Genomic DNA, 72,089 nt, shown 5'->3' with positions numbered 1-72,089 from the left:
AGACCTTTGTCAAGGTATATTACAGTGAAATGCTAGTTTCTTGGTACAAACGCTGCATCCTTCACTACTGTCTTTGGAATTCACAGACATTCTTGTTACGGGGAAAGAAAGTCATGGGTGAGATTCCCCAAAGACTTTTTGTTACATGCAATCCCAGGGCAGTGGGTGAGATGAAGGGATGACCCATCATCCAGTAGGATACAAGAAAAGAGGGAGGGAGGGAGGGGGGTGGATGGGAATGGAGTATGTGGGGATGGAATGGGCGGGAGTGGAATTATGCCTATTTATTCGATTCTTAACTTGCATGCCTCACCCCCCCCCTCTCCAAACTGGTCCTCAGTCTGGTAGATAAGCCATGAGGAATGACTAAAAGTACTGGGCCTACCAACTTTGAAAGATCGAAGAGAAAGAGATGACATAATTACAGTGTTCAGGTCATTAAAGAAGATAGAAGAGATCTGATTAAAGATGAGAGGGCTTTAAAAGGTCATGGAAGTAAATTAATAAAAGATGTGAAGAGAGATGTATATATATGTGGAATAGCTTAGAAGGTGATATAGCCCAAGCTCAAACAGTACATGAATTCAAAGCTAAATATAGTTGGAAATCAAAGATAAAGATTAAGTTGGAACTGTACATGAATTTGAGTCTAGGGATGTTAGAAAATTAGGGAATAGGAGATGGGACCCAATGAGCGTTGCTCCTTTCCTGTATACTACAATTAAATAAATATAAGACTCTCCCTCATGATTCCCCTCACCTCCACAGAGGCTGGGGTAGACTCCAAAGAACAAACATGGTCAGGTTACGGGGAGAGGAGTGTCCAGATAAATGGTTTGCAATCTTAATGAATATCAGCATCACTGTAATCACATGAAATACTATAGGACCAGGGGTACCCCCAGGAAAACACATTAGACTTAAATGCATTCACTGTGTGCCTATAGTTCCGCATTATGTCCTCACAGTGTAGCCCTGCACCCCAACCCCCAGGGTTGGCAGGAAGAATGAGTGAAATATCACCAGAATTGCATGAATGAAATCAAAATACTGATTCCTCTCATTTTTGGGTAAGAAATAAATTACCCTACTCAAACCCAACCTAACATAATCTAAGTAAAAGATGAAAAACTCGCATGTATTTTCACTTTTTAATTTTTGTTTTTTAAAGATATTTTTCATATAAACTTTTTTTTTTGTTCAGAAGATATTGCCACATAAATAATAAGAGCACTATTTTATAACAAAATTAATATACTACACTTACTTCAGCTACTCATCTTTCCACCATCATTAAGTGACCATATATAGTGAAAAAGGGGAGCATACACACATTATGCAACCAAAAAATACTTTGTCAGAAAAAGCATACCTTTATGGAAGATCTTCAGTCAACAAGAAGTTGTGTAATTGATGAGGTAAATTCAATTAGAATAGAAAAAATGACAGGGCATATGGTAGACCTCTGCAGAAATAATATGGCATTTAGGACACCTTCTAGTATTAAAACAGTACTAACACATAATAATAACAATAATAATAATAATAATGATGATGATGATGACGACGACAATGACGATGATGATGATGATGATGATGACGATGATGACGATGATGATGATAACGATGATGATGATAACGATGATGATGATAACGATGATAATGATAACGATGATAAAGATAACGATGATAAAGATAACGATGATAAAGATAACGATGATAAAGATAACGATGATGAAGATAACGATGATAAAGATGATAAAGATAACGATGATAAAGATGATAAAGATAACGATGATAAAGATGATAAAGATAACGATGATAACGATAACGATAATGATAATGATAATGATAATTAATGATAATGATAATGATAATTAATGATAATTGATGATAATGATAATTGATGATAATGATAATTGATGATGATGATAATTGATGATGATAGTAATAATTAATAAAGTTTATTTGGCAATGAATCAATATACATGAAATGCAAATAATGAAAAGAACACATAGTTCGAAGTAACAATTAGAAATACAGAGGATAACACAAAAAAGCATGTAAGCTTATTTCCATTGTCCTATGTGCATCCACCACACAAAAGACACAGAGCACCTCACCCCACAATAACAATTCCTAAACAACAACACAATATTTCTTCCCTGAGTGAATTATGGGCCTTCCTGGTGACCCAAGCCAGATACCTAGGAGCTGTGTGTCTCCTGCAAGAGACCTGGAGCAACAGATTGATTGATTGATGAATGCATTGGTTGTGGTCATGTCTACAGGAGTTCTGTTGTTAACAGTACTTATAGATTAGACTCCACTTTAGATTTTAAAATTGTTAGAAAACCCTAACAATATTTGGCAATTATTAAGTGACACTTCTCTCTTCAAATACACTTGATGTATTTATGTGTGTCGAAAATTATCTATTTTGTTGCTACCACAAATACCTAAAATCACATCATTTTTAATTTCATTATCTTTTCATTCATGACCCTTTCACCCCATCCAAGGATGAGATCAATGGATGGGATGAAAGGGTCTTTGACCAAGATAGGAATGGCTGTTGAGCAAGGGAGGATGGAGGCAGGTATATGGGTGAGTGGAGGATGGTTGTGTATGAATGATTTTTTTTATGCAACCTAAAGGGATTTCTCCCTGTTTTCTCTATTTTCTGCATGAGGGGACAGGGAGGGAGGGGAGGGGTTGCCATGTAAAAAAGGGGCTCTGCTAGGGATGTGCTGTAAAATTTCAGAAACACACAAGTGCAGATATTTAACCTAACCTATTTTTAGAATAAAATGGCATCATTATTATATATAATTGGTAATATTATATTGAAAGGAAATTCCATAGAAAAAAGTAATCTTTCAAAAAAAAAAAGATACTAATGAAAAAAACTTATTAGTGTGCTACTAGAATAGAACCAGTATCTTATTACAGTTTAATCAGTTATCAATTTGATCTTATTACTTCACTACAAATGTTTAGGCATGCATAAGCATATAAGCATGTCACTACCAGTATACTTCTCATTTGGAAAATCAACCACAAGGTTGCCAATCTGTGAAATCCTTGTATCAATAATGGGAATGTCTTTCAATACCTCTGTATTGTGATTCTCATCAGTACTCGTACTAGAAAGCTCAGTCAATTTAATATGGGGGCAAATTCAACTATTCACTGCCTCCTGCAGATCATCTACCATCTTAGGTTATTTAACTTGCACAGAGTACAGATCCATAACATTTGCTGAATGCTGTATTTTCATAAATCAACCTTCCTAATACATATTTCAAGTCCAAACTTGTAACCAAACCATTTATCAAATTCTCCATCTTAGAGCAAGTATCTTTCCTTCCTTCTGCCTTCTCCTTAGAACCTACCATTCCAATCTTCCCCATTCATTAGTAATTGTACTTTAAATTATTGCATCAAACACTATATTACTTAAAACCAATGTAGCTAAAATGCAATCTTGCTTGGTTACCCACCTTAGGGCCATCCTTTTGTTCATCTACTACTTGGACAAAATTTACATAAACTTTGTCTTGTTCTAAAAAAAATACTCAAACATGAAAATATTATAAAGATATCTCTATAACTAAATCTCCAACTCCTTTCCTAACTTTGTTGGTTGAGGTGACCTCTTCAGTACGGACCAAAATTTCACGGGCAGCGTTACCTGCTAGACGTACGATGTGTCGTAATAATACTCGCATCATAAAATATAGTCACCGCTTATATCGATCGTTCTCTCTTTCACCCGTGAATATTGATAACCATAGAAAATGTGATGAAGACAGTTTAGAGCAGTGGTTCCCAAACTGGGGGAAATTTCCACCTGGGGGGAAATTTGAAGCTACCAGGGGGAAATAATTACACTACCTACTAACTAAAAAAAATCTCTGATGGATTTTCTCATGTCTGAGAGAGAGAGAGAGAGAGAGAGAGAGAGAGAGAATGCCTGTTTATCAGTATATTTGTACATTTGAAAAATAAATTAGTAAATAGTCACAGTGTATTTTAACTACTCTTTCCCTGCTACACATGAAGGGGGAAATCTGGATAGTTGACCTGGGTGCAGGGGGAAATGACAGAAAAAAGTTTTTGAACCACTGGTTTAGAGAGTATGTCATTACGCAGGGGCAACTACAATAAATATAATCAAGACGCCGATATGGCAGCCTTGCGTATCCACTTGCTCCTCATGCCGCCTACGTATGCGGCACCGTATGGAAGGGGTTAATAATGCCTAATACAAAAGTTTACTTATCCTACTGTCAACCACCGTCTGTTCAAAATCTAGGTGTTGTATATGTGCTGATTTGGGCGGTGGGGACCTGGTACCTCTCAGGCATAGGAGGGCTGATCTTAGGAGTGAGAATGATAGTCTACATCTCATCCATGAAACAATGCTGTTTTTTTGGTTGTTGTTTCTTTTCAGCCATCACCTCTGCCAGCCGAGCATAGAATGCCTTTGCTCAAGGACCCGTCCCTCCTGAAGTCGTAAAGGTTATAGGAGTGAATGAGCCCTGGTATACATCCTGTATACGCTCTTCGTACATCCTGATCTTCTCATACTCGTTCCAGGAGTGGGATGCCTCAATGGTTAGGTTGCTGTAACAAGGGGCCATTGGGTCAAATATTCGCATGTCAAAGCCAATTGTCCCCGTGTCCAGAAACCTCTTGCGCTGACATCCACTCTTGCTTCATCTGATGTGTTGGACGTGCGGTATCTGAAGTTCTCCCCTCCTAGTGGGAGTAATGTTGGTTCGATAGTCACATCCTTGCACACCTCCTGAAGCATTTGGGCAGTGAGATCTCTTACCTCATCATGTCGCATGCAAATATATCCACCCTGCTTGCATATCATCGCATGATCTGGAGTGAACTGTACACCACCACCACTACTACTACTACTACTACTACTACTACTACTACTACTACTACTACTACTACTACTACTACTACTACTACTACTACTACTACTACTACTACTACTACTACTACCACCAGCACTACCAGCTACTACTACTACTACTTCCACCACCGCCGCTACCGCCTACTACTACTACTACCACCACCGCTACCGCCTAGTACTACTACTACCACCACCGCTACCGCCTAGTACTACTACTACTACCACCGCTACCGCCTACTACTACTACTACTACTACTACTACTACTACTACTACTACCACCACCACCGCCTACTACTACTGCTACTACTACTACTACCACCACCACCGCTACCCCCTACTACTACTGCTACCACCACCGCTACCGCCTACTACTACTACTACTACAACTACTACTACTACTACTCCTACTACTACCACCACCGCTACCGCCTACTCCTACTACTACCACCACGCTACCACCTACTACTACTTCTACTACTACTACTACCACCGCTACCGCCTACTACTACTACTACTTCTACTACCACCGCTACATCCTACTACTACTACTACTACTACTGCTACTACTACTACTACTACCACCACTACTACTACTACTACTACCACCGCTACCGCCTACTACTACTACTACTACTACTACTACTACTACTACTACTACTACTACTACTACTACTACTACTACCACCACCGCTACCGCCTACTACTACTACTACTACCACCACTGCTACCCCCTACTCCTACTACTACCACCACCGCTACCGCCTACTACTACTATCACCGCTACCGCCTACTACTACTACTACTACTACTATCACCGCTACCGCATACTACTACTACTACTACTACTACTACTACTACTACTACTACTACCACCACCGCTACCGCCTACTACTACTGCTACCACCACCGCTGCCGCCTACTACTACTACTACACCACCGCTACCGCCTACTACTACCACCACTACCATTACTACTACCACCTACTACTACGGCTACTACCACTACCACCACCTACTACTACTACTACTACTACTGCTACTACTACCACCACCTACTACTACTACTACTACTACCACCACCTACTACTACTACTACTACTACCACCACCTACTACTACTACTACTACTACCACTACCACCACCTACTACTACTACTACTACTACTACTACTACTACTACTACTACTTCTACTACTACCACCACCTACTACTACTACTACTACTACTACTACTACCACTACCACCACCTACTACTACTACTACCACTACCACCACCTACTACTACTATTACTACCACTACCACCACCTACTACTACTACTTTTACCACTACCACCATCTACTACTACCACTACCACCACCTTCTACTACTACTATCACCACTACCACCCACTACTACTACCAATATTAACTACTACCACCTAATACTACTTCTACTACCGCCTACTACTCCTACCAGCTACTACTACTACCACCTACTACCACCACCTACCACTACTACTACCACAAGCCAGTAGCCTAGAAACCGTCAAAATCTACCAATGCAGTCAGTTTCTTCCTTGAGAAAGATCTATGGGAAGGCTCAATAACTGTTACCAGCATCTGTGAAGTTCTAAGATTTGAGTGAAACACGGCAAAAACTCTAATTGTTCACCACAGGCCGAGCGAGTTGGACCATCACTAATTGCGGCAGAGATCGAGGTAACGGCAGCTTGAGCCCTACCGCTAGCGAGTTGGACCAAGGGAGTCCGTTAACTTCCATGCTACAAAGTCCTCTGTTGGGAGCAATGTCCTAGCCTCCTGATAACATAAGAAAATAAGAATAAAGGAGACTGCAAGAGACCATAAGGCCTACACTAGGCAGCTCCGTATCCATCAGCACATGTCCCCATCCAGAAAGTTGTCTAATCGTTTTTTTAAAACAACTGATAGTTTCAGCGCTTACTACATGGTTACTAAGTTTATTCCATTCGTCGACCACCCTATTAGTAAACCAATTCTTGCCTTTTTCATTCTTAAATCTAAATTTGTCCAGTTTATACCCACTACTGCGAGTCCTGCCCTGTTGTTTTATTATGCTGACCTTGTTTGCATCACCCTAATTATAGCCTTTGATCCACTTGAACACTTCTATTAGATCACCCCGCACTCTGCGTCTTTCCAGAGAGTGTAAGTTTAGGTGCCTAAGCCTCTCTTCGTAAGGCAAATTTCCTAGTCCATGTATCATTTTGGTCATTCTTCTCTGTACTGATTCTAGTGAATTTATGTCCATTCTGTAGCGGGGAGTTTGCAATGTTAAACCAAATCTTCGTCACCACAGCCATATCTATCTTGCTTGAAGGTTGTTGTTGTTGTTTTGTTGTTGTTGTTTCCTAGACTATTTGGTCAAGCCGTTCCATCTCCCTGAGTAACACCACGGGTAGAATGGGGTTTTCCCACAATCCTTCAAAGAGTGCATATTGTATTGTTGGCGTGTGTTATGTACAATGCAGTCTTCCATAATGTGTTGTTGCTGTTATAATTCTCTAGACCTATTTCCACACGTACCCCATACTTATGAATTGCTGTCATTTAACCTAGAGATGACTTCAACACTAAATTTAATCGTTTTGCATCCACTAACTGCTAGTGACTTTCGGCTGGCTGGTCCACTTGTGAACCACCGTGGCCCACTAAGGGCCCACGGACCACAGGCTGAGAACCATAGCTCTAGACTGTCTGAGCAGTCCTATCTCCCTAAAGAATACCATGGCTGTAACAAGGTTTTCCCACAAATCCTTTATAGAGTGTAAATTGTGTTGTTGACTTGCGTGATTGTGTCCGATCCAATCTTCCAGTATAGTATGGGGTGAAGTGTTGCATCCTGGACAGTTCTCTGCAATGTGGTCATCCAGGTTGTTGTTGTTGTTGTCGTCGTTCCCTAGACTGTCTGTCCGAGCAGTCCCGTCTCCCCAAGGAATGCCACAGCCGAAACTGGGTTTTCCCACAAATCCTTTATAGAGTGTATGTTGTGTTGTTTGCGTGCATGATTGTGTATAATGCAGTCTTCCATTATGTGTTGTATGGTATGGGGTGAAGTGTTACATCCTGGGCAGCTGTTCACAAGAGGTCATCCAGGTTCTTCTGGTAGCTTAGAAGGGTTGGATGGTGGCCACACTTCAGTCTGGCCAGGTGGACTCTGTCCTTTCAAGGGAGAGAGGATTCAGAGGGATGGACATCAGGGGGTCTGGCATGCAGCAATGTATTGTCTTTCAGTTTTTTGAGTGAGCAGTGAATGATATGATTATGGATATGCTTCTGGAGGCTGGTGTCTATTAATAATTGCTCAGGATGCCACCTACACATTGTGTGTGTGTCATTAGGGGTAACTGAATGGGGCAGGGAACTTCAGGCTAACAATGAAATGGTGTTTATTAAAAAAGCATACATACATATACCATACATATGCCAAAGGCTTTTTCCCCCTTCACAGGGGATAGCCAAAAAGAAAAAGGCATAGATATCAGAGGGTCTGGCATGCAGCAATGTATTGTCTTTCAGTTTTTTGATGGAGCAGTGAATGATACAATTATGGATATGCTTCTGGAGGCTGCTATCTATTAATAATTGATCAGGATGTCACCTACACATTGTGTGTGTGTCATTAGAGGTAAATGAATGGGGCAGGGAACTTCAGGCTAGCAATGAAATGGTGTTTATTAAAAAAACATACATATACCAAAGGCTTTTTCCCCCTACACGGGGGGTAGCCAAAAAGAAAAAGGCATAGACACCACTCCCACCCATTCCATTTCCTATATATTCCACTCCCCTCCACCCTCCTCCCTCCCTCTCATCTTGGCACCTCCTGGATGACGGGTCATCCCTGCATCCTGTCCACTGCCCTGGGTCAGAAGCAGTGTTGCAAGACACAAAGCTTAGGACATAAAAACACCAAAATCTCAAAACACATCCTGTATTTGTTTTGCATATAAATGTTCATCATCTGATACAAATCATGTATAGGATAATATCACATTAAACTTCTAGTATTAAATGGACTCACTCAACATTGGAAGAAAAAAATATATAAATATGTATATATTATTAATCCATGAGCATTGATTTGAGAATCAGGTTGTATCAGCATTTCCTCTGAGCATCATCATCTTTATGTACACAACCTGTCCAGACTAACAAATAATAAACCACCTAAAGACCAGTAAACAACATATTTTTCATTATAAATTTTCAACAAATATACAATTTATTTTCAATTCATGTCAATGTATGGATCACATTTTGTACATCATCCAATTAAACTGAAATCTCTCTTCGATTTTGATGAAGTTCCTTAAAGTTAGACTGAAAAGTGTGTAGATATTATTACATTAGCTCCCTGAAAAATTAAACCATTCTTTCATGATCTCTCCTTCCAATTTTGAATTATCCAGAACCAATTCTTATTTGCATTTTTTGTGTTTCCCTATTGAACAAGTACTTAAACATTTGTGAATGATGATGATGATGATGATTATTATTATTATTATAAAAATGATGATGATTATTATGATGATGATGATGATGATTATGACAAGCCAAGAAAGCAGCAATTACAATGTAACAATGCTGAAGCCATTTTCAGTTCCCTAGCCATATTCAAACTTCCTTCCCCACAACCGCAACCACCCCCACCACCACCACCAACAACAACAATGACACTACCACCATCATTGCCACCAAGCCTTCCTTTCTCTCTCATTCACACCATCATATTTTCTTACACAAAGAATCTATCTTTCCCTCCCTCTCCTTCCCCCACCCTCCCTCCCCCAAACCCCCCTCTCCTTCCCCCAAACCCTCCCTCCCTCTCCTTCCCCCAAACCCTCCCTCCCTCCCTCCCTCTCCTTCCCCCAAACCCTCCCTCCCTCCCTCTCCTTCCCTCAGACCCTCCCTCTCTCTCCTTCCCCCAGACCCTCCCACCCTCCCTCTCCTTCCCCCAGACCCTCCCTCCCTCCTTCTCCTTCTCCCAGACCCTCCCTCTCCTTCCCCCAGACCCTCCCTCTGTCCCTCTCCTTCCCCCAGACCCTCCCTCTCCTTCCCCCAAACCCTCCCTCCCTCTCCTTCCCCTAAACCCTCTCTCCCTCTCCTTCCCCTAAACCCTCCCTCCTCCCTCCCCTTCCCCCAAATCCCCCTTCTCCTTCCCCCAAACCCCCCCTCTCCTTCCCCCAAACCCTCCTCTCCTTCCCCCAAACCCTCCTCTCCTTCCCCCAGACCCTCCCTCCCTCCCTCTCCTTCCCCCAAACCCTCCCTCCCTCCCTCTCCTTCCCCTTTCCCAAATGGATACATGCAGTTGATTCAGCCCATGGCCATCTACTGTAAAGATTGAACTATTCGAACCATTCTCCAAAACATACCTGCATCTGCTACTACCCACATCTGAAGGTGCAGGAGACACCACAACCACTATAAGTAGAAAAGGTTATTCTTCACCCGAGAAAACATTTTTAGGTCTATTGCTTGCTGAGACATGTTCCACTTGAAACCACATGTGTGGCAGGTAACATCTACACATGTGTTTTTGCAGTGCTTCTTCTGTGTATGTGTATATGTGTGTGAGTATTTACCTAGTTGTATTTTATGGGAAGGGGAGCTATGATCGTGGTGTCCCATCTTCATATCTCGTTTTACCTAGACTGTTTTTAAATTCATGTATCGTTTTTGCACACACTACTTTCTCATCTAACTTGTTCCAAATGTCTATTACCCTGTGGGGAAAGCTGTTCTTTTTCAGGTCTCTTCTATAACTGTCCTTGATTTTCTTTCAGTGTCCTCTTGTATCTCTACTATCCCATTTTATTAGATCCTCTCTATCAATAGTTTCTATGCCTTTCACGATTCTATAAATAGTTATCAAGTCTCCTCTCTCTCTTCTTTGCTCTAGTGTCTGTAGCTCAAGTTTTGCTAGTCTCTCTTCATATGATAGTTCTGAGAGTGTTGGTGCCAATTTTGTAATTGCTCTTTGTATTCTTTCAAGTTTTGATATACATTTTTTGTACTCGGTGATCACGTCGTTGCTGCATACTCCAATCTTGATCTTATCAAAGTGACCAGTATTTTCTTCACCATTTCTTCATCCAGGTATGTAAATGCCACTCCGATTGTTCTTATTAGATTATAAGTTTCTCCAAAAAAAAAAATTATTTGTTTCTCAGGGGGCATATTATTCATAATAATGACTCCCAGGTCCTTCTCATTTTCTACTTTTTTAATTTCTTTCTCTCCCAATTTATATGATCCCATTATTCTTTTTTTGCTTTTTCCAAATTCCATTATACAGTACTACACTTAATATTGAATTCCATCTCGCACTTCCTACTGCATTCCCATACTTTATTGAGATCACTCTGTAGCAACTCGCTATCTTCTACAGTGTTCACTTTTTTCAACATATTGCATCATCCGCAAAGAAGCTCATATAACTTTCAATTCCTTTATCCATATCATTAATATATATAGCAAACATTATTGGGGCCAAAACTGTTCCTTGTGGAACTCCACTAATCACTTCATCCCAATTAGTGTCTATCTCTTATCACCACTCTCATTTTTCTTTCATCCAAGAAGTCTTCCATCCACTTCAGCAGTTTGCCCTGTATTCCTCCTTCAGTTTCTAATTTCTTTAGCAATTTCTTATGTGGCACTTTATCAAAACCTTTTTTCAGGTCTAGAAATGCACAATCAGCCCATCCATCTCTTTCTTGTATTACATCTATTAGCCTTGAATAGAAGCACATTAAGTTTGTGACGCATGATTGTCCTTGTCTAAATCCAAATTGCCTTGGATTTAGTACATTGCTTTTTCCAAATGCCTTACCCTTCTAATTATGATGATTCTTTCACAAATTTTAGCTATTGTACTTGTTAGAGAGACTGGTCTATAGTTAGTAGGGTCTTCCTTGTTTCCTCCTTTATATATGGGTACTATATTTGCTCTTTTCCAATCTTCTGGAACTTTTCCTTCTTTCAATGAACTGCTTATTAGAATATGTATTTTGTCTGTTAGTTCATTCCTGCACTCTCTCAAAATCCAGTTTGCCATTTCATCTGGTCCATGCAATTTTCTGACATCAAGATTACTCAAGTGATTATTTCATTCCTTTGTTACTTCTATCTCTTTCATAGGGGGGGACTTTCTCCTCCCACTCGATATCTCTAGGTTGTATGTTCTCCCTTGTAAACACTGATTTAAAATGCTGTTCATAATTTCTGCCATTTCTATTTCCTCTGTGTATTCAACTCCTCGTCATAATTTCTCTAATTCTTGTTTGTTTTTCAGTTTGTTGTTTATAAATCTGTAAAATAGTTTTGGTTGATCTTTACATTTTTCTATGACATCTTTTTCATATTTCTCTTTTCTTCTCTGCACACTTGTACATATTCTTTTCTATAACTAGTACATATTTTCCATTTTTCAGGTCTTTATCTTTTTTCCATTTTATACAAGCTTTATCTCTGTTGTTTTTTAACTCCTTACATCTTTTGTTGTACCAACACTTTACATATCCTTTTTCTTGTTTTTGTCTTGGAACATACTTTTCCACTCTTTTATAAATTTGTCAAAATATTCCATTTCTCTTCTACTGTTGTTTCCTCCTTGTGTATCCTTTCCCAGTCTGCTTTTTGAAAGAATTCTCTTATTTTATCAAAATTTTATTTTACATACATCAATCTTGCCTTTCTATATTGTTCATTTCTTTTCATGTATTTTTCCTCATTTAGTTTCAGTCCAACCAATATGTGGTCACTTTTACTCACTGGTGTCTTATATTCAATCTTGTCCACTAATTCAGGTTCTGATGTAATTATTAGGTCCAGTCTCGATGGTTCTTCCTTATTTCTATACCTAGTATTCTCTTGTATCCATTGTGTCATTGTATGTTCTATAATCATATCAAGTAGTACATTTCCCCATAGGTCGTCTTCACCCTTCACTGTCATCTCTTCCCAGCAGATTTCTTTACAATTAAAGTCACCCATTATAACTATTCTTCCTCCATCTTCCATTATCTTATTTAGTGTTATCCTTGTGTCTTCTAATATATTTTTGTGTTCTCTCTCTTCCCATGACGCCATTTTAGGAGGCACATAATTTACTACATACTTCCTGCTCTTCCCATCCCTGTCCTCCACTTCCACCATAATCATCTCTACTCTATTATTTCCATATGTGACATTCCTCACATTTATATCCTTCTTGGTCAGGAACATAACTCCAACCCCTTGTTTTACCTCTCTTTTTCTAATCCAATGCACCATGTCCTACATTGATGGGTGGTAGTGGACCTTTCAAATTTGTCTCTACAATTCCCATTATGTTCAGTTCTTTTTCCTTCAGGTAATCATTCAGTTCGTTCAAGCCTGTTATTAAGCCATCTATGTTTGTGTAAGACACTTAATTTTCTGCTACTTCCATCGTGTTTTCTGTTTCCTTTCTGTTTTTCTCTATGAACCATTTCCTCACTTTCATTTCAACTACTTTCCAATAGAATTTATTTTTTCTGACTGTTCTTTTCTTGTTTTTTTCCTTAGTTTCTAGTCTTTTTGTTTTCTCATCCTCTCTTTCCTCTTTATTCAATTCTCTTTTCATCCATACCTGTTTATATTGATTACTGTCTGTTAGTTTCCCTGTTTTTGCCAAGATATTCTCTGCTGTTGTTTGTGACCTGAATTTGATCTTAAATGGTCTGGTCTTAACTGCACTGGATTTCCCTAGTCTATATATTTCTTCAATTTCTTTTCCTGTTTCTTGTCCATCCTCTTGTACTTCTAATATCTTGTTTACCTTTTCCTTCTCTTTTACTCTTGTGGTCCTATTTGGATTATGCTTCCCTTCCATCCCTAATATAATTATACATTTCTTTTTGTCCGATAAGTCTCTATATTCTACTTCTCTCTCATCATTTTAATAACTGTGTCCTTAGTTTGTTCTTTCAGCTGTTGTGTCACTATATTTCTAAATACAATTTTGTTGTTCTCTTGGACTTTTCTCCAACCCTGTGCTTCTTTTGCTATGGACTTTATTATTATTCTTTAATTCCTCATTCTCATCTTTTACTTCTTTTAACCGTCTTTTTAATTCTTTTATTTCTTTAGTTAGGTTTTGATTCTCCTTCTTTAGTTCTTCCAGTTTATCAACTCTTTGGTAAATAGTATTAAACCCCTTCCATACGGGGCCGCACACGTAGGCGTCATGGGGAGCGAGTGTATTTGCGAGGCTGCCATATCGGCGTCTTGATTATATTTATTGTAGTCGCCCCTCCATAATGACATTCTTTCTAATTCTTTTGTAATCGCATTTTCTATGGTTATCAAAATTCACGGGTGAAGAGAGAACGATCGATATAAGCGGTGACTATATTTTATGATGCGAGTATTATTACGACACGTCGTACGGCTGGCATTGGCTGCTGCCACCGAGATCTAAGTCCATGACGCCTACGTGTGCGGCACCGTATGGAAGGGGTTAATTGGTTAAACCTAACCTCCCATGTTTCGTTCATTTTTTTTTTTTTCTTTCTTATTTTCTTCTCTAGATTTACTAGTCGGGGAGGTTGTCACCTCCTCCCTCATTAAATCCATAAAAGCAGTTATCTTCTCTTTCCATTGAGCTGCTATTATCTATATTTCTGCTTTTGACACCTCTGCTTCCTTGTTCTCCCTCGTCTGTGTGTTCTGCACCCCTTCCTTATTTCCTTCCATTTTCCTCAGTAATACCTTTCTCCTTTTTCTTCACCTTCCCATTACACCACGAGCTTTCCCCTTCCCTACTAATACAACAAAGGTACTCCCTCATTGTTGAGATTGATGAAACTTGAATTTTTCCTGGAGTTCCAAACTTCATTGTCACTTCGACCGAAGTGTGTGTGTGTGTATTGTGTGTGTGTGTGTGTGTGTGTGTGAGTTTTGTACACATGTGCATGCATAATAATGATTATTTAAGAAACTATGCATCTATCACATCAGAGTTCACAGTCTAGAAGCAGGAAATTACATTAATATTAGATATGTTTTATATTCAGTATAAAATTTATGAAAATACCTCTTTTTTTTTGTACATATTTATACTTGTGGCATCAAACACCTTGTTTGCCAAGCCTTGTAAACATGGCTATAGTTTCTTGGTTTATATATTTTATATTTTAAATCAATTACTCCAAATATACTTGTACATTTAAGTCTTGTACAACTCAACACAAAAGCATAAATTTCTTCACATCCAATTATTATAAATATCTATGCACTATGTCTATGTATGATAGTTATGTTTAGCAAAAACCCGCCTATTTATTTGTACAAAGTTCATTTATGTTTGTATTCCAGCTGACAAGCAACTTTGCATTTGAGAATGGAAAAAAATGGGAAATCTCAATAAACACAAACCTGTCAGGGTCACCAAAGAAAATGAACTATGTACAGGAACCACATATAAAAGCATCAATCAATTGTTATTAATCAACCTTCACCTGATATTTAAGAATCACACTCACCGTGACTCAGAGAAGAAAAAATAAATTAAAAGGGTTTGGCAGGAAAGCTGGTTTTCTTAAGAGCTATATCCAAAACTTTATCCCTTCAACAATGCACTGTAAATATTCTAATTTATCTTAACCAGAAGGGGAGCAGACCTTATTCATTTAATTAATTAGTCTATTGCCTCTTGCAGACGACCCAAAGCCTGATGATAGTTGTTATCAATCAACCTCTTGGCAAATCTACTCCTCAATGAGGAGAGGGAGCTGTGCTTTAACAAACCATCAAGAGGCATTAGATCCTATCACTTTTAAATGATTAACCAAAACTTTCCACTTCATAACAATCATAATTCAGAATTATTTCCGACACTATATCTTTGCCAAAATTTGTTTCTTTTAAAAGAATTCTAATAAAAGGTCAAAACACATAACTCACCAACTGATTCTATTATCATTCAGTTTGTACTCTTGTACTAGAAACAGCAATATTGCATTTATGTTTCATGATATTTGTGTGACCAACATTATATAAAAAATAAATACATAAATAAATAAATAAAATAAGAGGCATTTTTTTGCATAACTTCTTACAATAATTAAATCTCAAACACTTGTCGAATTCTAACTCTTGCTCTTTCAGATAGTTTCTAAGGTTGACATCCTCAGCAATCCAGAATGGCAAAGCAGATCTTCACAGCATAGTGTCTCATTAGGGTCAAATCATATGGAAGACTTAGAACTCTGAAAAAGGGAAATACAATACATATTTAAACAATATGATGTTGTTGTTGTTGTTGTCGTTCCCTAGACTGTCTGTCCGAGCAGTCCCGTCTCCCCAAGGAAGGCCACAGCCGAAACTGGGTTTTCCCACAAATCCTTTATAGAGTGTATGTTGTGTTGTTTGCGTGCATGATTGTGTATAATGCAGTCTTCCATTATGTGTTGTATGGTATGGGGTGAAGTGTTACATCCTGGGCAGCTGTTCACAACACGGTCGTCCAGCCTCTTCTGGTAGCTTAGAAGTGCTGGGTGGTGACCGCATCGCAGTCTGGCCAAGTGATGTTGACAGGGGTGGTGATATGGGTTTGACTACAATGTGGGTATATGATGTGCTCCTTCATCAACAAGGAACCAAGAGATTTTCAAAAAAAGGAAACAAATCGGTGTTGTACGACCGTAGGATGGGTGCATGCCTTAGTCGGCTACCTCCCTTATAATGTGGAAGAAGCTTTTTGGTATACAGATCTATCTATATACCAAGGGGTTTTCCCCCCTTACATGGGAGGTAGCCAAGTCAAAAGGCATATACCCACTCCCATCTACCACCCTTTCTTCCTTCTCATCTTAGTTCCTCATGAATGATGGTTGCCCCTGCATCCAGCCCACTGTCCTGGGTCAAAAGCAATGTAGTAGGACAGCACATCCACAGTAGGGCCTCTTCATTTAATTGGTGAACCCCCCTCTCCATTCCCTCGTACAGGAAAATAGAAGACAGGGAGAAATCCCTTTGGCTGCATCAAAATATCATTCATACATAACCACTCCCTACCCCTCCACCTTCCTTGCATCACAGTGTCATCTATACACAGACATTCTCCACACACCCCTATCTCCTGCCTTCTTCCTTAATAAACATTCCCCTCTTGTTCAATGCCCTTTTACCCCATCCATCCATCTCATCCTCTGTCATCCCCTCAAGATCACTCCCTACAACTCTGCCTTCAACACATCTTTTACTAATCTTCCTTCATTTATTATTTCCATATGCCCAAACCATCCAAATAATCTTTTACCAGCCCTATCTGGCACCTCCATTTCCACCCCAGCTCTCCTCAACTCCTTTTTCACTCTATCCAACCTTGTAACTCCTACCATACTTCTCGGACACTTCATCTCAACCGCATTTAAAATTTTCCTCCCTGCCTCTCTTAACCACTTCGGTACAATGATGCCTACATAGGTATCATGAGGAGCAAGTGGGTACACAAGGATCCCAGCATTGGCATCTTTATTATATATTTTTGTAGTTCTACACGAGTTACCCCCAGATCCTGTGAACTGGTTTGATCATGTTTTCTGTGTTTATTATTACTCAGAGTAAAAGAGAATAAGTACTACAGCAGTGACTTTATATTTCATAGTGCAAGTTGTGTGATGCAAATTACATGATAGCTGATGCTGCACACAAGAATTTCAGTCATACTGAAGTGGTTAAATCCCATGTTTCTGCCCCATACAGTACCATTGGCACCATCACCTCTTCATACAGTTTCCTCTTTGCCTATTTTTCATTACACTATTTAATCTGCCTAGACATTTACTTGCTTTTCTCTTTGCATCTACTCCCTAATGCCTATTTTTCATGACACTTTTTAATCTACCAAGGCATTTACTTGCTTTTCTCTTTGCATCCATTCCCTAATGCCTATTTTTCATGACACTTTTTAATCTACCAAGGCATTTACTTGCTTTTCTCAATCTCCAATTTACTTCCACCTCCACTCCTCCCTTTACTGCCACATGCAATCCCAAATACCTAAAGCTATCCACTTCTTCCAGCCTCTCTCCTTTAAGATTTACAGTACTACCTCTCATTAACGGATGTTAATTAGCTGTGTTTGCTGTGTTTTCAGTGTTCTTGGTGCTGTTGTTTAGTGCTGTGCAATCACTATACCACCCAAAAACCATTCCAAATCAATGGATTATTCACATCAACGGACACCGTTACCCCCCTTTTAGTCCGTTAATGAGAGGTAATACTGTAGTTCCAATTTACTCCCATCCTCTCCCCTTGTTCATCTCATCATCTTACTTTTACCCACATTTACCTTCGACTTTCTCCTTTCCCATACCCTCCCAAACTCCATCACTACTTCCTCTAATCCCTCTCCTGACCCTACCACAAGTGCAGCGTCGTCAGCAAACAACAACTGGCTTGCCTCGCACTTCTCTCCATTTTCTTTAACCATCTCCATTTCCTTTCCCTTCACCTTCTGCACAACTCCATCCATGTACACACTGAACAGCCATGGTGACATGACACATCCCTTTCATAGTTCCACCTTTACCTCAAACCACTCTCTCCATTTCCAATTCTAATACAGGCTCTACTACACTTGACTGCAATTAATTGGTTTCCCACAATCCCATATATCTGCAAAACCTCCCACAGTGCCTTCCTGTCTACCCTGTCATAAGCCTTTTCCAAATTCATGAAGCCCAAAAAAACATCCTTATATTTTGCTAAAGCTTTCTCACATACTTGCCTTACTACAAAAATCTGATCCACACAACCCCTACCTGTCCTAAACCCACACTGTTCCTCACCAACTACTCCCTCTGTTCCCCTCCTAATCCTCTTAATTAAAACCCTCCCATATGCCTTCTCAACTACACTCAACAAACTAATCCCTCTGAAACTACTATATAAACTCACATTAGTCCCCTTTACCCTTGTAAAGTGAAACTACACAGACACTCCTCCAGTCCTCTAGAATCCTACCCTTCCTTAGACACACATTAACCCCTTCCATACGGTGCCGCACACGTAGGCGTCATGGGGAGCGAGTGTATTCGCGAGGCTGACATATCGGCGTCTTGATTATATTTATTGTAGTCGCCCCTCCATAATGACATTCTTTCTAATTCTTTTGTAATCGCATTTTCTATGGTTATCAAAATTCACAGGTGAAGAGAGAACGATCGATATAAGCGTTGACTATATTTTATGATGCGAGTATTATTACAACACGTCGTACGGCTGGCATTGGCTGCTGCCACCGAGATCTAAGTCCATGACGCCTACGTGTGCGGCACCGTATGGAAGGGGTTAAACAGCCTCACTAACCAGCCCACTATTACTGTACCTCCTTTCTTCAGACATTCCGCATGATGCCCATCTAACCCAGGTGCCTTACCTGTTCTCATAATCTTAACAACTACTTGCAACTCATCTTTTTTTTTATTTCTCCTCTATTTCTCTCCCATCACATTTTCTTAGCACCTCCCACTGCTACCATCAATCCCTCCCTAGCCTCCTCCACATTCAACAGCTCTCTAAAATACTCTGCCTACCTTCTCCTTAATGCCTCTTCTTCTGTTAACATCTGTCCTTCCACTCCTTTCCCTTTTCTTCTCTACTCGACTCCTTCCCCTTCCTCTCTTAATTTCCTTCCAAAACATCTTTTTATTACTTTCAAAATTTTCTGTCAACTTTTCCACCATTTTACATAAGCTCTCCTTATTGCTTCCTTTATCTTTTGTTTTGATTATCTTCTTTTTCTTTGCATCTTTCATATGTTTCTTTCATCAAACTTTGCAACCAGTCCCTGAATGCTCACTTCTCTTCTACTACCTTCTTTAGTTCACCATCCCACCACTCACTACCCTTCCTTCTATTCCCTCCCATCCTCCTTGTTCCATATACCACCTTTGCACACCTTGTCACTCACCCAAAATACTCCCATTCCTCCTCCATTCCTATCTCTACTCTATCCTCCACCACCTCCCACACTTTCAGCTTTTGGTACCTATGCTCCCTTTCTTTCTCATTTAACCAGCTTAATCTAAGCACCTCCTTACCTTCTACCCTTTTCATCTTTCTTCACCTATTCTCCACTCTCAACTTGCCCTCCACCAAAACTCATCTGATATTCCCCCACTCTCTCCCCTAACATGGACATCCAGAGCTATTCCTACTCTTTTCCTGGATACCACTACATAATTAATGCCTTACCAACCTACCTTCCATCCACCACCCACTCTAAAGTGTACTTATGCTTGACCCTTTTTCTAAACACTGTGTTAGCTATCATCAACCCTCTAAACACATCTCCATTAACCCCACTATGATTTTTACCTGGCATTCTACACCTCTAAACCACTCCATCTTGAGATCTCCAAAAACCACACTGACATACCTCCCAAAACTCTAAGCACTTGTTTATATCTACCCAAAAAGCCTCCCTTTCCTCTACACTATTCTTGCAACCAGGCTTACAAAAACAGACATCTCCCTTCCCAGTTTCACCTTCATCCACATTAACCTTAAGAAAACCTCCTTCCACTCCACAACATTACCTATGTCTTCACTTACTAGGAAAACCACCCTTTCCCTCCTTTGTCCTTTCCTCACTCCTGACACACTCCTTACTACACTTCAAAAAAACTCACCCCTCCTTTTCAATTTAGTTTCACTTAATGCCAATATATCCATCTTCCTACTCACATACATACATCATCTCTCTATCTGCACTTATTAACTTTTCTTCTGTACTTGATTCACCTACCCTTCCCCTCTTAATTTCCTTCCAAACATCTCTTTATTACTTTCAAAATCTTCCGTACACTCTTACCCCATTTCACCTCTTTGCCTCCTTTATCTTATACTTTACTTCACTTCTTTTCTCTGTACCTTTCATATGATTCTCTCGTCCTATTTTGTAACCAGTCTGTGAATGCTTGTTTCTTCTCTTCTACAACCATCTTTGCTTCATCATCCCACCACTCACTACCCTTCCTTCTATTGCCTCCCGTCCTGCTTGTTCCACACATCACTTTTGCACACCTGTGTGACTCCCTCCTTGAAACATCCCTATTCCTCCTAGTTCTACTTTCACTCCCACTCTCTCTCTCAGCTTCTTGTTCTCCTCCTTTTCTTTCTCATTTAAGCAGTTTACTCTAAGCACCTCCCTACCTTCTGTCCTTTTCCTCTTTCTCCATCTATCCTCCACTCCCAATTTAACTTTCAACAAATATAATCTGATATTCCCCCAGTCTCTCCTTTTAGAACATGTACATTCAAAACTCTTTCTACACTTCTCTCAGTTACTACTATACAGTCCATTAAAGCCCTATCTACCACCCTTCTATCCACCACCCTCTCCCATGTGCATTTATGCTTGACTTTCTTCTTAAACATTGTATTTACTATCATTAACTCTCTTTCAAGACACATCACCATCATCCACTACAATTTTTTCCTTGAACTCCTTACTTCCCAACCACTCCATCTATTGGTTCATCTCCTACCCTAGCATTAAGATCTCCCAATACCACTACATTGACATTTCTCTCTAAACCCTCTAGGCATTCAGTTAAACCTATCCCCAACAACTCCCTTTCCTCTATAGTCTTCTCAACACCAGGTCCATATGCACTTACATAAACCCATATCTCCATTCCCAGTTTCACCTTCATCCACATTAACCTTGAAGAAACCTTTCCCTCCACCACACACTTATCTATCTCTTCACTTACTAGTATAGCCACCCCTTCTCTCCCTCATCTATTCTTCACTCCTGACACCCTCCCTACTACACTCCCAAACTCAAACTTGCCCCTAACTTTCAACTTAGCTTTATTCAGTGCCAACAAATTCATCTTTCTTCTCACAAACATACTGCCTATCTCTTCACATCCACACACATTAAAAGGCCCAAGCCTTACAGTTCTGGTTGGAAAACCACTCCCAGACCTTCTTATACTTTTGCTTTTTTTAGGAATGTCCCCTTTAGGACTACAGGGAGTAGGATGCCATTTCTGTCACCTTTTACACCTGACGTGGGAATACTTGGTGGCAGTTTTCTTCTCCCCTACTACAGGGTTCGGCAAAAAAAAAAGAAATTAATATTCAGAGAATTGGTACAGGACAGTATTAAGGGGGTACGCGACACCTGGAGGTCATTTTCTAAAATATTTAGAGTAAAGAGCTGAAACTTCTCAGGTAAATAGGTATCCATATTGCCTACATTTTAGGTGAAGCAGAATGATGTATGTACACATGTACACATGTACGTATACCAGTAGCGACATTTAAAAGTGCACAGCACCATAATACGTGGACCAATTTGTTTTATATTTTGGCTATGATTAGTCAGTAGGCACACCTAGGGCCGGTCATTGAGTAATTGAACAATTTCCTTTATACTTTTGCATACAGGCATTTCAATTTTAATGTCTGGCAAAAATCGTGAAAAATACAATTTTTTTGCTCTTGTTTCCATTACTCCAAACTCTTTCATCCTATTCAAAATATTCGAACGATCAGCCCTAGCAGTTACTAAAAGTAATATTCCCTGTAAGTTTCATCTAAATCTGATGTATATTAGATTTTTTATGATTAAAAAAAAGTAGAAAAATATCGAACGGAGATATGGCAACTTGAAATATGAATATATCTGTAACTTGCTTATAGTTTCACCAATTTGACTGATTTTTTCATGGCTTAATTCTTATTATATAATAAGTACAGTAAAAATTATCAACATATTTTAATTATAAGTACTTTAAATACTGAAAAACTAAAGTATAAGTATATCACAGTAGTGACGACGCACAGACAACAACATCATATAATTTGCTTTTTTGCACCTTTGGCGGTTTCTTCATATGAAACCTCTCTGCTGGGGGTCTTCAGGGTATCTAAATCATTGGAAAGAGGTTTATTTTCCAGTAGTGGGCGCCTTCTCTTTCCTCATCAGATTCCCCTCGCCAATCTATGTTGGTAGGGCACCCCCTCCAGCATCATATGATGTCCCTTCTTCTTTCTTCTTCCTGTATAGCCTTGATCTTTTTCCTCTTGCTTTCTTCTTTGGATTTAATCTTCCTCTTTGAATTGTTTAGTCTAATGTTGTCCTTTACCTCTGTCACCGTCACAGAGGTGCAGGTGAGGGCGGTGGTGGAGTGAGAGGTGGTGAGATCTTTAGTCGTCTTTGACTGCTTGCCATCTTTAACTGCTGTTTTTTGTCATTGTGATGTTCTTTTGTTCTTTTTGCTACCCATGATGACTGTACTAAAGAGTAATATGTACTAGCTAAAGTAATAGATTGCAATGAGAGCTCATGAGACATGCGTACTTCCCTTTTCAGAGCTAGCCGGGAACTAACGCTTAGTTTCGCACAAAGTTGGCGAAATATTCTCCCTCCACCTTCCTCCCTTCCCCTCCACAATCGTATTGGTCGTTGATACACTGGGCGAGTGTAAATTCAATCAAATTTCAACGTTATTCGCTGCGCCTGAAGGTCCTAAGTGGCACGCCTCCCTCTAGTGTGGGTTGCGCCTTTATATCTGTCCCTTTAAACCTCACCCAGGACCTTTAAATTGCGCGTGGCTGGAAAATTATTTGTTGGGATTTGTTTCTAAGTGGTATACGAACATTTTGAACACAGTTTTGAAAAATGCCATATCTTGACCAAATTCACCCCCCCAGGTGTCGCGTACCCCCTTAAGAGTGGGGTGACAGCATAATGGAGGGACAGTCGCAGTATAATAAAGTATCATCATTTCTCTATTAACAGGGACAGACAAAATAATGTGTGACTCTGCTCCACAGGGGTGTCCCATATAGACCCTAAAATATCAGCTGCATGCTACTGAACAGCTTTGACACCACAATAATACGCAGCCAATACTCCAGATGGGGTATAAGGGAGGTATCCAAGTCAAAAGGCAAATACTTACCCCCACCGATTCCATTCCCATCCACCACCCTTTCCTCCCTCTCACCTCAGCTTCTCATGGATGACAGGTCATCCCTGTATCCTGCCCACTGCCCTGGGTCAGAAGCAATGCAGCAAGACACAGCACATCCACAGCAAGGCCACTTCACTAAGTTGGCAACATTCCCTGTCCCCTCATGCAGAAAGAGAAGACAGGGAATCCCTTTGGGATGCATCAAAATATCACTCTTACATAACCACTCCCTAACCCCCCTATCCCCTCCCTTCCTTGCATCACAGCACTTACCTGGTAAGATAGGAAAAAAATTTAAAAGATGCACGGGGACAGCAAGAGGTCAGCTGGTCTCTGCTGTGCTTTCCTGAAGTTCCATGGCTTTAGTTAGGACAATAGTGATGTCAATGGGAGGATAGTGCTGTTGGCAAAACAAAGAATAGTGTAAATCATTAACTCAACACTCAAGACTAATTTCATCAGTATAATCTAAGTACATAGATAGGAATATGGTAGCATGACCATGCTACAGCTGAATTATCATAACCCAATGTTCAAGTGTTTCTATTCACATGTCATTGCATACGATTGATGGGGTGAAGTTAACCAGGACAAACCCAAGCCCTCTCCACTCCAACTAATCATGCATCAGAATGGGGGATGTGGCTTATACATCAAAGTAATCTGACAGAAAGGGCATGCAAAGTTCAAGAAATAACAGCTACAAGTGCTCATTCACACACTATTATTCTAAAAAATATTTCTTCCACTTAATGCACGAGTTCTTCTGTGGTAAAATCCAAGCTAATAATAATAATACCCTATAACTATGAGTATATACCATAAGGCCTCTTCTACCTTGTAATGGACATAGCCAGCCAAGGCATCTACCCACTCTTCACTCATCTCACACCCATTTAGTTCAAGAAGTAACAGCTACAAGTGCTCATTCACACACTATTATTCCAAAAATATTTCTTCCACTTAATGCGAGAGTTCTTCTGTGGTAAAATCCAAGCTAATAATAATAATACCCTATAACTACGAGTATATACCATAAGGCCTCTTCTACCTTGTAATGGACGTAGCCAGCCAAGGCATCTACCCACTCTTCACTCATCTCACACCCATTTAGTTCAAGAAGTAACAGCTACAAGTGCTCATTCACGCACTATTATTCCAAAATATTTCTTCCACTTAATGCAAAAGTTCTTCTGTGGTAAAATCCAAGCTAATAACAATAATACTCTATAACTATGAGTATATACAATAAGGCCTCTTCTACCTTATAATGGACATAGCCAGCCAAGGTATCCACCCACTCTTCACTCATCTCACACCCATTTAGTTTCCCTTTTATCTTAGCTCCTTGTGGATAATTACCGATATACCAAAAAGGATTCTTCCTATTCATGAGGTAGCCAGCCAAGACATACATCTATCTTTCACCCCTCTTACACCATTCCAAACCCATTTGTTTCCCTTTTAAAACTCTCTATATGGGGCACCCTTATGGACTACAGCCACATATCATTTTGTCTGTGATAGAGGAAATCTCTATTCATTTAGAAATTATGCTACTTTATTATACTGTATTTGTCCCTCCGTTATGCTGTCACCCCACTCTTATTACTGTCCTGTGCCATTTCTCTGAAAATTAGTTTCCTTTTTTAGACTGAACCCTGTGGTAGGAGAGAAAGAACACTGCCACCAAATGTTCCCACTTGAGTTGTAAAAGATGACTAAAACAGGATGGGGATAGGACTAGGCATCCTACTCTCTGTAGCCTCAAAGGGGACATTCCTAAAAAAAGCAAAGGCATAAGAGGGTCTGGGAGGAGTTTTTCAAAAAGAATCCTAAGGTCTGTGTCTTATAATGTGCATGGATGCGCTACAGATGAGAGTAAAAGGGAAAAGATAGGCAGTTTATGTTTGTAAGAAGAAAAATGGATGTGTTGGCACCAAGTGAAAAAGTTGAAAGGTAGGGGCAAGTTTGAGATTGGGAGTGTAGTTGGGAGGGTGTCAGGAGTGAAGAGAAGATGAGGGAGAGAAGGGGTGGCTATACTAGTAAGTGAAGAGATAGATAAGTGTGTGGTGGAGTGGAAGGTTTCTTCACAATTAATGTGGATGAAGGTGAAACTGGGATGGGAAATGCGAGTCTTTGTAAGAGCATATGGGCCTGGTAGTGAGAAGACTGTAGAGGAAAGGGAGGCTTTTTGGATTGATCTAAACGAGTGCCTAGCCTCTTCATTCTGGGGCACATCGCACATCTGGCAGCATTAGCTGCCTGACGTGCAATGTTGCGTCATAATAATTGCATTATAAAAAATAAAGTCAGCGCTCAATCGTTCGTTCTCTTTCACCCGTGTATTTTGATAACCATAGAAAATATGATGAAGCCAGTTTAGAGAGAATGGAGGTTACTTAGGTACGACTACAATAAATATAATCAAGATGCCGACGTCGGCATCATCGAGTACCCACTTGCTCCTCATGCCACCTACGTAGGCGTCACCGTATGGAAGTGGCTAGAGGGTTTAGAGAGAAATGTCAATGTAGTGGTATTGGGAGATCTTAATGCTAGGGTTGGAGATAACCAATAGACGGAGTGGTTGGGAAGTAAGGAGTTTCAGGAAAAAATTGTAGTGGAGAGATAATGGTGGTGTGTAGCAAGAAAATCTATTATAGCAAATACAATGTTTAAGAAGAAGGTCAAGCATAAGTACACATGTGAAAGGGTGGTGGATGGAATGATGGTAGATAGGGCTCTAATGGACTATAAAATGGTGACCAGGAGAGAGTAGGAAGAGTTTTGAATATACATGCTCTAAGGGGAGAGAGTGGGGGAATATAATTTCTTTGGTGGAAGGTAAGTTGAGAGTGGAGGATAGATGGAGAAAGAGGAAAAGGACAGAAGGTAGGGAGGTGCTTAGAGTAAATTGTTTAAGTGAGAAAGAAAAGGAGAGGTACAAGAAGAACTTGAGAGAGGAGTGGGAGGGAGTAAAAGATAGAATGGAACTAGGAGTGGAGGAGGAATGGGGATATTTCAAGGAGGGAGTCACAAGGTGTGCAAAGATGGTGTGTGGAACAAGAAGGATGGGAGAAAATAGAAGGAAAGGTAGTGAGTGGTGGGATGATGAAGCAAAGAAGGTTGAAGAGAAGAAATGAACATTCACAGGTTGGTTACAAAATAGGATGAGAGAATCATGTGAGAGGTACAAAAAAAGAAGAGAAGTAAAGCACAAAATAAAGGAGGCAAAGAGGAGAGCAGATGCGTAATGGGGTAAGAGTATGACAGAAAAATTTGAAAGTAATAAAAAGATGTTTTGGAAGGAAATTAAGAGAGGAAGGTTAGGCAAATCAAGTAGAGAAGAAATGGTAAAAGGTGCAGATGAAGAGATAATAATGGAAGAGACGGCAGTAAGAGGAAGATGGGTAGAGTATTTTAGGGAGTTGCTAAATGTGAAGGTGGTGAGGGAGGGAAAGGTAGTTGCAGTGGGAAACACTAAGAAAATGAGTGATGAATGAGGAAAACGGAGGTGAAATAAGGAAAGATGAGGTGAAAGCAGTTATCAAAATGATGAGAGCAGACAAGGCACCTGGGTTGGATGGGTACAGAGGTGGTGGACTGGCTGGTGAGATTGTTTAATTTTTGTCTAAAAGAGGGTAGAGTGCCAGAGGACTGGAGAAGTGCCTGTATAGTTCTGCTTTACAAAGGAAAAGAGGACAAGTGTGAGTGTAGTATTTTCAGAGGGATCAGTATGTTCAGTGTAGTTAGAAGGCTTATGGGAGAGTTTTGACTGAGAGGATTAGGAGAGGAACAGAGGGAGTCATTGAGAAGGAACAGTGTGGGCTTAGGATATGTATGGGATCAGATTTTTGTGGTAAGACAGATATGTGAGAAAGCTTTAGCAAAAGGTAAGGATGTTTTTTGAGCCTTTATGAATTTGAAAAAGGCTTATGACAGGGTAGAAAGGAAGGCACTGTTGGAAATATTACAGATATATGGGATAGGAGGAACACTGTTAAGAGGAGTCAGACATTTCTAGGAGAGTAGTAGAGCCTGTGTTAGAATTAAAACTGGAGAGGGTGAGTAGTTTGAGGTAAAGGTGGGACTTCAAAAGGGGTATGTTATGTCACCTTGCCTGTTCAATTTATACATGGATGGAGCGGTACAACAGATAAATGCAAGGGTAATGGATCAGGGATTGGAGATGGTTAAAGAAAATGAAGAAAAATGGGAGACAAGCCAGTTGTTGTTTGCTGATGATATTGCACTTATAGCAGGATCAAAGGAGGAATTATGGAAATTAGTGACAGAATTTGGAAAGGTGTGCAAAAGAAGGAAGTTGAAAATAAATGTGGGTAAAAGCAAGGTAATGAGATGTACAAGGGATATGGCAGCAAACTGGAAGAGAGTATTAAGGGAGAGAGACTGGAGGAAGTAGATAGTTTTAGATCCTTGGAAGTGAATATGGTGAGAAAGGGAGGGGTGGAGGTGGAGATAGAATGTAGATTGGGAGAAGCAAGTGACTTATGGTATTAAAAACTGTAATGAGAAATAGACATTTGGGAATGGATGCTAAGAGGAGATTGTATGAAGGAGTGATTGTGCCAACAGCACTGTATGGGGCAGAAACATGGAACATAAGAGAGGAAGAGTTTAAATGTGTTTGAAATGAAATGCCTGAGAAGTATGGTAGGGGTTACTAGGCTGGATAGAGTGAGAAACGAGGTGAGGAGGAGGTGGGCAGGGGTGGAAAGGAAGTTCGAAAATAAGGTTGATGAAAGATTACTGGGATAATCCGGACAAATGGAAAGAATGAGTGAAGAAAGATTAGTAAAAGAGGTGTGGAAGGCAGACGTGGAGGGAGTGAACATGAGGGGGTGACCAAGGACGAGATGGATGGATGGGGAAAAGGGGCATTGGGAAAGAGGGGAATGTCTGTTGAGGAAGGAAGGGAGAAGACAAAAGATAGAGGTGTGTGGAAAATGGTTGTGTATGGATGATACTGTGATGCCTGGATACCTGGAAGGAAATAGGTGGGGGATGGGAGAGTATGTGTGAATGATATTTTGAAGCAGCCCAAAGGGATTTCTCCCTGTCTTCTGTTTTTCTGCACAAGGGGACAGCGAGGGGGGTTTGCCGATTAAATGAAGCAGCCTTGCTATGGATGTGCTGTATATTGCAACATTGCCTCTAACCCAGGGCAATGGGCGAGATGCAGGAATGACCCATCATCCAGGAGCCAAGAAAAGAAGGAGGAAGGGGTGGCGAATGGGACTGGAGTACGTGGGGATGAAATGCGTGGGAGTGGATTTATGCCTTTGACTTTGGCTACCTCCCTTGTAAGGGGGAAAAAAAACGTTGGTATATGTATGTATGCATGTTAAAAATCTCTTAGCTCCTTGTGGATGAAGGACCATCCCTGCCCCACACCCATTGTCCTAGTAGCAATGTAGCAAGACAGCACTTCCACAGCAGAACCTAACAACCAAATCTGTTTACCCGCATTTCTTCATTTACATGTCCCCTCAAATAAATAGAGATGGGGAAAAACCTCTGAGTCACAAGAATTTATCATCCATTCACAGCTCGTCTCCATTCAAACCTATCTCCCACCCTCTCACTTCTCTGCTCATTAAACATTCCCCTTTTCTGGATAGGAGGTAAAGGGAACACGGGCTGAGGGAAATACTTTTATTCCTGACTAGTTTCGCCTGAGTGGCTTCTTCAGAAGAAGCCACTCAGGCAAAACTAGTCAGGAATAAAAGTATTTCCCTCAGCCCATGTTCCCTTTACCTCCTATCCACATTTGTCACAATGTATACATTCCCCTTTTCCTCAAGACCCCCTTCACCCCATCCATCCATTCATCCATCCATCCATCCATCCCATTCTCAGTCTTCCCCTCAAGTACACTCCATCTACTCCCTCTAGCCTCTCTACTTTAAGACTTACCTCCAATTCACCATTTCATTTACCCCTTGTACATCTCATCATAAGACATGCAATCAATACCCATGTAAAGACCCAATCTATAAAGTATACAACAATGTGAAAAAGAATTGTGTATTGTGTAGACCTTGCTTCTTACCTGTAACAGTTTCATACTGGCAGCAAAGTCAGAAGTCAAAAGTGTGTCCCTCTGCAAGCTGACATGAAAGGATAAAGCTCCTTATTATCAATAATGGATGTGAATAAAGTTTAATATAACTACATAGTTACGAGTTGTCCTATATAGATCATATTGTATACAACAATTAAATGAATAAACCAATAAATAAAATAACCAGCTTTGTAAAGAGGAACACTTACATCATCATGGCCACACACACATGGAGAAGGAAATCAAAATGATTGGTTTTGGAAAAAATTGAGTCCCAGACTCTGATGACATCTGGCAGGTCAAACTCTTGTGACAGCATGAGAGTAAACCATCTGGAAATCCAGCAAAGGGAAAAAAAAAAAAAAAAAAAAATCAGTATAGCACGACAAGCATCAACTTCAAATTACAGCGAGACCTCTCATTATCGGACGTTAATTAGCTGTGTTTGCGGGGTTTTTGCTGTGTTTTTGGTGTTTTGGAGTGGTTTTAGGGCATAGTGATTGCACGCACTAAACAACAGCACCAAAAACACAGCAAACACAGCTAATTAACGTCCGTTGATGAGAGGTCTCACTGTAGTATAATTATCATAAATAATATACCATATATACAAGTAAACATATACTTTACCCACAGTAAAAGGTTTAGAAGAGTCCTCAAATTTTTAATAACTGTGTACCCCTTAACATTTTCCAAATTCATATTAAAGCACTTCTCATGCAGTGAACATATTAAGAGTTATCTAAAGTATACACATATTCAATAATTCCAACTATTGTGTACAGGTCTTACAATGATTTAGAGGAAAGATACCTATCGCCCTTTTGCTCTAGTGACGTATTCTACAAGTCTATTCAACTTAAGGTACATATATGCAGTAAAAAAGTATGACTACCTTAATCAACTCCTCTACCTAATATACAGGCTAATACTATACAATTTTAGTATGCTCAGAAGATGCCACAACAGCAAAATGGTTAAAGTAGTAATTTTAAATGCAATTTCTTGTTACAGAAGTTCAGTGTTAGACAATGAAATACACTAAGTATATCTGCCCTAAGAAAGCATTTTTAATACTCTTGTGGGTATAGGCAGTCCAGTTTGAAAACCCCTACACTAAAAGTTAAAAAAAAAAAAGGACATGCTACAGTCTTAATAGATGCTTTACCTAAATGCAAAGTACTGTGGCTTGAGATCAAGCACATTCAGTATATCTGCCCTAAGAAAGTATTTTTAATAGTCTTGTGGGTATAGGCAGTCCATTTTGAAAACCCGTACACTAAAAAAAAAAATAAAAAAATAAAATAAAATAACATGCTACACTCTTGATTGCTTTACCTAAATGCAAAGTACTGTGGCTTGAGATCGAGCACATTCAGTCGACACCACAGTTGATTATCATGGAGCTTGAGAGTTTCCATGAGGCGCTCAAGTATGGCACCAATACCACTGGCACTTTCATCTAGCGTACGGATGAAAACGTCACGCATCTCAGCCATTAGAGAGATGAAACACCAGAAACAGTCGGCTTCAGCATGCTCTATTTAAACAAAAATACTTCAAATAATATCAAACTGAACTAAAACATTGATTTAGTTCTATGAGCATTAACATGCAAGAGGTTCTTAAGCTTGATTTTTATTTCAAATCACTATATTTATTTTCATAGAAAGTAAATTTAGAATTAAATTTGCATACACAAAAAAATAGTTTTATACATTAATACCAACTACCTTAGTAACTTATAATCATTTTGTGCTTACATACTAAAAAAAAATATATATATAATGCTCTTTCTTCAGATATGTTTAATATAAATAAATGAACAGAATAAAATAAACAAGTACATAAAAGCAATAGATATGACATTTGATGGTAAACAAGACCCCCATATCAAATATATAAAAAATAAAAAATCAGGAAAGATTCCCTTGGTCTCGTAAGCAAAGCTAAAGTATCTAGTCAGCTGATATTTACCTAGATGATCTCGTACCTAGCCTAACTAAAATTTTGTAACATCTGTTCATTGTTATCATCGTCTTTATAGCTACTGTTATTACAGATCTTTTCCACAGAACAGGAATTACAACAAATATTATAGCTAAATGTTTATCCCAAGCCCACTGTGCTCAGGTCAGAGGCAATGCAACAACACACAGCACCTCCACAGCAAGGCCCAAAAGCTGAAGCTGGTTTACCCCCATCACTATATTACATGATAACAATACCCTTCATCCACTCAGGAGCTTACAGAAAAGACAAAAAGAAATCCCTTCAGGCTGCACTAATTTCTCATCCATTCACAACCCCTCTCCACTCACATTTATCTCTTGCCCTCTCTCTTACTTCCTCGACAGACATTCCTCTTGCACCCAATGCCCCTTTCATCCCATCCATCTATACCATTCTCAGTCCTTCTCACAAGTTTACTTCATCCATCTCCACCTTCTACACTCTTTTCCCAAGTCTTCTTTTCACTCATTCCATACGCCCAAATTATCACAGTATTCTTGATCAACCTTATCTACCAGCTCTCTTTCCATCCCTACTCTCTTCAAACTTCCTCATTTCTCAATCTATCCGTCCTTGTAACTACCTCCAAACATCTCAAACACTTCACTTTAATCATGTTTAAACTTTTCCTTTCTACCTACTTTAAAATCTAAGTCTGCTTCACATAGTGATGTGGGTACAATCACCCATTTACACAGTCTTCTGTTTGCATTTATCCCCCAAATACTTATTTCTCACAACATTTCTCATTCCCTTCAGGCATTTACTTGCTTCCCTTGCAACACTGCTTCTGACCCAGGGCAGTGGACAGGATGCAGGGATGACCCGTTATCCAGGAGGTGCCAAGATAAGAGGGAGGGAGGAGGGTGGAGGGGAGTGGAATATATAGGAAATGAAATGGGTGGGAGTGGTTTCTATGCCTTTTTCTTTTTGGCTACCCCCCATGTAGGGGGAAAAGCCTTTGGTATATATATGTATGCCTTGCTCTATAATTTACTTCAACTCCAACTCCTTTATGTAACCCTAACTACATGAAGCTCTCCACTTCTTCCAGCCTCTCTCATTATAAACTCACCAACTCTTTGCCACCCTCTCTCCTTAAACATTTCATCACCTTACTTTGTCCACTTGACTTCTTGAAGGATGAAGACTCAGAGAGCAGGATACCTAGTCCCATCACTCGATCCCACTTTGTTGCCTTTAACAACCTGTATGGGAATCATGGTGGCAGAATTCTTTCTTCCCTCTACCACAGGGGACACGGGGGAAAAGAAAAGGTATACTCAAAGAAGCAGTAAAGGAAAGTTTCAAGGGAACAGCATTAAAGAGGGAAATGAGGTCAGGAGAAGATGGATAGAAAATGAGCTGGCAGATAGGCCTGATGAAAGATTACTGGTTTGGTTTGAACACATGGAAAGAACGAGTTGAGAAAAGATTACCAAAAAGAATGTAGAAAGTAGAGGTGGATGAGGTGAACTTGAGGGGATGACCAAGAATGAGATGGATGGATGGATGGGATGAAAGGGGTTTTGAGCAAGAGAGAAATGTCTGTTGAGCAGAAAAGGGAGAAGGCCAGGGATAGGTGCAAGTGGAGAATGGTTGTGTATGGATGATTTTCATGCAGTCCAAAAGGATTTCTCCCCATCTTCTCTATTTTCTGCATAAGGGGATGAGAAGCAAGGGTTACCACGTAAATGAGGCAGCTCTGCTGTGGATGTACTGTGTCTTACTGCACTGCTTCTGACCCAGGCAGTGGGCAGGAGAAAAGGATAAACCTTCATCCACAACAAGTTGAAATGAAAGTGAAACAATGGGTGGTGGTTGGATGTGAAATGGGTGCGAGTGGAAGCATGCTTTGGTTGGCTACCTCGCTCATGAGGGGAAAGAGCCCTTTGGTATAGATAGAATTTTGTCCACATTTGCTTCCATTTTCTGTTCTCGTATACCCTCCCATCATCCAGGAGGTGCCAAGATATGAGGGAGGGAGGAGGGTGGAGGGGAGTGGAATATATAGGAAATGGAATGGGTGGGAGTGGTTTCTATGCCTTTTTCTTTGTGGCTAACCCCCATGTAGGGGGAAAAAGCCTTTGGTATATGTATGTATATACCCTCCCAAACTCCACCACTATTTGCTTTAGTATCTTCTCCATCTCGGATACAAACAGCGTCATCTGCACAACAAATGGTTCACCACTTCCATTCACTAACTCCAAACCCCTGCCCATCACCCTCACATTTACCTACCCATCCATGGACATGTTGAACAACCGCAGTGACATTACAGAATCCCAGCACAGTCCCACTTTCACATCAAACCAATGTAAAAAATAACCAACTGTCCTCAACAGACTTCCCTCTATCCCATATATCTAAAACACATCCCACAATGCTTTTCTAAAATATTTCAAGTTTGTATGCATATTACAGTCCATTTTTGACATATATGCCACATAAATCCATTAGTTTTATTTGAAATTGTCTTTTGGCTTCTACATACAGCACATACCAAAGGCATACTGTGTCTTGCTACATTGCTTCTGACCCAGGACAGTGGACGAGATGCAGGTATGACCCTTCATCCATGAGGAGCTAAGATGAGAGGGGGGAGAGGGTGGTGGAGGGAGTGGAATGGATGGGAATGGGTAAATGTCTTTGACTTGGCTTCCTCCCTTATAAGGGGGAAAAAGCTCAAAGGGATTTCTCCCCATCTTCTCCCTTTATGCATGGGGGGACAGAGAGGGGGGGGGGTAGCCGATTTAATGAAGTGGCCTTGCTGTGGATGTGCAGTGTCTTGCGACACTGCTTCTGACCCAGGGTAGTGGACAAGGTGCAGGGATGACCCGTCATCCAGGAGGTGCTAAGATAAGAGGGAGGGTGGAGGGGTGTGGAGTGTGTTCAGGGATGGAATGGGTGGGAATGATTTTATGCCTTTTCCTTTTTGGCTACCTCCCTTGTAAGGGGGAAAAAGCCTTGGTATATATATGTATGTATGTATATAGACAGATACATAGATACATACCAAAGGACCTTTTCCTCCTTAATAGGTAGGCAGCCAAGCCAAAGCATACATCCAACCTACACTTATCCAAAACCTATTGTCTGCCTTTCCTATCTTAGCATTTCATGAATAAAGGGTCGTCTAATTTTTTAAAGAAGCTATAAAGGTGGAGGTGCTAAGATAAAAGGGAGGGTGGAGGGGGGTGGAGTGTATTTAGGGATGAAATGGGTGGGAATGGTTTTATGCCTTTTTCTTTTTGGCTACCTCCCTTGTAAGGGGGAAAAAGTCTTGGTATATGTATGAAAGTGATACTGGTGAGTAGCATCACTGGTGATCATCACTGCCATGGCACGTTAGCAACACCCCAGTCTATCATTGCACACTGAGGACTTGTAGTTTTCTTCATTAGCCACGCCATTTTATTCATTTAGTATTTTTCACAAAATTTTGGCTACCTCCCTTGTAAGGGGAAAAAAGCCTTGGTATATGTATGTATGTACAAAATGAACATCTTATTACAACACATTCTCATTACAAATCCATATACCAAGTCTTTTTCCTCCTCAAAAGGAGGGTAGCTAGCTAAGGCATGCACCCACCCCTACCCATTCCACTCCCATCCATAACCCATTTGTTTCCCTTTTATCTTAACTCCTTCTGGATGAAGGGTCATCCACATAACAAATACAAAATTTTTCTTAACAATCCCTACTGAGAGATGAGGGTTATGCCTCTGGGTCTTATATGCCATCAAACATGGTACATCATTCCTCTTCACAAACACTACAATGAAACTCGAAACATTAAAACCAATACTAAAAAAAAAAAAAAAAAAAAAAAAAATATCTCATCACCAATAACTGTTCTAGACTTCTTCAAAGCACAAGAAAAACAGTTATGCAACACAAGTACTAGTAAACCATCAACTAAGACTTACCTCTGTATTCCAAGTTAGGATCTGTGGCAAATGTGTAATATATTGGCCCAATGATCTCGTTCATTCCCTGCACATATGACTGGCCAGGGTTGAGCTTGGCATAAATAAATAGAATTCTCTCGACAACCTCCCAGTGTGCTTCCGAGCCTGCCGCAAGAGGTTGATAATCCTGGGCAGCCATTTTTCTATTCACTTCCTCCATCTAGCGAAAAAAAAAAAAAAAAAAATCTGAATCAAATCTCAGTCTCACACTCCCTAAAAGCTCCATTATCTTACACATTTGCGAGTAAGGTATTGTTTGTGTGCAATTTAGGTGTGCTAGTTGTAGAAATGAAATGTGACAGAAGGTAGTACAATGCAAGCAGGAACGAGATAAAAGATGGGGGCATATGTGTTTATGCTTGACTTTTTTTTGTGTTAGCTATCATCAACTCTCTAAAAATATTTTCACCATTAACTCTCCCCAGTGATTTTTACCCAGCATTCCAACAAACTGGAAGTGAATATTAAGGGAGAGAGACTGGAGGAGGAGGAAGTGGATAACTTTAGATACTTGGGGTCAAATGTAGTGGGAATGGGAATAGAGGTGGAGGTACAATGTAGACTGAGTAAAGCAAGTAAATACCTAGGGGATTAAAAAGTATAATGAGAAATAGACATTTGGGAATGGATGATAAGAGGACATTGTATGAAGGGATGATTGTGCCAACAGCACTGTATGGGACAAAACCATGGAACATAAGAGGAAGAGTTTAAATGTGTTTGAGATGAAATGCCTAAGAATGGTAGGGGTTACTAGGGTGGATAGAATGAGAAATGAGGTGAGGAGGAGAGCAAGGGTGGAAAGGGAGTTGTTGTTGTTGTTGTCGTTCCCTAGACTGTCTGTCCGAGCAGTCCCGTCTCCCCAAGGAAGGCCACAGCCGAAACTGGGTTTTCCCACAAATCCTTTATAGAGTGTATGTTGTGTTGTTTGCGTGCATGATTGTGTATAATGCAGTCTTCCATTATGTGTTGTATGGTATGGGGTGAAGTGTTACATCCTGGGCAGCTGTTCACAACACGGTCGTCCAGCCTCTTCTGGTAGCTTAGAAGTGCTGGGTGGTGACCGCATCGCAGTCTGGCCAAGTGGACTCTGTCCTTTCGTGGGAGAGAGGATTCAGAAGGGTGGATATCAGGGGGTCTGACATGCAGCAGTGTGTTGTCTTTCAGTGTGTTAATGGAGCGGTGAGTGATATGATTATGAATATGTTTCCGGAGGCTGGTATTTGGTGGTTGTGGAGGAAGAGAAGAGAGTATCTGTGCGTAATAAAGGTCTTTGGGTGTAGTTTTAATGTTTCTTGGTGTGTGTGGGTGTTCTGCTATGTAGTGTAGCGGGTGTGTGATGTGTTTGTGGTGGCTGCAGCAAGTGTTTGTGTGCCTCTCATGTCGAGGTGGTCCTTGACTTTGAGGACTTTTGTTTCATGGTGTAAATGGTCTGTAGGTGTTGTATTTGTGCAGCCTGTAATTGTTTTTAGGGCTTTGTTTTGTATGATTTGAAGGGTGTTGTGGTGTGTCTCACTGAGATTAGGAGCCCATGCAGGACTCGCATAATTCATCACTGAGCGTATGCATTGTTTGTATATTGTTATATTAGTTTCTTTGTTTTGTCCAAATGTTGTTCCAGTGATTGACTTAAGTGCGTTAAGTCTAGGTGTGCATTTGTTTTTTATGTTTGTGAGGTGTTGTTTGAAAGACATGGATGTATCGTATGTTACACCAAGAATTTTCGGTGTGTTTGTGTGTGGTATTAGAGTGTTGTTGATGTAGAGATGAGGTATGTATTTGTGTTCTTTTGTCCAGTTGGTGAGAAGTGTTGCTGTAGATTTGGTTGGAGCTATTTTGAGTCTGTTTGTGATGAACCATGTGTTGAGTGTGTCAAGGTAAGGCTGGATTATTTCTGCAGCTTTGTCTGTGTTACGATGTGTGCATGTGATTGTTATGTCGTCTGCGTAGGAAGAGATTTGTATTTCTGAGGTGTCTGGTGTGGGTAAGTCATGCATGTATAGATTAAATAATGTGGGGGATAGAACTGAGCCCTGTGGTACTCCGTTCTTAATGTTTCTGATGTGTGATGATTGGCCATTATATGACACATGAGCATTCCTGCCTGCCAGATAATTGGCCAGCCATCTTTTGGTGTTATTGTGCATGTCTGTGTTATATATTTTATTTGTTAGGTTGTGGCGGGGGATAGCATCAAAAGCTTTACTAATGTCCAATGTTATAAGAAGTGTTCTGTGGTGGGGCCTATCTGAATTGATGCCATCTAAAATTCTTTGTGTGAGGTTTGTCAGAAGTGTGTTTGTGGAGTGTAGTGGCCTAAAACCATGTTGTGAGTCAGCAAGGGGAATATATGGTGTGACAAGTTTAAGTATTAGGCGTTCAATGACTTTAGAGGGGGTGCAGAGAAGTGTGATTGGGCGGTGCGATGTTGGGATTGTTGGGTCTTTGTTCGGTTTTGGAATGGTGATTATTTTACCATGCTTCCAGATGTCGGGTATAGTGTTGTGTGAATAGCTGTAGTTTGCAATGTTTGTGAGTGCGTGTATACCTTGTGGTCCAATGTGTTGGGAGTCCAAAGGGAGTTGGGAGATAGGGTTGATGAAAGAATATTGGGATGGTTTGGAGACATGGAAAGAGTGAGTGAAGAAAAATTAGTAAGTGTGGAAGGCGGAGGTGGATGAAGTGAACATGAGGGGGTGACCAAGGATGAGATGGATGGGCATTGGGAAAGAGGAAGATGTCTGTTGTGGAAATAAGGGAGAAGACAGAAGATCAGGGTGAGTGGAGAATGGTTGTTTATGGCTAATGCTATGATGCATGGAAGGGAAGGGGGGGGGGTTAAGGAGTATGTGTGAACAATATTTTTTCTGAAAGTGGGGATGGAGAGGGGGGGGGTCACCAATTAAATGAAGCAGCCTTGCTATGGATGTGCTATGTCTTGCTACATTGCTTCTGACCCAGGGCAGTGGGCGAGATGCAGGGATGACCCATCCAGGAGCAGTCATGAAGATAGGGAGAGAGGTGAATGGGAGTGGAGTATGTGGGGACGAAATGGATGGGACTGGATTTATGCCTTTGACTTTGGCTACCTCCCTTGTAAGGAGGAAAAATCCCTTGGTATATGTATGTACTCTAAACTTCCCAACCACTTGATCTATTGGTTTATCCCCTATTCTAGCAATGACATTACCCAATACTACTACACTGACATTCCTCCCAAAGCTCTCGGAGCACTCATTTAAATCTATCTAAAAAGTCTCCCTTTCCTCTACACTGTTCTCATTACTAGGCCCATGTGTGTGCACAAAGACATACATCTCCCTTCCTAGTTTCATTTTCATCCATATCAACCTTGAAGAAACCTCCTTCCACTCCACCAAATGCTTACCTATCTCCTCACTAGTACAGTTACCCCTTCCCTCCCTCATCCTCTCCTCACTATCAACACCCTTCCTATTATACTCCCAAACTCAAAATCATCCCTCCCTTTCAACTTACATATACCAATGGCTTTTTCCCCCTACATGGGGGGTAGCCAAAAAGAAAAAGGCATAGAAACCACTCCCACCCATTCCATTTCCTTTATATTCCACTCTCCTCCCTCCCTCTTATCTTGGCACCTCCTGGATGACGGGTCATACCTGCATCCTGTCTACTGCCCTGGGTCAGAAGCAGTGTTGCAAGACACAGCACATCCAAATCAAGGCCGTTTCATTAATTCGGCGATCCCCCTCTCCGTCCCCTCATGCAGAAAAAAAGAGTGGGAGAAATCCCTTCGGGCTGCGTCAATTTTTTTTCTCATACATACTTCCTCACCCCCCATCCCCCACCCACTCCCCCTCATGCATCACAGCATCATCTATACACAACCCCTCTCCATTCACCCCTATCTTCTGTTCTCTCCCATCCTTCCTCCACCTAATGCCAACACATCCATCTTCCTTCTCACAAGCACACTGCCTTTATTACACCTATGCACATTAACCACTTTGGTACAATGACGCCTATGTAGGAGTCGTACAACGTAAGTGGGTACATGAGGATGCCAGCGCTGGCATCTCAATTATATATTTTATTGTAGTTGTACACGAGTGAACCCCAGATTCTGAGAACTGGTTTGATCATGTTTTCTGTGCTTATTATTCCTCAGAGTAAAAGAGAACAAGTAGTACAACTGTGACTTTATATCTTCTAATGTAAGTAGTGTGTTGCATCACACATATGGCAGCTGATGCTGCATGCAAGAATTTGACTCGTACTGAAGTGGTTAAATGACCCAAACCTTAGGGTTCTGTTTGGAAAACTCCCAAATCCTTTCAAGCCTTGCCTTCTTGTAGGAATGTACCCCTTAGGGTTACAGAGTGCAGGATGCCTAGTCCCATCACTCCATCCCATTTTAGCCACCTTTTACGAAGCAAGTGCAAAAATTCTGTGGTAGTGTTCTTTCTTACCCCTACCACAGGGGACAGGGGCGAGAATGGAAATATGTTCAAATTGGTACAGGACAGTATTATGAGATGGGGCGGGAGGCCAGCATAACGGAGAGACAGTTGCTGTACAATAAATTAGCATCATTTTGTCTATGAGTAGATATTTCCTCTAGCACAGACAAAATGATGCATGCCTCTGGTCCTTAGGGGTACCCAATATAGTCCTAGAAGTATCAGCTGCTTGCTACCAAGCAAAAATTTTAATGCACACTAACATGCAGCCAATACCCCAGACGGGGTAAATTATGGTCAAGTTAAACCATTTTGATTTCTAAACCTTTGTAATAACAAAAGATGCACAAATGCAAACCTTTGTGATTCCTTGTCGACTTCTGGTGACAGATATAGAATTAAGTTTGCTGTGTGTAACTCGTCTGTGCAATCTCTCTATTTCTGGATCATCGACAATGGCCACACATGGATAATCCGTGCCTCGCTGGAAAAACATCATGTCTGGACAAAGTCGCCTGCAAACAGAAAAAAGTATCTTATAAATAACACAAACATGCAGTCCTGTCGTTAACCTAGAAATAACAATCCAGAAATTCATATATATGGGTTGGATGCTTATAAAAAAAATACATACATATAGGAAAAGTTCTTTTTCCCCTTGTACAGGTAATGGCCAGGTTAAAGCATGCACTCAACCTAAATCCTCACCACACCTATCCAAAACCCATTCATAGTCCCTCCAACCTCATAAATGGAGCAGACAAGAACATTTTTTGGGCCACATCATTTCCTCATACATTTGCACTCAAGCTCAATTTATATCTTTTGCACTTATTTGCTTAACAGACATTTCCTCTTGCATCTTATTCCATCCATCTCATTCCTGGTCTTCCCTCCAGGTTCAATCGATCCACCCATTTCTACTTTCTACACTTTTACCTAGTCCTCCTTTACTCATTATTTTTATATATAGAAGATCACAGTTAGTGATCGAAATATACAGAAGTTTCGACATTAGTGTCTTCTTTTCCGACGGTGGGATAAAAAGTTCAATTTACTGTGCTACGACATTACTTTACTGTGATATATAAGTGTGAATGTAGTAGTTTCAGAGGGATTAGCTTGTAAAGTGTAGTTGGGAAGGCTTATGGGAGGATCTTGATTGAGACAATTAGGAGAGGAACAGAGGGAGTAATTGGTGAGGAACAGTGTGGATTTAGGACAGGTAGAGGTTGTGTAAGACAAATATGTGAGAAAGCTATAGGAAAGGGGAAGGATGTTTTTGGGGCTTTTATGGATCTGGAAAAGGCTTACGATAGGGTAGACAGAAAGGCACTGTGGGAGGTTATGCAGATATATGGGATAGGAGGAAAGCTTCTAGGAGCTGTCAAGAGTTTTTATGAGAGTAGTAGAGCTTGTGTCAGGATTAGAAATGGAGAGAGTGAGTGGTTCAAGGTAAAGGTGGGACTTCGTCAAGGATACGTTATGTCACCCTGGCTGTTCAACTTATACATGGATGGGGTAGTGCGAGAGGTAAATGCAAGGGTAGTGGGTCAGGGATTGGAGATGGTTAAAGAAAATGGAGAAAAGTGGGAGGTGAGCCAGCTGTTGTTTGCGGACGACACTGCGCTTGTGGCAGGATCGGAGGAGGGACTGAGGAAGTTGGTGACAGAGTTTGGGAGAGTATGTGATAGAAAAAAGCTAAAGATAAATGTGGGTAAAAGTAAGGTGATGAGATGTACAAGGGGTGAAAGTGGCAGTAGACTGGAAGTGAGCATTAAGGGAGAGCGACTGGAGGAAGTGGATAGTCTTAGATACTTGGGTGCAAATGTGGCAGGAAAAGGTGGAGTGAAGGTGGAGGTAGAATGTAGATTGAGAGAAGCGAGTAAATGCCTTGGTGGACTGAAAAGTGTAATGAGGAATAGACATTTGGGAATGGATGCTAAGAGGAGACTGTATGAAGGAGTGATTGTGCCAACAGCACTGTATGGGGCAGAAACATGGAACATAAGAGAGGAAGAGAGAAGGAGTTTGAATGTGTTTGAGATGAGGTATCTGAGAAGTATGATGGGGGTTACTAGGTTAGATAGAGTGAGAAATGAGGAGGTGAGGAGAAGAACGGGGGTGGAAAGGGAGCTGGGAGATAGGGTTAATGAGAGAGTATTAGGATGGTTTGGACACATGGAAAGAATGAGTGAAGAAAGACTAGTAAAAGAGGTATGGAAGGCAGATGTGGAGGGAGTGAACATGAGGGGACGTCCTAGGATGAGGTGGATGGATGGGGTGAAGGGGGCTTTGGGGAAGAGAGGAATGTCTGTTGAGGAAGGACGGAAGAGGACAGAAGACAGAGGTGAATGGAGAATGGTTGTATATGGATGATGGTGTGATGCATGAGGTGGAATGGGCAGGGGATGGGGGGTGAGGTAGTATGTGTGAGCAAATTTTGACGCAGCCCGAAGGGATTTCTCCCCGTCTTCTCCTTTTATGCATGGGGGGACGGAGAGGGGGGGGGGTCGCCGATTTAATGAAGTGGCCTTACTGTGGATGTGCTGTGTCTTGCGACACTGCTTCTGACCCAGAGCAGTGGACAAGGTGCAGGGATGACCCGTCATCCAGGAGGTGCTAAGATGAGAGGGAGGGTGGAGGTGTGTGGAGTGTATTCAGGGATGGAATGGGTGGGAATGATTTTATGCCTTTTCCTTTTTGGCTACCTCCCTTGTAAGGGGGAAAAAGCCTTGGTATATGTATGTATGTGTATATATATATATACAGTACTACCTCTCATTAACGGACTAAAAGGGGGGTAACGGTGTCCATTGATGTGAATAATCCGTTGATTTGGAGTGGTTTTTGGGTGGCATAGTGATTGCACAGCACTAAACAACAGCACCATGGGGGGGACGGAGAGGGGGGGTTGCCAATTTAATGAAGCGGCCTTGCTGTGGATGTGCTGTGTCTTGCGACACTGCTTCTGACCCAGGGCAGTGGACAAGGTGCAGGGATGACCCATTATCCAGGAGGTGCTAAGATGAGAGGGAGGGTGGAGGGGTGTAGTGTGTATTCGGGGATGGAATGGGTGGGAATGATTTTATGCCTTTTCCTTTTTTGGCTACCTCCCTTGTAACGGGGAAGAAGCCTTGGTATATGTATGTATGTACCAAAAACACCAAAAACACAGCAAAAACACCACAAACACACCTAATTAATGTCCGTTAATGAGAGGTAGTACTGTATATACATACAAACTATCTCTTCACTCTGACCTGTCCTGTCTTCCAACTCTCTTTCCAACCCAGTTCTTCACCTTACCTCAATTCCCCATTTCTCCCCTCCACCACAGGGTGAAAATGATGATATGGTTTAATGCCATAAACTCCCCCTATCGGGAGGCTAGGACAGTGCCCCTTACAGAGTACTCTGTAGCATGGAACTTAATGAACCATGCCTTTGGTTCAACTTCACCAGTTGCAGAGTTCAAACCACCATCCCCTTGACCTCCGCTGCAAGTAATGATGCCCTAACCCGCTTAGAAAATACAAATAGAAATAAAGAATGAAAGGCTACCAAACACTGAAGTAAAACAGGGTATGATCAGATCAAAAAAAGAATGCTAAGACATGACTAAATAGAGGAGGGGATGAAAATAGAACAAGTAATGCCCCTCTGATTCTCCCAAATGACAACTGGTGACTGCTTCCCTCTTCTTGCTACTATAAGTAGGTGATACAGAAACCATTCCACACTTATACAACAGGCAAATTCAAAATTTCTTTCTTGACAGATTTATGGGGGCCTAATAACTAATCCTTGCCACTGTGAAGTTATGGGTTTCCAGTCAGGGAAACTTAGGGCAACAATTATTATCACTATTACTATATTACTATAACATCAAAGGTCCTTTCCCCCCTAAAAGGGGATGACTGGATCAAAGCATACACTGAAATAAAACATAAAACCTATTCAACTATTCCTCACACCTTAGCACCTAAGGATTAAGATATATACACACCTGACATCTCTGTCAATTTGCAGGAGAACTTCATTGTCCTTGAAAAAACTACCCCACTGAGAGTCAGGGTTAGGATTCAAGGGGTGGTCTTCCACATGATGGTTCAGCTTGCTCAGTCTTGCTGGGCTCACCACCATCTCCTCTGCATATATAGAACAGATTAGTTATAAACAAGGTGTGTGTGAGAAATAATTTGATGCAGCCTGAAGGGATTTCTCCCCGTCTTCTCCTTTTCTGCATGAAGGGACGGAAATGGGGGGGGGGGGTCGCTGAATTAATGAAGTAGCCTTGCTTTGGATGTGCTGTGTCTTGCGACACTGCTTCTGACCCAGGGCAGTCGACAGGATGCAGGGATGACTCGTTATCCAGGAGGTGCTAAGATAAGAGGGAGGGTGGGATGGAATGGGTGGGAGTGGTTTCTATGCCTTTTTCTTTTTGGCTACCCTCCCATGTAAGGGGAAAAACAGTGGTGAAAATAATAATGGAAAATTACTTCAGTAAACTGGAAATAATTAATTACAGCATAATTAAAGATGAGATTTTGTCACACAATGGTCATTTGATGTGGTTTAATGTCACAAACTCCCCCCTATCAGAAGGCTAGAACGGTGCCCCTCACATAGGACTTTGTAGTGTGGGATTTAATGAACCATGCCCTTGGTTCAACTTAGCTGGTGGCAGGATTCAAACCACCATCCCCTCGACCCTTGCCATAAGTTACGACGCCCTAACCCACTCAGACAATGGTCACTTACAAATGCAAAATATAAGGGAAATCGGATTAACACATACATATACCAAAGGCTTTTTTTCCCCTTACACTGGGGGTAGCCAAAAAGAAAAAGGTATAGAAACCACTCCCACCCATTCCCTCCCCTACATACTCCACTCCCCTCCACCCTCCTCCCTCCCTCTCATCTTGGCACCCCCTATATATCCTCCACATAAATATCCTCAGTAAAATCAATTGGAATTTCATTTATCCAGACACCTCAACAACAGATTTTTTAAGACAATGGCACAAATCTCAAAAAATAAACAAATAAATGAAAAATAATAAACAAAATAATAAAATAAAAAATAAATAATAAAAATCACCTGTCTATGAAAAACAGAGAATTCAAATAAAGCACCACACACCATGGACTCACAGACGTGGCAACACTTGAGCAAGTCAGGTAGGCACCCAGCTCACGAGTCAGTTTACTTTTGGCTCCATGCACAAGTTGATTTTTTCCATGGCAATTTTAAAACAAAAAACTCGAGTGAAATAAAATGTAGATAATACAGTTTAATCAATTAAAATACAGTAATTTGTTAAATAGTCCATAATTCATGTTCAAAATAATTGTTAATATATATAAAACAATGCACAATACTAGTTTAAACAATACATAACAGTACTGTAATACATAAAGTCCAAGCCTACTTTTTATCAAAAACTTGAAAGCCTAACTACCCTACTACTAATACTGTACTACCTACTACTACTGTACTACTACCTACTATCCTATGCATCTCAAAACCTCTACTGGTAAGTACATGCCTTGTAATATTATTATTATTATATTAATAAAAAAATTACAAAGAGGGGGGTTGCTTATTAAATGAAGCTGCCTTGCTGTAGATGTACTGCGTCTTGCTACATTGCTTCTGACCCAGGGCAGTGGGCAGGATACTGGGGTCACCCATCACCTATGAGGAGCTACGATGAGAGGGGAGGAAAGGGCGGTGGAGGGGAGTGGAATATATGTCATTCTAAAAGAGTAAATCTCAAAATAATTATCACTTATCCAGCACACTCTTTCCCCTGCATGTACTGGATAAACAAAACTTTACCGTAATTCCCTTCGGGCTAAACATAACATTCAAGTACAACTCTTAAAACAAAATCTACATTGTAGCTAAGTTTAATGCTGAAAGGTTTAAACAAAATAAACCCACCCACCTATCTCACCATATCAAACAAGCATAAACATACATACATACATATATTATACCACAGGCTTTTTTCCCCCTTACACGGGGAGGGTAGCCAAAAAGAAAAAGGCATAGAAAACACTCCCATCCACCCCACTGGGAGTGTTTTCTATGCATAAACAAGTGAAAAAAAAAAATAACATACCACTTGAAATTGCACAATCACCTGCAACATGTTCATACAAAAAATACAAAGACTCAAATCGCAAAACAAGCACTCCACGACCTACCTCCACCTGAATCACCAAGCATCAACCCCACACTAGCAAAATTGCATTTATGCCATCACCCAGCACTGAAATTGTACCAATAGAAAACAGGCCTGGCCATAAACTCGAATAGCCCTAGATGCAACCACCATACAAAAGACAAAAAGAACCTTATCCTACAATTCCCACTTTCTCCCTGTAAAAATAAAACAATTTCTTCCTTAAGTGGCTTGTAGGCCAATCTGGTCACCATTTACTGGTTACCTGGTCGCTATGGATCTCCTGCACAAGTTAAATGGATCAAGGCAGTGATTGAAAAGAAATGCACTGGCATGCTATATTCAGGTTGCCCTCTCATACTAAAACAGAACACAGAATTAGCCTAGCAACAAACCAACTGCCAAAGATGCAACCACCATAAGACAATCCATTCCTCCTGATCTCTCCTACAGAAGACCTGCAGCCTTCAGGGAACTGGCAATGGCCTCTGAGTGAGTCCACAACTCACTCTGGGAAGATATATTGTGTTGTCATCTAAGGATTGTTACTGTGAGGCATTGCACTACGAGGTGTTCTATATCGGCGATGAGCACTTAATAAAATCATCTCCCTTGTATTTGGAGAGCTGTTATCCAGAATTCACTATTATCCACAGTGGCCTCTGGTAAGAATAAAATTCCTATACATACAGTATGGGCATCCTCATGGCAGCCTCTAATCCATAAATGTTCACATGTTTTCACTAACAAATCTAAATTGCATTAGCTGAAAGTATGGGTAGTACTGGTGCTTATAACAGCATTTCATGGTGCAAATGATGTAAAAGTAAAAAGTTGTAGTATTGCTTATGACAAAATGCATAAATGTTGCGATTGAAAACCCTATTTCACAGCAGATTTAAATTTATAATTTAATATTTCGTATTCCAAAATACAAGTAATTGAATGAAAAGAAATACAGCACTAATGTATAATTCCTTTTTCCCAACTACTGGCCATCAGAGTTAATGTGAATATGTCTGAAAACATAATTGATTATGCAACTTGTGTCTCCAATCAACGTAATATGGTTAGATATAATGATTAAATTACATGTTACTTTACTGCTGTCTACATAGCTATATACTATCAATATGATTATCAAACTGTAATAAACATTGAACAACTACAAAAATACTATACCTGCCAAAATTATACCACTATACACAGACATGTTTTTCAAGTACACTTGTGTTCACAACTTTCCTACAAACATAGCAAACCAAACTTATAATAATCTAAAATCTAACATTTCAAAATACAAGTAAATAAATGAGGTGAAACATAGTGCTAATATTACATTTTCTTTTTCCAAACTCATAACTCACAGTTGATGCAAGTCAGGAGTGCAGTGCTGCCGGAGCTCACAGGATCACCACTCCAGCACCTCTGCAAGTGGGTGGTGGCCCGCGGGGTGGGGGAAGGGAGAGGGGATGAGGGGGTGGTGGCTTGTGGGTGCTGGTTGATGGCAGCAGGAAAATATTAGTATTGCATTACTAATAAGTTAATGATATTACGATATTCTTTTTTCTTTTTGTCAGGTCCTCCAGAGCTCCAGCGTCTAGTAAACTAGCACTGCACCCCCGAACTTAACATATCTGAGAGCATGGTTGATTGTGCAATTTCTCTCTGCTACTAATGTAATATGTGGTTTAGTTGTAATGATAGTATGTGTGAGGTGGCAGAGGTTATTGGAATTACTTCACATATCAAGAAACTCGTATTCTGATGCCCATTGGCCTGATTAGTTTAGGTAGACATCAGTTACTTCCCCAAGTGATTTATGGGCTAATCCTGTGGCATTAAATTGATTAACTATGCTACACATCCATTTCATAAAAAAAATTTACCCACATTAGGAGAAAAAAAAATAAAAAATTACATTTTTTTTCAAGCAGATCAGCTAGGAATTGCCATAGCTATGCACATATCACCATCTTCAATTACTACATGTTTTGCCATTTTCTAAAAAAAAAAAATCAAGTAATTCTAACAGAAACTTTATCAACACAACTTCCTTAATTTCATCCCCACAAGAAAAGAAACACAAAATAACATGATTATGAGCATATAAATATTCACCCATTCTCCTTCAATTTCTATTCATAAGAAATCAATTGCCGGCATATGCCAGGGAATGCACTGCTTCACTCACGCGCCGACACCAGTTCCCAGTCACTCCAAGCAAGCTTCCATACAGCCACCCTTCCCATCCTAAACAACTCTATACAGTTACAATCCATTTGTCCCAGCCATGAATTTTAATGACATCTCTTTCATAAGAAATGCTTGCAAATTAATAACATAGGTTAAGAGTCACTCCTAGATCAATTATGGTAGTCCAGCCCAGAAATATGACTTGTTCTTCCATCCCTCCCATGCTAAATATAGAAAAATAAATTTCACAATTTTTGTGATAAATTATAATTAATCATTTGTGACAATTTTATGGAGATGAGCCTGCCCTCCCTTACTTTTTCCATAGAAGTTTGGAAAAACACCCAAGCTGCTAAATAATAGCACGTGTTGACATTGTTAATTACTGGTGATTTTCCACTAAAAAAATAAATAAATAAATAAAAAATAGATAAAGAAGAAAAAAAATAATAATATACATACTGTACATACATATGCGGCCCCACATGGAGAAGTGTCCCATGCGACACAATGGCCGGTTTTGAGTTACACACATATAATACTATTTTGCGCCGGCCGAGCGAGCGTGAGGTTTTACCACTTTGTTTTAGAAGCATTTCAACCACATTGCAGGTCACGTTTTGTCCTTTCCGACATGCTCGGATTGAAGTAGAAGGGCCAAAATAGTGTTATATGTGCGTAACTCAAAACCAGCCATTGTGTCGCATGGGACACTTCTCCATGCGGGGCCTCATATACCAAAGGCTTTTTCCCCCTTACACGTGGGGGTAGCCAAAAAGAAAAAGGCATAGAAATCACTCCCACCCATTTCATTTCCCATATATTTCACTCACCTCCACCCTACTCCCTCCCTCCTATCTTGGCACCTCCTGGAGGACAGGTCATCCCTGCATCCTGTCCACTGCCCTGGGTCAGAAGCAGTGTCGCAAAACACAGCACATCCACAGCAAGGCCGCTTCATAAATTCGGCAACCCCTCCCTCTCCGTCCCCTCATGCAGGAAAGGAGAAGACGGGGAGAAATCCCTCTGGGCTGCATAAATTTTTTTCTCATACATACTTCCTCACCCCCCCATTCCCCACCCACTCCCCCTCATGCATCACAGCCTCATCTATACACAACCCTTCTCCATTCACCCCTATCTTCTGAATGTAGCAGTCTTGTCTTGCAACATGATGTTTCCCCACTCCTCTGTAACTAAACCCTGTAAAATAAATCACCAACAATTCCTCATTTATCCAAATTAAGGTAATTAGAATAACTGGTGAATAGCCTGATAATCTTTTATCACTTGTTGGTAATTCATTTTGTTATTTATTTCTTTAAAAACCCTGCCAGTGGATAGCCTGAGCCATGAGGGTCCAAAGATCTTTACTGCCCTCCCAAGGGATATAAGAGATATCACCAACTGTACAGTAGACAGACTCAACGCTGGATTGGATAAGTTCCTTTCAGCAGTACCTGATGAACCACCTGTACCAGGCTACACTGCCGAATGCTAGTCAACAAACACCATACCAGACCAGGTGGCCTTAAAGGAATTGGACGCCAGGAATGGTAACAGTGGCGGATCGTCGTGGCTGCGGAGGCCTTCTAGACATCTCCAAGTAAATTCATGTAAGCAAACTGCTTCACACCAAAATTAAATTACTAACAATTCCTTGTATATTCTATAGTAATTTGAGCTTTTGATAATAAAATAGCCCTCCTTCAGTATATATTCAAACTATGGTACTTTAAAATTTTGGTGATAATATACAGTAATTTATTGTCCCAGAAGTGGAGGAGCACATTGTGATCCTGGATGGGGCCACTATTTGTGACTATACTCCAGGAGTACTTAAAAGGGAGATTAAAAAAGAAAATGCATGGATAGTACAAAAATACCATATGATATTGTACAGCAAATATATAAAGCAAATCTGGTCTTTCATACTTGTAATTCCTAAAGTACTTACCTACAAACTGCTTGTACTGAGCTCTTTTCTTGTTTAGCGTTTCGGGCCATTGGGAGCGGATGAGAGGCAGATAGCTAAGCAACAGTCGCCAGCATAGGGATCTTCTTCCTCCCTCGTCTGGTACACCTTCCAAATTTATATAATTTTCATGATTAATTTAATAGCACAACTACTTACAGTTACATATTGAAAGTAATGTTCAATATAATATAAAAATTAGTTGTCTTTTATTCTGTGATGACTATTACTATAGGGCACTTTTAACTTAACAATCAGCTGAACAACAAAGGAAAATACGCCCACCGAACCCGTCAGCTGATTGCTCAACAGGCTATGCTTACCACTGAAACAATATTTCTTTAGCTGTTTGATGTCAATAACATCACTCTCTAGGAGAGAATCAAACTCTTGTAACCTGAAATATATTCACGTGTTAATAAATGCATGATAACATCCTGAAATAACAATAAAATACAGGTTCGTCTAGTAGTTTGTTTACCTCACTTTGTACGACGCCATGACTGAACCTGAAGTTGACAATTGAAAATGTGTTATCAATAAATACTTTCCTCGATGATAATAAAAACGAATTATGATTTTTAATAATCTACAAAATATTTTCATATTCTATAATTCAACTCTATTAAAATGTCTACAATATACGAGCAGCCGAAAAACCGACACTCGTACATGAATGTAAACAAAATTGAGTCCTTACGTATACATCATGAGGTTGGGAATTTTGTTATTAAGAAAGCGTTCAATCCCGGGAAATATTTATATCGGGTAAGTGTCACTTGTTATGTAATCTTTGTAGCAAATCTAATATCTAATGGTTGTATACTTTTAGCCTTTTGCACCATACAATACTCTAACGTGACCGAAACTTGCACTACACTGAAGTATGCCACTACAACAACCGTGAACAAAAGTGGGTTGTGTATTAGAAGCCCTCTAACTGATGTTTCGTGTTCGAAGTTTTAGGTTGTAGGTTTTGAACTAGAATGGTTGGCAAGCACGATTCTTAGATATTATTAAGAGTATTGTAGGCAATGATTCCATATGTAATTTTATTTCTTTATGACACCATGCTTTAAATAAATAGTCAATACATGCCATGTATTGACTATTTTATTTATTTTATAGTTGGCACACACACACACAGTCACACACACACACACACCTATAACTAGGTAAATACATGTCAAAAACTGTTTTCCATGTAGATACATCAGCTTGTGGAATAGTTGGGAAGTTTATTTAATTCAAGCTAAAATCACAAATGAATTTGAAAATAGTTAATAGATATGGTAGTTGGAGAAAAAATATTAGAACACATTCCTTTCTTGTATATTACAATCATATAAACACATTCATGTAGAAGTTGTTTACTTACAGTTTGTTTTGTAATGTAATTAGTTATTACTGTTTACTTGAACTCGGTGTCACTAATTTCAGGGAAAACAGAGAAATAGAGAAAACAGAGAAAATGCAAAAAAAGGAGGGTTTTGCTCAAATGCACACTTCTATATATGTATGGTTGCATATAGTTGAATTATTTAAACTTTTTTTCTTTAAAATGTGTGATTTTCATGTAATTTCACCAAAGAGAAGTTATGTTTTAGTCTCTGCAGTATGACCGACCACAGCTACATATACCGTAACAAATTAGCATATGGTTGCATTATTTGAACTATTTTCTTTAAAAGGTGTGATTTTCATGTAATTTGACCAAAGAGAAGTAACGTTTTTAATCCTCTGCAAAATTACCGACTCCAGCTACGATTCGTGGTTACGATTCGTGGTTACCGCTAGCCTGCCATCTATGTACCGCGAATGCAGATCATCACTGAGCGTCAGAGTTGCCAGATTGGCGTTTTCAATGCCAAATTTTGTATCTTCGGAATGTTTTTACTGTGTTTGGCAGGAAAATTTGTTGGGGGGCGTTTTTAAATACCCGGTCGTGATTAGAGATCACTTTTACTTATATCAAGAATTAAATGATGATGTATATGAATTATATAAATTTATCTTGGTTATATCATGCGGAAAATGTTGCAAAGATTTTGTGCCTAGCCAAAGGATGTTTCAGCTCTTCTTTAGTGAAAATATGTAAGAACGGAGTAGCTCATCAAACATTTCTAAATCTGATGATGCTTTTGATTATATTTAGACACAATAGAAAAGTCACATGTATTTTTATTCATGTTGAAAGTAGATTTATTTCAGAGGATGGTGGTTTATTACAGTACCACTAGAATTAAATGATGGTGTACATGAGTGATATAAATTGATCTTGGTCATATCATGTGACATTGTTTTATATTGGCTAGTCAACAGTAAAAATTATTTTTATATTGTAATTGTAGTTATACACATTATTTTTAACTACTTGATCTTGGTTATATCATGTGGTATTGTTTTATATTGGCTAGTCAACCGTAAAAAATAGTTTTCATGTAATTGTAGTTATACACATTATTTTTAACTGCACATGTAAAACCAAAATGCAAAAAAGAAAAAATCTTAGACAATGTAATGGTTGGCATTTTGGGGCATGTTTTAAAAACAATTTGGCAGTTTTTGGCAGCATTTTGTCAGAAGTTGGTATTTTTCCTGGTAGAAAACCTGGCAACCCTGCTAAGCGTGGTTGATGGAGTTGGCCAAAAACATAATACTTTTAGAATTTCTTGTGAGGTTCGAACATGTGGGGCATATTTGCATACTAACTTGAATAAATGTAGAGTGATTTTTTTTTTGTTAACTATTGTTGTTTATTTCTTTATAATACAAAGGTTGCTTAATATTCCATGCAATTAAATAAAAAAAAATCATTAAATTTTATTTGAAATGCGCTATACAAAATTTATATTCTATGAAATATGACATTGCATACATGGTATTATGCAAAGTAGACCACTTGAAAAAAGAAACTAACGAAGCAGAGCGCTTTCGTATATTACATATTCAATACAAAAAGTACATAGTTGAATAGAAATACATATTTTGTATATACATGAAAAAGGAATACAAAAACTCCATTAAATATTGACGTCAACTTCGCCGTGTTCCATCATGCCAACCAAGAAGACCACAGAATGGACTGGGATAACGCACCAGTTATATTCAAATCCCATTGTAGCTTTCAAAGTGGTACCATCGCAAATGCCAAGATATTCCGCAAACTACGTTCCAAGAACTCGGTGAGATGTCCCTTGGGTACTGGTGCAACTCTTGCGTAACGAACGGGTGCTTCGAGGATAAACTGTTGCTTTTTTGTATAACCATAGTAGTTTGTTGCAGGAAGCACAAAAAGGGAACAAATATTTTTGCACAATACACCAAGTACATCAACACCTATAACCTTGGGCAAGTTTGAATTTAAGATTTGTTATATTCTTGGGGGTGTTTCTCGGCGTGTTTCAAGAATCGGTTATCGCTTATCGGTTCCCTCCCCCCCAATAACAATCCTGGATCCGTGCCTGGGTGGTATGGATCAAACTTCACTCTATTTAGAAACACTATTATGTTTTCAGTGTAATAGACTGCATATAGTTGAATTATTGTCTTTAAAAGGTGTAATTTCCATATAATATGATCAAAGAGAACTATCGATTTTATCCGCAGACCTATGATAGATTATGAATTGAGAACAGTCACTCTCGATTGCTCATCACATCAATTACGCCTGTCATTTACCCTAGTCCCTATCTCTGATTGACGTGCTAATCACACCGCAATTACCGAAAGTACTGCTACCCGAGACTTCCCCCTTCTTGAGAAATCTCGCCCTGGCAGGATTATGTCCCGGTCTCACGCGTTTAGGCGCACTCGGGCCTCGTGTTCTATAATTGTTGCGAGATTACAAAGGCGGAGCATGCCGACAGGAGACCTTTTGGCCCATATCTAGGACGGATGCGAGAAAAAATCATAATAGTACAAAATAAATAAATAAAAACTATAATAATGTAGATAAATAGAATACATAAATAAATGCAAAGGTATAGTTAGATAATAAACAGGTTTCGTGCGTTAAGCGACTTATTTGGCACCAAAAGGATTTTTTTATGTTCATTCATCCATCCATCCATAAATAAATAAATAAAGGTAAATAAAGTATAAATAAAGAATGGCCAAAGTAGTTATGTTGGTGCTCAAAAAATAATAATGGCATTTTGGTGTTCTAAATTTTAAGTAAACAAAGAAACGAGTTAAGCGTAAACATGTCCAGCTTCAGAATAAACTAAATACTTTGCGAGCAGCATCGCGATGGCATATCAGATGTCAATGATTTCCTTCGTCGTGTTGGAAGAAGTCTGCGATCATGAACTAAAAGTTTCAATAAACTGTGTTTCTCATGATGATATCTGTGCTAGAACGTTGACAAATACCCGTAATTCTACTCGTCTTACATAATTGTAAACTTATTAAAGTGAATGATTATATTACATTGTATTGAAAAATGTATATCATATGTAAAGAATTACATAGTAAAGAATTATCTATACATAAATTTCAATCGTTCTTGAATGATTGTATTACATTGTATTGAAAATAATGCATATCATATGTGTCTATAAATAATAAAGAATTGTATAGACATGAATTTCAATCTATCTTTTTTTCTTAATATAGATATTTTAAGCTGATTATCCTATTATAACTTGAAGATGAGGACTAATTGTCCAGAAGACTAAATGCCTGAAGACCAGTTATTTTGCAAAGGAAGACCAATTGTCCGAAGACTAAATGTCCGAAGACTAAATGTCCAAATACTAAATGTCCAAAGACTAAATTTTAGTCCGAAGACTAAATTTTAGTCCGAAGACTAAATTTTAGCCCGAAGACTAAATTTTAGCCCGAAGACTAAATTTTAGCCCGAAGACTAAATTTTAGTCCGAAGACTAAATTTTAGTCGGAAGACTAAATTATAGTCGTCCGACTAAATTTTAGTCCGAAGACTAAATTTTAGTCCGAAGACTAAATTTTAGTCCGAAGACTAAATGTCCGAAGACTAAATGTCCGAAGGCTAAATGTCCGAAGACTAAATGTCCAAAGACTAAATGTGACAATGGTTAATCAATTAATAAAGGTTTATTGTATAAATTATGTACATGGATATATAAATTTATATACAATGCGGGTAACAGCACGCCAGTGGGGGAGTTATCGTGCCCTAGTGGGTGGAAGGTGAGTGCGTGGGCTGTAAAGGGCCACTTGTCCACGGATCCATGACAAATTACCTCCTAAACCACCCATAATACCTCCATACGGAAACAGCATATTCTATATGTGGACGAACTAACCCAAAAAGTGAAATACCTACAGTCAAGCAGAAATTCGGGTGAAGCCCTTCTGGTAAGATTACAAAGGATTACAAAGGCGGAGCATGCCGACAGGAGACCTTTTGGTCCATATCTAGGCGGGTACGGACAGTTGCTCACTGGATAATTGCTCACCGGATAATTGCTCACCGGACAATCGCTCACCGGAGAAGTGACAAATAGGACACTTGCTCACCAAAGATTTTTTTTTACTTCTCTTGAACTTAATAACAAACAATATACAGGATTTTTTTAGTTATATTTAGGTTTATTACAGCAATAATACAAACTTTCATATTTTAGTTTTTAATAATTATAAAATTCAATACAAATTTCTCCCATCAATATATATTTACCGCCAGGTGTATGTTATCCCATGTACATTCAAAATCCCACAAAACAAAATCCCATAAGTCAAAATCCCACATTCAATATCCCATTGTTCAAAATCCCACACTTCATGGTCAAAATCCCACATGTATTTTAATTCAATGTTTTATGACATGTAGAACAAATTCCATATGGAAATGTGTCTAAATTTCAGTTCACCGGTGCAAGTCTATATCTATTTTGTTATAGTTATTATTATATATTGATTATAATATTGAGTCAATATAAAATGTTAATTGAAGAATTAGGATTAATTAATTGACAGGAAAATTAGTGAGTGTTGTATCGATTTCAGTTTACATGTACAAGTTATTGATCAATACGTGGTGTTAATTGTTATCACCATTAGTCGCGTTTGATAAAAAAACTTAAGTGAAAAGGACATTGATTTCAGTTCACAGCCTAAATCTAAATAAGTTTTTTGTTATTTTTTTACACAAAGAAACAATATTGTGATAATGTGCATCAGAATCCCCAATCATCACCACCACTAAACAACTCTTTACTGAATCCCCAGTCCCAAGTGAACACACCACATCCTCATGTCGTTGATATACTGTGGGTACAGTTTGGACCTTTCCTTGCCAAAATAATTAAAAATTATTTGTTTTATTTATTAATATTTTATTGATTATTACATGCAAACTTTATAAACCTCAATCATATTATCACAGCACTTAATCGTACAGATTGCATAAAGAATTCAAATAATTCATAAGCATCGTACATATTAGCATTCATGTCATATCACAACAAAATCCATACATTGAAATCATAGCGACAAGTAAACTATACTAGAAAATCATACATATGCATTCAAAATTTAGTACAGAATCATACATAGGATTAAACATCATATTGTACTCAAGATTGTACATAAGCACTCACTTCAGAGGGCAATATAATTGAAAATATATTCAAATCAGTCATTCAGATAGAATACTGAAGGTAGTTAACATAACCGGCGCATATTACATGAAATCCCCTCTAGATGGAATTATGTGAAGAGTCGATTAATGATAAATGATCAAAGAGTAACTGATTAGTGATTGGTAACTTATTTGTGAATGTGAACTGAATTCAATGAACTCAAGTTAGTTGCCTTGTTGTGCCATACCCTTTAATCTATCTAATTTGTTGAATTCCAACAAATTAACAATAATTTCTAAAAGCCCAGCTACCTGAAGTCAATTTTAATTAATTGTTTCCAATTCTTTGATGTTATTAACATACCTACAAAACATTGATCGGTTCCACATCTATATCCAACTATATGACAATAATATAAAACATTTTTTGATATTATAGTTATGTATGATAAGATAGTATGGGATTTTGATCAATGATATATGGGATTATGAATTATGGGATTTTGATTGTAGGTTTTCGACATGTGGGATTTTGTAACTGTGGGATTATGACATGGATTCATGTTATCCGTGCACCACTGGGATCCAGTGCTGTTTCATGCGTGTATGCTCTTCTTTCGGCTAAGCATCAGTCTGTCTATGGATATTGTTTGTGTATTATTGCTGTAATAAACCTAAATATAACTAAAAAAAATCCTGTATATTGTTTGTTATCAAGTTCAAGAAAAGTAAAAAAAAATCTTTGGTGAGCAAGTGTCCTATTTGTCACTTCTCCGGTGAGCGATTGTCCGGTGAGCAACTATCCGGTGAGCAACTGTCCTACACCCATATCTAGGTCGGGTGCGAAAAAATAATAATAATAATAAATTAATAAATAAAAACTATAATAATGTAAACAACAAATAAAATACATAAATAAATGCATAGGTATAGTTAAGTAATAAACAAACAGGTAAATAGTAAATGATAATAAATTAACATATAACTAATGATAAATGAAAATCAAACAAACAAATGATGACAAAACAAAAACAAATAATATAAAATAAATCATAATCATTACAGCATCTTGCTTAGGTGTTTATCTAAATGATTCTTAAAGCTTCGAACTGAACTACATTGCACTACCTGTGCAGGAAGTTTATTCCATTCATTAATTACACGGTTGGCGAAGTTTTTTCTACCTACTTCCAAATTGAATCTATTTCCGGACAGTTTGAGACCATTGTTTCTTGTCTGATTCTCATTCAATGTGAAAGTTCTGTCACTTTTGATGTTGTCAATTCCCTTTAGAATTTTAAAGGCCTGTATCAAGTCACCTCTGAGTCTACCCTTTTTTAGGGAAAACAGATTTTTTTAATCAGTTTTGTGGCTCGCCGTTGTACTTTTTCCAGTCTGTCAATGCCTTTAATGAGATTCGGTGACCATACGGAAACAGTATATTCCAAATGTGAATGAACTAACGATTTATACAGCTTATTAATGAGAGATAGACTTTTGAAGTCAAAAGGTTGCGCAATCAGTCCTAGAATCTTGTTTCCTTTCTCAGAGGCTGAAATACGCTCCTTAGATGATTTGACATCGTTACTGATAATTACGCCGAGATCCTTTTCACTATCCACTTTTGTTAACGAATTTTCAAATAACTTGTAATCGTTCTCACTGTTATTTTTACCTATGTGCATTACCTTGCATTTACTTGTGTTCATTAGCCATTTTTCAGACCATTGCTGTAATTCATCTAAATCTTCTTGAATAGCTAATTGGTTTAAGTGATCATTTGCCATTCCGCACAGTTTTGTATCATCAGCAAATTTGGAAACAGTAGTCCATTGTCTATATCATTTATATATACTATGAATAAAAGTGGCCCAAGAACGGAACCCTGAGGAACTCCACTTGTAATATTTTTCCGTCTAGAAATTTTTCCATTTAAAACAACTCTCTGTTTTCGATCATTCAACCAATTACTAGATGAAGTCCCTAAACACACCTATGCAAAAACATAAAGTTCGGGTGAAACCCTTCTGTGTGCCCTTTATAATTGTAACACTGATAGTCCTTCATTGTTCTTTGTCTTGGTTATGTGAAACTATCCAAAAATAAATTGATATTCGTATAAAATCATTGATTCTTTGCTTACTTACACAACATTTTTGTAACATTTGTAACATTTTGTAACATTTTAGTTATTTGGATTATTTTTATTTCATCATTATATATTTTTCAGTTTTTTTCCTTATTCATAGAGAATCAGAAACAATGCATGTCTGATGCTGTGTGATTCTCATATGTATGTCTGAAAGTAATTTATCATCTTTTTGTATTCGTCACGTGACATAGTAAAACCCAACTAATATAAATTATTCATGCCTAATTTAACATTTTCATGCCTGCTGTTCAAAAGAATCATCTTTTATTATTTTTTCTTGGTTTGAGATCGTAATATACAACACGAATTATGCTGTGCCCAAATGTCGCACCCAGTACTTTGTGACCAAATGTCGTGTGCCTAAATGTCCTGTGCCCAAATGTCTGGATACCCACGAACATCCCACGTAGAGTCGTTGTTCTTGCCTTTATAGATTGTTGTCCGCACTCGTAAATTCGTGGCTAGGTGCTAATTCCCGCACAGTGCTACCGAAAAAAGAGTTGAACTGGCAATTCCATCCCCGGTTACATGAATCGTTCGGTTCTTCACACCACCACACTTGTCAAGGACTGCAACGGCATTCGTATCAGGTTCCAGATGAGCTTCAAACTTGCCTAAGGTTATAGGTGTTGATGTACTTGGTGTATTACGCAAAAATATTTGTTCCCTTTTTACGCTTCCTGCAACAAACTACTATGGTTATAAAAAAAAGCAACAGTTTATCCTCGAAGCACCCGTTCGTTACGCAAGAGTTGCACCAGTACCCAAGGGACATCTCACCGAGTTCTTGGAACGTAGTTTGCGGAATATATTGGCATTTGCGATGGTACCACTTTGAAAGCTACAATGGGATTTGAATATAATTGGTGCGTTATCCCAGTCCATTCTGTGGTCTTCTTGGTTGGCATGATGGAACACGGCGAAGTTGACGTCAATATTTAATGGAGTTTTTGTATTCCTTTTTTATGTATATATAAAATATGTATTTTCTATTCAACTATGTCCTCTTTGCATTGAATATGTAATATACGAAAGCGCTCTGCTTCGTTAGTTTCTTTTTTCAAGTGGTCTACTTTGCGTAATACAATGTACGCAATATCATATTTCATAGCTTATAAATTTTGTATAGCGTATCTTAAATAAAATTCAATGAAAATTTTGTATTTAATTGTATGCAATATTAATGTAATCTTTGTATTGTAAAGAAATAAACAACAGTTTTTAAAATAAAAATGTTCACTCTACCACATGTTCGAACCTCACAAGAAATTCTAAAATTATTATGTTTTTGGCCAACTTCATCAACCACGCTTAGCAGGGTTGCCAGGTTTTCTACCAGGAAAAATGCCAAATTCTGACAAAATGCTGCAAAAATGTTTTTAAAACATGCCCTAAAAATGCCAACCATTACATTTTCTAAGATTTTTTTGTATTTTGGTTTTACATGTGGTTAAAAATAATGTATATAACTACAATTACAATATAAAAATAGTTTTTACGGTTGACTAGCCAATATAATACAATACCACATGATATAACCAAGATCAAGTAGTTAAAGATGTGTATAACTACAATTACAATATAAAATATTTTTCTACTGTTGACTAGCCAATGTAAAACAATGTCACATGATATGACCAAGATCAATTTATATCATTCATGTACATCATCATTTAATTCTAGCGGAATTGTAATAAACCACCATCCTCTGAAATAAATCTACTTCAAGACTGTGTGAAAAGGAAAGAAAAATATGAACTTCCAAAATAAAATATATTATACTCCGTATTATGTGAGAAAGAAAAAATACCAATAACTAAAATAAAATGTATTACTCCATACATTACGTTTAAGTTCCTAAGTAAACTTTTTGGTATCCTCTACAATAAATTAAACCAGTTTATTAAACAACCTCCTAGAGACTCAGATGTACATAAATAGAAAATACATTTGTGACTTTTCTATTGTGTCTAAATATAATCAAAAGCATCATCAGATTTAGAAATGTTTGATGCACTACTGCGTTATTACATATTTTCACTAAAGAAGAGCTGAAACATCCTCTGGCTAGGCACAAAATCTTTACATTTCCCACATAACCAAGTTAAATTTATATCATTCACATACATCATCATTTAATTCTTGATACAAGTAAAAGAGTGATCTCTAATCACGCCCCCCAAAAATGCCAAATTCCCAAAAATGCCACCCAACAAAATTTCCTGCCAAACACAGTAAAAACATTCCAAAGATACAAAATTTGGCATTAAAAACGCCAATCTGGCAACTCTGACGCTCAGTGATGATCTGCATTCGCAGAACATAGATGGCAGGCTAGCGGTAACCATGAATCGTAACCACGAATCGTAGCTGGGGTCGGTAATTTTGCAGAGGATAAAAACGTTACTTCTCTTTGATCAAATTACATGAAAATCACACCTTTTAAAGAAAATAGTTCAAACAATGCAACCATATGCTAATTTGTTACGGTATATGTAGCTGTGGTCGGTCATACTGCAGAGACTAAAACATAACTTCTCTTTGGTGAAATTACATAAAAATCCACACATTTTAAAGAAAAGAGTTTAAGTAATTCAACTATATGTAGTCTATTACACTAATAACACAACAATAAGAAACTTAAAAGTGTAGTTTGATCCATACCACCAGTAATCATAGACGACGGGCTGGACGAGTCGTAGCCGGGGTCGGTAAAATTGCAGATGATAAAAACGTAAGTTCTCTTTGATCATATTACATGGAAATCACACACTTTAAAGAAAATAGTTCAAATAATGCAACCATACATATATAGAAGTGTGCATTTGAGCAAAACCCGTCCTTTTTTGTATTTTCTCTGTTTTCCCTGTTTTCTCTGTTTCTCTGCAATTAGTGAGACCCCTTGAACTAGTTGGACTTTGGTTGCTAAGAAAGATCAAATATGGACTTTTAATTTCCAATGTCAATGAATTCCACAAGATTAAGGTTACTGATAAAATAAGTAGTAAATATAGACTACATTAGACATAGATATAGAATTATATCTGTTATATGAAGTAATTATTTAAATATTAAATACAAACAAGTTGACCCCTAACATCACAATGGCAAACACTTTGTTTATTAGGATAGATTTCCTTAGTGTTGTTAAATGGCAGTATATTGGCAATAGAAATAGAAATTATAGTAAAATTAGTCTAATTGTGTTATCATATGGTCTCAAATAGGAGTTTCATAATTATAATTAATTTTGAAAAATTATTTATTGAACATGTTCACATGTTCTAAGAGGAGAGAGTGGGGGAATATCAGATCATTTTTTGGTGGAAGGTAAGTTAAGAGGGGAGAATAGATAGAGAAAGACAGAAGGTAGGGAGGTGCTTAGATTAAACTGCTTAAATAAGAAGTAGAGGAGGAGTTCAAGAGGAAGCTGAGAGAGGAGTGGGAGGGAGTGAAGGATAGAGTAGGACTAGGAGTGGAGGAGGAATGGGGATGGTTCAAGGAGAGAGTCACAAGGTCTGCAAAGATGGTGTGTTGAACAAGTATGATGGAAGGAAATAGAAGGAAGGGTAATGAGTGATGGGAAGATGAAGCAGAGAAGGTTGTTGAAGAGAAGAAATGAGGATTCAATGATTGATTACAAAATAGGATGAGAGAATCATGTGAGAGGTACAAAGAAAAGAGAAGAGAAGTAAATCATAAGATAAAGGAAGCAAAGAAGAGAGCAGATGTGAAATGGGGTATGAGTATGACAGAAAATTTTGAAAATGATAAAAAGATGTATTGGAAGGAAATTAAGAGAGGAAGATGAGGCAAACCAAGTAGAAGTAAAAAGTGGAGATGGAGAGATGATAATGGAGTTAAATGCAAAGGAGGATAGGGAAGGAAAGGTAGTTGCAGTGGGAGGTGCTAAAATGAGTGATGAATGAGAAAATGGAGGAATAATAAAGAATGATGAGGTGAAAGCAGGTATCAAAATAATGAGGGCAGGTAAGGCACCTGGGTTGGATGGGTGTCATGTGGTGTCTAAAAAAGGTAGATACAATGATGGTGGACTGGCTGGTGAGGCTGTTTAATGTTTATCTAAAAGGGTAGAGTTCCGGAGGACTGGAGGAGTGCCTGTATAGTTCAATTTTACAAGGGAAAAGAGGACAAGTGCGAGTGTAGTAGGGAAGGCTTATGGGTGGGTATCGAGAGGATTAGGAGAGGAACAGAAGGAGTAATTGGTGAGGAACTGTGTGGATTTAGGACAGCTAGGGTTTGCATGGATCAGATTTTTGTGGTAAGGCAGATATGTGAAAAAGCTCTAGGAAAAGATAAGGATGTTTTTTGGGCCTTTATGGATTTGGAAAAGGCTTATGATAGGGTAGGCAGGAAGGCATTGTGGGAGGTATTGCAGATATATGGGATAGGAGGAAAGCTGTTAACCTCTTCACTCCGGGGCACATCGCACGTCTGGCAGCATTAGCTGCCTGACGTGCGATGTTGCATCATAATAATTGCATTATAAAAAATAAAGTCAGTGCTCAATCATTCATTCTCTTTCACCCGTGAATTTTGATAACCATAGAAAATATGATGAAGCCAGTTTAGAGAGAATGGAGGTTACGTAGGTACGACTACAATAAATATAATCAAGACGCCGACGTCGGCATCATCGCGTACCCACTTGCTCCTCATGACGCCTACGTAGGCGTCACCGTATGGAAGTGGTTAAGAGCAGTCAAGAGTTTTTATGAGAGTAGTAGAGCCTGTATTAGAATTGGAAATGGAGAGAGCAAATGGTTTGAGATAAAGGTGGGACTTTGCCAGGGATGTGTTATTCCTTGGCTGTTCAATTTATGTGTGAACATTGTGACGAATGTGGGTAGGAGGTAAAGGGAACACAGGCTGAGGGAAATACTTTTATTCATGACTAGTTTTGCCTGAGTGGCTTCTTCAGAGGAATAGTGTTCAAAGTCAAGCTGGTCAATATATACATGACAGAAAAAGGGAAGGTAGCAATGTGTCTGGTTGGTCCCCCCACTCGACGTCATCTGCCGGTGTGACGAGTTGTCACAGTGAGTGGACAAAATATCCGCCTGTTGGTCGTCGCGTGGCTGAGCTGTCCATCTGGATCAGGGGCTCTGTGTATTTTGTCCAAGATGACGAAGCGTGTTGCTGCTTTAGCCTATATCAAATCCCCAGTCCTCGTATTGATGTTCTCCTGGTTGGTGATGAATACAGACTCCATCGCCTTTCTTTCTTGTCTTGTGAGGTTGTCCATAAGAATTTTTTGCATTGTCCCATTTTGGTAAATGGCCTCGTTCGGTATACGGTAATTTCAATTTGCGGTAAGGTTTTCAGGAATGCATATGTACCGTATAACGAGGACTTACTGTAGTTCTTTCTTCATTTTCATAATTCCTAAATTTGGTATTAACTAGCCCGCAGCACTCGACATGATCACTATTCATCAAATACAATGATGATGCATGAAGAATGAACATAATCTTTTATGTCACTGCAAAACAGATGGCACCATGCCTAGGTTTTATGATAATAGCTGAAGCAGACAATGTTTTGATCATAGGATCAGTAATTTCAAATTGCAATAAATAAAAAACAAAACTTTTACTCTAATTTATTTAGCTATTATTGACTTTGGTAAGTAGTAAGAACTAAATCTAGTAAAATTAGACACCTTTAATTTTCAAAGTGGTTACACTTAAAGATGATGGTCAGTACTGGTGAAAATTGATTCTGTGTACAATGTAAACTAATTCATTATTATATTTTACAGGAAAAATCGTGTTACTCCAAAAGTAGGACCACTTGCAGTTGAAGGTGCACGCAAAAGATTGGCGCAAGAAGAAGAAAACATGTTCTATTTACGTCAGCCTTACCTTACACTTGTAAGTTTTTCTTGTTGATATGTTAATTTTAAGGAAGAGAGAATGGAAAGTATTAATAAGATTACATGCCAGCTGCTTCCACATAGAAGTCAAGGTATATACATATTAGAACATAACATAGAACATAAGAAATAAAGGAGACTGCAAAAAACCATAAGGCCTACACTAGGCAGCTCTGTATCCATCACCACCTGTCATCCCCATCCATAAAGTTGTCTAATCGTTTTTTAAAACAACTGATAGTTTCAGCGCTTACTACATGGTTACTAAGTTTATTCCATTCATCGACCACCCTATTAGTAAACCAATTCTTGCCTATTTCCTTCTTAAATCTAAATTTGTCCAGTTTATACCCCTTACTGCGAGTCCTGCCCTGTTGTTTTATTATGATGACCTTGTTTGCATCACCCTTGTTATAGCCTTTGATCCATTCTGTCTATACCAAGAGTTTTTTCCCCATATAAGAGAGGTAGCCAAGTCAGAGGAACATATTCTCACTCATCTCATTCCCACCACCCTTTTCACCCCTCCCATCTCAGCTTCTCATGGATGACAGGTCATCCCTATTTGCAAACTGTACTGAGTCAAATGCAATGCAGCAAGACACAGTACATCCACAGCAAGGCCACTTCACTTAATCATTGACCCCCCTTCTCCATCCTCTCATGCAGAAAAAGAGAAGATGGGGAGAAATCCCTTCAGGTTTCAGGTTGCATCAAAATATCATTCACACATAAGCGACTTCTACCCCCATCCCTCCCTTCCTTGCTCTCATCATCCTAACAACTGCCTTCACTTCATCCTTCCTTATTTCTCCTCCATTTTCCTCACTCACCACGGTCATTTTCTTAGCACTTCCTACTGCAACTACTTTTCCCTCCCTATCCTCCTTCACATTTAGCAACTCCCTAAAATAATCTGCCCATCTTCCTCTTACTGCCTTCTCTTCCATTATCATCTCTCTATCTGCATCTTTTACCTTTTCTTCTCTACTTGATTTGCCTCCTCTTCCTCCCTTAATTTCTTTCCAAAACATCTTTTTATTACTTTTAAAATTTCCTGTCATACTCTTACCCCATTTCACATCTGCTCTCTTCTTTGCCTCCTTTACCTTGTGCTTTACTTCTCTTCTCTTTTCTTTGTACCTCTCATATGACTCCCTCATCCTATTCTGTAACCAATCTGTGAAAGCTCGCATCTCCTCTTCTACAACCTTCTTTGTCAATGATACTGATTATAATAATAATAATAAAAAAACAACAATAACAATGATAATAATAATAATTGTTGCCTGGAGTTTCTCTGACTAGAAATCTGCAGATTAGTATGGGCCTGTCTCTGTATCACCATCTTGTAATAGTAGGAGAGTAGTTGCTAGTTGTCATTTGTTTATATGTGAAAAGTTAGAGGAAATACAAAGTTGATAAGATATATAGCATGGGCTCAGTCCAGAGAACATGACAGGAAATGATCCTCTCATATCCCATGTAGAGCTCCCTTGACAGTCTATATACTACTATAATGTCTGATTTACACAACACTTCACATTAACTACCTAATCTCATTTACCCCCTGAAACAACAATGATACTACATCAAAATGTAAGTGAAAACACCAATACCTCAGTAGTCCCTCTACAACTGCCTACTAAAAACATAACTCTTAACCAAACTATAAACACTCTTGATTAACTAGACCAATATGTGAAATATAAGATAACATATCTTTCTCTATTTTCTTTAATGATATACTGCAATATGATTATAGTATGATAACTGTTATCATATAAAGCAAGTACAATTTCAATCTTTAATAATCCTGTCATTCATTCTTTCTATCAATATTACAGCTAAATGTGGGGTCCAGTAGCACATTAAGTATTAAGTCATATGTTCAAAAGTCTTTTCTTACATAAACTGAGTGTATGTATATATATCTTCTAGGAGCAGTCATGGGGACATGCTAAGGAACTAGGCAAGGACAAGACATGGTTGTACAATGTTAGACAAAAACAGAAGAAATTCCAGCCTGATGTTACTATTGAGGAGAGATTTTCAGTGCTGAAGAATAATGATCGGTGGGACTAGTAACTGTTTTCTGTATGTACATATATTTTGTAAAAAAAAAAAATCCCTGTACCATTATGAAATAAAGAACAATAAATTTTACTTTGTTTTGTTCAATGTTGGATCCTGTATTTGAGATTAAATTTACTCAACTAACATAGTCCTGATGAGGATGACATTCCTTAGACTGTTTGGCCAAGCGGTCCCATCTCCCTGAGGAATACCATGGATGGAATGGGGTTTTCCCATGAATCCCTTATAGAGCAAAGTCCTGATAGAAAGGGTGGTTCAATGTGTTTTATTGTTTATGATGCGGGCTGATGATTATCAGTTGGTGACTGAGTTTGAAATGGTGTGCAAAGAGAAAGTTGAGAAAAATATTGGTGAAAGTAATTTGATACGTAAGGAAGTGGAGTGTTTTAAGTATTTGGAGTCACATGTGACAATGAATGGAGGAGTAAATGTAGAGGTGACTTATAGAGTATCAGAGGCAAAAACATGTCTAGGTAAAATGAAAAGTGTTAAGAGAAATGTATATCTGGGGATGAATGCAAAGAGAAGGTTGTATGAAGGAGCGATTGTATCCAGATACCCTTCCATCAACATTAACTCAGCTAGTTTCCTATAATCTCCAGTTATGTTACGGGATCTTACCCATTGATCCCATAAACCCTCTATGCACTTGTTTAAATCTACCCAAGAAGCCTTCCTTTCCTCTACACTCTTCTCACTACCAGGCCCATATGCACTTACAAAACCCCACATCTCCCTTCCCAATTTCACCTTCTACACTAACCTTGAAGAAACCTTCTTCCATTCCACCATACGCTTACCTATCACTTCACTTACTAGTATAGACACCACTTCTTTCCCTCATCTTCTCTTCACTCCTGAGATCCTCCTAATTACACTCCCAATCTCAAACTTGCCCTGCTTTTCAACTTAGTTTCACTCAATGCTAATACATCCATCTTTCTTCTCACAAACATAGTGCCTATCTCTTCCCTTTTACTCTCATTTGTACCACATCCATGCATATTAAAAGACCCAAACCTTAGGATACTTATAAGAAAACTCCTAGACCCTCTTACGCCTTTATTTTTATTTTTTATTTATTTTTTTAGGAATGTCCCCTTTGGGGTTACAGGGAGAAGGATGCCTAGTCCTATCCTCATCCCGTTTTTGTCACCTTATATGACTGAAGTGGAAATACTTGGTGGCAGTATTCTTTTTCCCCACTACCGGGTTCAGCAAAATGAGAAAATGAAAATACAGAGAAATGGCACAGGACAGTAACAAGAATGGGGTGACTGCATTATGAAGGGACAGTTGCAGTATAATAAAGTATTATCATTTCTCTATGAACAGAGATTTCCTCTACCACAGACAAAATGATGTGCGAGTGGTCCATAGGGGCACCCCATATAGACCCTAAAGTATTTGCTGCATGCTACTTAGCAGTTTTTAACCCCATAATAACATGCAGCCAATACCCCAGACATAATGAAAAATAGGGAGTCAAACCCGTGTCCTGGAGAACTCTACTAGTAACACTATCCCATTTGGATTTTACATCTTTAATGGAGATGTGCTATTTTCTGACACTAATCCATGCTTTAATTCATTCAAAGTTTTCTCCTATGCCATGGGCCATTTTATTTAGTAATCTCTGGAGGGGCACCTTGTCAAACACTTTGCTAAAGTCGAGGTATATAATATAACCATCTATTGTCTGCCACCATATGAACATTAGTGTAAATGGATAAAAGATTAATTACACAAGACCTACCATTGGTGAAACCATACTGAAAGTTCCCTGACACTATTTGGTATTAATGATTCCAGCATTTTACCTATAACCAAAGTCAAACAGATTGGTCTGTAATTTTGTATAGGAACAATGTTTGGGTGAAATAGGAAAGAATTCAGCATCAAGCAAATTACTAAATACTTCCTTTAACTGCTCACAGATTTCAAATTTCCATTTTCTTCGCACCCTTGGGAAATTTTCAAATGGACCTTGGGATTTTGTAGCTTTACATCTGTTTGACTATATCTTCCTTGCTAATACTGATGCTAGCTTATTTTTGTCTTCACTGAAGATCACGTTGCAACCAGGTATCAAACCCCTCTTCTAAATACATACATATATACACCAGGGGCTTTTTTCCCCTTATGCAATGTCCACACAGTCGAGTTGTGCCTGGTAGGCTGTGCCCTAACTAGGCAGTTTCTAGACTATGCCTGTGAAGGTGTCCACATGGCTGACAATGGTGGTTGGTGGTTAGTCACCAGTAAGCAGGGGTTGTGAGCAAGTGGTCTTGTGTGGTATGATCACCAGTGTTACACCTTACATTCCATAAACATTTGTGTGCTCTATACAGGTCAATTAATGTTACTGTGTCTTGTGAAGACCAGTCTGTACTTGGTGTGGATATCATGTCCTACTAACTCACTATGGAGTGGGTCTGCCCACTCTTTACCCTGTGTGCTTTGCAGAGGCATCAAACTTTCCCCCACTGCCCTCTAATAGCGCCGGTAACGGACAGTTTGATGGTTTGCCTGCTAAAGGTAACCATGGATGGGCAAACCCCTTGTGCCTTACAATGGTTGACCATTTGGACATGGCTTTACAAGGTAGCCAAAATCAGAAGGCAGAATTCCACTCCCACACATTAGATCTATTCTACTCACCGCCCTTCCCTCCCTCTTTTCTTGGCTCTTCCTGGATGACAGGTCATCCTTGCATCTCGCCCATTGCCCTGGGTTATGAGTAGTGCAGTATGACACCGCACTTCCACGGCAAGGCCACTTCTTTTAATTAGTGACCCCCCCCCCTTTGTCCCCTCATATAGAAAAAGAGAAGCCTGGGAGAAATCCCTTCAGGTTGTGTCAAAATAGCATTCACACAACCACTCCCTTCCATGCATCACAGCATTATCCATACACATTCTCCACTTACCCCTATCTTCTGTCTTCTCCCTTCCTTCCTCAATACTGTTGTATTAATACTTGGATACAACATGATCCACCTATTGCATACATCAGAATCTAATTCTTCCCTCCACCTTTGATCCCTTCAGGATTTGGTTGCGCTGAAATGTGATCTCACGTAATTGTGGTAATGTTGTCCAGTGTCCATACTTGATTGTTGAAACAAATACCTTCATCTCTTCCCCCATGTGGTCACAAGCCTTTAGACTTTCTGGTTCCAGAGTCCATGGTTGCTCTGAAAAGCAGATAACATCAAGAGCTCTAGGTAGGCATCATCTCTTATGTTTTTCCAACTTTAACACGAACAGGGGCAGTTTATCGAGACCTGGGAATTTGACCAGGGGTCTATGGGGCAGGGTTCTTCAATTATCCCAGGAATTAATCAACAACTCTCATATATTACTTTTTTTCCAAGCATATATGGCATCTTGAAATAAAGGAAAATTCAAACAAATCTTATCCCAAAATGTCATGTTATATCTGGTGTTCATATTACACTGACATTTGTACTACACAGCACTTATCAATAACCTTCAAGGCAATATCAGGACATGTCCAGTAGTTTGATTTCTGTCTTTATACTTATAAGTACAAACTTCATTATTAGAACTGTTTCCACACTCCCTACCCAACATAAAGTACCATAAAATTTACTATAACATCTAATGCATGAAACACCTTTGCTGTTTTTTTTTTACTTTTACCCTATTCAAACAAGTTATAGGCAGGGTCCTTCCCATAAATGGTAAAAAGTTGACCAGTTCTTTTAGTTGAATACCATATTTCATTAACACAACAAAACTATTTTTAGGAATTCAAAGATTAATAACAAGAAAGCTAGAGCCCCAACACCCTAGAGTATTTATCTAATTCCTTCATCTATTGTCTTGTGCCAACATTAAATCATTATGATACATTTTCTTTTTGTTCCACTGAGCAATTTCATGATCAGTAAAATACCATGTAAGGGCAACTTTTCTATTACCAGTATGATAAAAAAAATATGCCAGGAAGACGTTCATTAACACAGATCAGTACTATTTTTGCATCCACAACCACTGTCACACATAACTAGCCATACCCATATCAGAGAGAGATCCAATGCAAATTAATTCATCTCTCTTCTTTACAATGCTTTTTAAGGGAATTAACTTTCAACATAACACAAATATATAACCAGTGTAGTCTTCATGTAGAAAGACCATGTGTATTGTGATAGAATTCAAAATACTATATTGCACAATTACATAAGTTAACAATCATTTCATATTATAGAATTGACAAGTTTATAACAATTACACAAAATACACTTTACAATTAGACTTTCAATTTTCACTTAACACATTAATACCTCTACTACAATATAAATTGCTTCCAACAAAATTAACAATACTATCAACATTAATGCTTGGAATGAAAAACAATTTGTAAACATCTATCATAAGGCACCAGTTTCAGCAACCTGAGGACTGCATACATGAGTGCATATGAGCTTCAGGTAAATATAGAATCTTGCTTTTTAGTTTTTTTTTTCCTTTTTCTTTTTTTGTGCAGATGATTCAAAGTTCCTTACACAAGACCCCAACATATTAGTCTATAACATCTTTCCATAA

The 72,089-nt window shown here is 39.0% G+C and overlaps 3 protein-coding genes across 6 annotated transcripts in view; 1 reads left to right on the top strand and 2 right to left on the bottom strand.

The window, feature by feature from the left end:
- Nucleotides 1-14,147: 14,147 nt before the first annotated feature.
- Nucleotides 14,148-51,745, bottom strand: LOC143023014 (TBC1 domain family member 13). 2 transcript variants are annotated; one of them, XM_076181452.1, is made up of 12 exons: nucleotides 51,506-51,745; nucleotides 51,287-51,314; nucleotides 51,129-51,202; nucleotides 50,788-50,913; nucleotides 44,447-44,588; nucleotides 40,796-40,952; nucleotides 35,954-36,155; nucleotides 31,344-31,545; nucleotides 30,215-30,337; nucleotides 29,994-30,051; nucleotides 24,191-24,317; nucleotides 14,148-16,186 (listed from the first exon to the last, which is right to left on the bottom strand). In XM_076181452.1, the coding sequence occupies exons 2-11, from the start codon at nucleotides 51,304-51,306 to the stop codon at nucleotides 24,240-24,242; spliced, it is 1,182 nt and encodes a 393-aa protein (XP_076037567.1). In that variant the 5' UTR covers nucleotides 51,307-51,314; nucleotides 51,506-51,745; the 3' UTR covers nucleotides 14,148-16,186; nucleotides 24,191-24,239. The 2 variants fall into 2 exon arrangements, with proteins under 2 accessions (XP_076037567.1, XP_076037568.1); XM_076181453.1 differs by lacking the exon at nucleotides 51,287-51,314 and having other exon boundaries at nucleotides 51,506-51,744.
- On the top strand, nucleotides 51,437-67,584 carry LOC143023016 (large ribosomal subunit protein mL63). Its single transcript, XM_076181458.1, has 3 exons — nucleotides 51,437-51,573; nucleotides 65,305-65,416; nucleotides 67,360-67,584. The coding sequence occupies exons 1-3, from the start codon at nucleotides 51,515-51,517 to the stop codon at nucleotides 67,501-67,503; spliced, it is 315 nt and encodes a 104-aa protein (XP_076037573.1). The 5' UTR covers nucleotides 51,437-51,514; the 3' UTR covers nucleotides 67,504-67,584.
- A 3,348-nt stretch (nucleotides 67,585-70,932) lies between these two features.
- The window catches only part of Ak3 (Adenylate kinase 3), a 21,952-nt gene continuing 20,795 nt past the window's right edge, over nucleotides 70,933-72,089 (bottom strand). For all 3 annotated transcript variants that reach the window (XM_076181455.1, XM_076181457.1, XM_076181456.1), the window contains one exon: nucleotides 70,933-72,089. This exon is cut by the window's right edge and continues 1,019 nt beyond it. The gene's annotated coding sequence lies outside the window, so the exon portion shown is untranslated.

This window comes from Oratosquilla oratoria, unplaced genomic scaffold (assembly GCF_046742065.1).
Source record: "Oratosquilla oratoria isolate Oo_2021 unplaced genomic scaffold, ASM4674206v1 SCAFFOLD275, whole genome shotgun sequence".
NCBI classification, from domain to species: Eukaryota; Metazoa; Arthropoda; class Malacostraca; order Stomatopoda; family Squillidae; genus Oratosquilla; species Oratosquilla oratoria.
This window is presented reverse-complemented; position numbering and strand designations above follow the sequence as displayed.

Excerpts from the sequence above, each read along its gene's own strand:
- LOC143023014 (XM_076181452.1), bottom strand. The coding sequence starts at position 51,306 with ATGGCGTCGTACAAAGTGAG. Across the intron at positions 51,203-51,286 it reads ATGGCGTCGTACAAAGTGAG|GTTACAAGAGTTTGATTCTC; the intron begins GTAAACAAACTA and ends AATATATTTCAG. Across the intron at positions 30,338-31,343 it reads CCACAGTACTTTGCATTTAG|ATGGTTTACTCTCATGCTGT; the intron begins GTAAAGCAATCA and ends CTGGATTTCCAG.
- LOC143023016 (XM_076181458.1), top strand. The coding sequence starts at position 51,515 with ATGAGGTTGGGAATTTTGTTATTAAGAAAGCGTTCAATCCCGGGAAAT. Across the intron at positions 51,574-65,304 it reads CCGGGAAATATTTATATCGG|GAAAAATCGTGTTACTCCAA; the intron begins GTAAGTGTCACT and ends TATATTTTACAG. Across the intron at positions 65,417-67,359 it reads GTCAGCCTTACCTTACACTT|GAGCAGTCATGGGGACATGC; the intron begins GTAAGTTTTTCT and ends TATATCTTCTAG.